The sequence below is a fragment of the Lissotriton helveticus genome, chromosome 2_2 (assembly GCF_964261635.1).
Source record: "Lissotriton helveticus chromosome 2_2, aLisHel1.1, whole genome shotgun sequence".
In the NCBI taxonomy this organism is placed as follows: domain Eukaryota; kingdom Metazoa; phylum Chordata; class Amphibia; order Caudata; family Salamandridae; genus Lissotriton; species Lissotriton helveticus.
In genome coordinates this window covers 439195652-439267740 of record NC_136060.1, presented here as the reverse complement: position 1 = coordinate 439267740, position 72089 = coordinate 439195652, and the positions used below count along the sequence as shown (strand labels likewise).

Sequence of the window (72089 nt, the reverse complement as noted above, 5' to 3'; positions counted from 1 at the left end):
GAGCAAGAACAGGTTATGGTAATAGAGGCCGGGGTGGCTGGCCCGTAACCAGACATTAGAAAGTGCTACTATTCCTGTAGCTGGGGTCATCTTGTAGAGGCATGCTGGACAAAGGCATTCAATGAGCAGCAAAAGAAGCAGAGATTAGAGAATAGGGTCCAACCACCACAAAACCCCATGTTACAGGATATGGTTAACGTCCCTCCTCAATACCAAGCCCAGGGTAATCGGAACATATCAGTATCATACACTTAGTCACAGGGAAGTCCGCTGTTCGCCACACAAGTGCAGCAGGGATAAAGTGATTTGGTGAACACGTAGCAGCAGCAACTACAGATAGAGAACCCAGCACAACATGGACCAGGGCCAAAACCCCGGCACGGAGGGGTGATAGTGTGGAGAGGTAGTGCCTTCCTTCAGCTACAGAGCTAAAATTCACTGTAAAGTAGACCCCCGTAGATGAAAGCAGGTAATAAGTATCCGAGTGACTTATTCCCCATTGTAGTTAACCTACTATGGCAAAGCATTCCGTCCATCAATTTTTTATTTTGCATATGTCACCCTAAGTGGGAAGGGTATGCCGAGACGTCTCGAAATCACTACACCACTGGATTCAAGCTAGCCTGGCTGATGAAGGGTGATGCCCTGAAATGGGTCCCAGGATGCTTGTTTCTGGTTCAGGGAGGACCTGGCTTGGCAGTTCGGGCTAGACTGTTCGCATAAGGAACAGGGTCAAGACTGATTTGCATATGGCTGGGTCCAAACTGGGGTAGTGTGGTGAGCAAAAGAATGATGGATTAAACCCAGATCCCTGCGATTGAGGGTGAATGTTTGCATTGTCCAGCATTCCTTTCATCAATTGTTTCTTTTGCATACTTGCTAAGTGTGGCACTTTGTGCTGCTCACTTTGGTTAACTACTTTCAAAGTATCATGCCCAGGAGTCTCACATGTCCTCTTCCCATGGGGAAGTTGTTACTCAGGTTCAGTGGTCTAGCACTTATGCAAAAGTATGTGTGTACAATGTACAATCTATGTAATGTGTGATTGCACTCAACACAAATCAGACCGCCCAGGGACACAGGGACACATTTACCAGACTTTACCAGTGTGGCATTGTTAACTATTTATCAGTTGACAGAGGGCCTGACAAGAAGTCCTTGCATTTCTTGCTTACTGACAATCAGGCATAAGTGCCTGGCTAGTATTTAGTACAACTATGAAAATGTATGTACTGTAGAATCTTTTCACTGGGAGCATTGAGGTTATCATATAAGGGTGATTACGTCATGTTCACTGAGCTAGATATATGTGGATGAGTGGAACCTTGTTATGGCTTTACATGCCTTACACATCCCATTTATAGCAGTTAAGTATTTTTGTATTTATACACAGTTTCTCACTGTGTGTCATTCAAGTAACTGCAGCTTGGTGTCACACTTCGGCGTTCCATTGAGAGACAACACATTCCTCAAGGTCTGAGAAATTCACCAAGGCCATACGTTCAGAACTGTATTCCTTGACGACAAGCCCCATTGGTTAAGCCCTCTGACCTGCAAACTTCACATGCCAACAGCATGTTCAACTAGTTAATTTGTGAAATCTGAACAATCTGCTTAAAAACTCGACAACTGTTGAGTTGTCCCTCTGGCGAGCATCCATCTATATTTGTATCTTTTCTCAACCTAGACTGTTCAGGAAGCACAATCAGTCACGCACTAAGGGCCCGATTATTATTGCAGTGAATCCGCTTCCTCTGGGCCGGCGGAAGCCACCGCCGGCCCGGAGGATGCGGATCCACCGCTGCAGTGTGTGTGAAGACCCCCCGCTAGAGTAGGATGGCTGGGGGGTCATCGGCAGACGGGGAGACCATCCGCCGCTTTTCTGCCGCGAGACCGCGGCGGAAAAGCTCCAATATAGTGGCGGTGTCTATCAGACACAGCCAGCCATATTAGGATATGCCCAGGGACATGCCTTTCCGCGGCGGCAATGCCGCCACAAAAAGGCATACGGTCTTTTCTTTGGGGGGCCATTGCAGGCCCCCAGGGTGAAGGGGGGGTGGGGGTGCACATGGGGGGTACCTATGGTACCCCTCTGCATTTGCATGCACGAAGCGGCAGGCACCAGGCGGTGCCTGCCGCTTTGTGCATGCAAATGCACTGCTTGCCGTTTTAACATTGCGGTGGGTGCTGCTTCAAGCAGCACCCGCCGCAATGTTAAAAATACAGGATGTGACCGCCAGGGTGGCGGTCACATCCTAATTTGCACGGCGGGCCCGCCGCTGCCCCTGCGGACGGTCCCTCCACCGTCCGCCATCCTAATAGGCCCCTTAACCTTTTAACTTACTTTTAACAGAGCAATCATACTGTTCTATAACATTTATACCTGTACGCACTCCTGCACTACTGTACTGTCCAGCACGAGCACTCTCCCTGTCTAGACCGTTTAGGACATCCAAAATATTACATATTTAACTTTTATTGTTATTTCTAAACAGAGTTGTTATTCTGTTAATAAACTAATACATATACATTACATATTAAGATGCATTGCTTTATGCCATATTCCCGTTTTAATGCATTTTGATTTTAGTCACTAATTTTAGAACAACCAGTAAGTGCACTTGTGTTTTGCAATTTAAGTTTCATATGCTTTTTTATCATGTAATAATTTTAAATATTCAATCATAAATAAATGAAGACTAAATGATCATGACTATTAAAATGTTTTTTTTCTATTAAAACTGTATTACTTGTGATAATATCTGAGGTATAATACTTTCCCACCCATAATCCCTATATCCCTAGAATATCCTTCCTAAAACTTATTGTTCATATTTCTAGATAATATGCAATTCTAAAACATATATTTCTACATTTTAAAATACATACTTACAATTATTGCCATTTTTATTTTAAATAATACCTATTTATCAATACACTTCCCCACCCACTACCCTTTAACAACCATATCTCAGTCCTAAAAAAGTTCTATTTTTTAATTGTATTTAAATTTAAATTTATAAAACTGTATAACTCTTTCAAATCTTCTTTATCAACCACTTAATATACTGACCACTACTTACCTACAATTACATTATGCATGCTAAAGGCATGCATTGTAAAGGCATGCGTTGTAAAGGTATATAGCTGGAAAAGTCATGCGTGTTAAAGGTACATGCACTGTAAAGACTTCATGGTAATCACATTGTGTGGTGGAGACTGCTTTGTAAAGGCTGTTTCCTTTCCTGGGAAGATAGAGTGGGGATACATATGTGTTTAAACTGTGATCAAATAGTAAATCTAATATTAAATATGTGTCCTAACTATTGATTCCATTTAACATGAAGTAGGATTTATTGTTTGTAGTTGCAACGAATGTATTTAGAACAAAAGTCAGTATCATTAATTACCTTTAGAACTGGAATATAATATTCTAAATTGTTGCTATTCATAGCCTTTGAAATATATTGAAATGCCCTAAAAGAAACATGCATTTGAAAACGCATTGAATTATTATTGTTAATGGAAATTTGTATACAGAGAGCGCAACTAAACCCGGAGGCATCAAGGCGCTGGAGAGGGTAAACAGAGAGCTCAAATATCAGCCAGGGGGGAATTAGAGATAGGCTTCTTGGAATAACCAAGTCTTGAGTGCCTTGCGGAACTGTATGTGGGAGGAAATAACCTTGAGGTCATTAGGGAGCGTATTCCAAAGTCTGGGCGCAAGGAAACGAAAAGACCTTCCACCCCATCTGACCTTGGCAATACGGGGGACAGTGAGCAGGTATTTGCTGGATGAGCGGAGTGTTCTCCCGGGGACATAATGGGCCACCAGGGCACGAATAGCCTCCGGTCCAGATTGATTTAGGGCACGATGAGTAAGGCATAAAGCCTTAAAATTGATCCTTGCCTGCATGGGAAGCCAGTGCAGGTCTTTTCTGATGGAAGTGCCCGAGGAACATTTAGGAGCACCTACAACAAACCGGGCAGCCACATTCTGAACGGTCTGGAGGCACTGGATAAGACCACTGCTAATGCCGAGATAAAGGGCATTGCAGTAGTCAAGTCTGGAGGCAATGACTGCTATTGCCACCTGTTTGCGTGCCTCGGGGGAGAGATAATGAGTGATCTTTCTCAGAATCCTCAGGGCATTGCAACAGGTGGACACAGTCCTACTGACCTGCTTATCCAGAGAAAGGGAGGTGTCCAATATGATCCCAAGGTTGCGGGCAGAAAACGTCGGCACAGGACAGGCCCCAAGAACAGACTGCCACCGATCCATAGACCAGATCTCACTTTTGCCCCCAAAAATAAGGACCTCCGTTTTCTCGCCATTCAATTTAAGGAAGTTCTTGACCAAATTCATCCGGCGACCGCCTCCATGCAGTTTTTAAAATTATATGCAGTAGAGCTCACAGATTGGGAGATGGAAGCCATAATCTGCGTGTTGTCGGCATAGGAGAGAACTTCCAGCCCAAAGGATCTTATAAGCCTGGCGAGAGGAGCGACGTAAATGTTAAAAAGCGTCGGGCTCAGTGAGGAGCCCTGAGGGACCCCACACTTCACGGCCTTTACAGATGACATGTACTCGCCTAGCTTGACCCTTTGCTTCCGTTGATCAAGAAAGGAAGCAAGAAGATTGAGTGCAGAACCCTTGACTCCCAGCTCACTGAGTCGGCTAACAAGAATGGAGGGGGACAGGGTGTCGAAAGCCGCCGTAAGGTCAAGTAACACCAGTAAGGTGGTATGACCGGTGTCGACCTTAGAGCGGATACTATCGACCACCACTGTAAGTGCCGACTCAGTGCTGTGGGTCCTCCGGAAGCCATGCTGTGAGGGATCAAGAGAGTTGGTACTGTCAAGGAACACACTCAAATGGAGGTTGAGATGAGACTCCAAAAGTTTAGCAGGGGCAGGGAGAAGGGAGATGGGACGAAAGTTCTTTAAAGTACCGGGGTCCAGTGTAGGTTTTTTAAGTAGGGGCTTGACGGTGGCCAGTTTCCAGGAGAGGGGATAAATCCCCTCTGAAATGGCCATGTTCATCACCTCCATCAAAGGGGGAAGGATAGTGTGTCTACAGTCTTTGAGGACCTTTAGGGGGCATGGGTCCAGAGGTGATCCAGACTTAAGCTTGTCCAGCAGAGAGTTCAGATGGGTAAAGGTGATAGCGGGGAACTGGGAGAAGAAATAAGAGGGGGTAGGGACAGAGGAATCCGGGGGGATCGAAAAGGAGGCAGAGAGGGGACTGGAGTTATGTAATTCCAAGTCTATGTAGATATTCATGATCTTCTCATGGAAGAAAGTAGAGATCTGGTCACATAGAGCCTGTGAAGCTGTTATAGGGTCAGGCATCTGAATGAGGGAAAGGTTATCCACAATCTTAAATAGATCACTGGATGATTTGAGGGAGGACGTGAGTTTGGAATAGTGAGCCTGTTTATCTCTAAGTACGGCCGCTTTATAGTCTTTGAGGAGGGCTCTATGCTTTTCCCTCTCTATAGGATCAAAATGAGTCCTCCAAAGCCTTTCCTGCCTTCTACAGCCTTGTCTAAGAATCCTAAGAGATTCGGAGTACCAGGGAGCCGAGGGCCATTTCCTGGCTGAATAATGGGGCTTAGCCGGGGCGAGTGAGTTGACAGCCTCCGTCAGGGAATTGGAAAGGTCAAGAGCCATCGTATGGACGTCACCAGTGGAAGAGAGCTTGTGTGTGGCCAAGAAAGGGGCAAGGGAGTTATTTGTAATCTCCCCAAAATTCCTTCTCAAGACCCACTTGGTGTGATGGGGCTGGAGGCCACTGGAAGGAGGAGGGGAAAAACGAAAAGGAACTGCAAAATGGTCTGACCACGACAAGGGGAAAGGGGTACCAATAGAGAGTCGAGAATCGTTGCTGAAAATTCCATCTAGAGTATGGCCAGCTAAATGGGTAGGCCCAGTCCCCAGCAGAGGTAGATCATAGGAGGATAAAGCATCCAACAAATGGGAAGTGTCAGGGGAAGTATGCTTTTCCAAATGGAAATTAAAATCTCCCAAAATGGTTAGGCAGGGCCCCTCGATGTAGGGCTCTAGAATATGGAGGAATTCAGAGCAGAACGCCGACCTAGGACCAGGAGGTCTATAGACCAATATCCCGGTAAAGGAGATAGTGGGGGAGGGGGTAAGGGTGAAATGCATTGCCTGTAGGTGCTCGGATGGAGAGGACAGATGGACAGTCCGGCATTTTACAGAACTGAGGTAAAGTATCCCCAGGTCTCCTCCCACACGGCCTACTCTGTCCATCCTAGCCAGCGAGTACCCTTCAGGAATAGCATTTATCAGGTCAGGCTGAGAAGATTCTGAGGCCCAAGTTTCTGTAATGAAGGCCCAGGTGGGCTTTTCCTGTGTAATAAAGTCTCTGAAAGAGATATTATTTTTGACCAACGAGCGGGTGTTCAGAAGAAGACCCGTGTAAACCGTGAGAGAAGGGGATGGCTTCGCAGGGAAGGGGCGATGGATAGCCTTATCCAGCAGGGTAGACATAATGGGTTTGTTAATACAGCCACATGCAGGGGTCTTGGCAAGAATTTCAGGAGTAAGAGAGTAATGACAGGGCAGCCTGGAGGGTTTTAAGGCTCGCAGGACAGTAGGTAGATGAAAAGAATCACCTGAAACATTGTGGCTGGCCCCTGGCGCCTCCTTGTCGCTGATGGGCGCAGACGGGCTGGACTCTGGCTCGACACCGGCGCGAATGCGGCGCGCCCGCTGATCGCGTCCGCTGCGCGGAGTCATAACCAGTTGTTTAAGTACTGGCGACTAGAGCGCCTCAAGCACGAGTGCCCTATCAAAGATGGCCGCTGCCGAAATGCGGCGCCCGGGAGCCTCGGCCCGTAAATCGGCCGATAGCCACCCTGGGTGCTAGGCAGGAATCGAATCGAATTCGATTGAATCGAATCGGTTGGACAGGTTTGTGACAGCGGTATTTGAATTCGCTGGTGGTAAGAGTTGGAGGGGTACTTTTATTTGTCAAAAGGAAATTGCATGGATCTTGGTATTGAAAAAATCTTGCACAATACAAGGAGCTTTTCTTGTTCCCAGAGCTTTTACATCACTTTAGACAACAAATTATAACACCACCAACAGCTTTTACCACCACCAATTTCATATAACAAATTCAATATTTTACTGACAATGAATTTTTTAATGGAATATAGGTAAAAACCAGTGGTGGCTCCTCGAGGGAGTGCTGCACGGTGGTGGGGCAGGGCGGGAGAGGGGCAGAGTGGGGGGTAGAAAACTCCGTCAAAATGGAGGTAAGTAGTTAAATAAATAAAGAAAACTAATTACATTGCGCGTGCTGCATCGCCATTTGGCTTTGCAGCGCGGGCAATATAATTTGTTTTCTTTCTTTATTTATTTACTTACCTCCGTTTGGCCGTATGCCAGAGTTTACCACAGAAAAAAATATTTACCACTGGCACAAGACTGGTAGCATGAAATAACGCAAGGACTCCTTTTTTTACCACTGAAATAATACAGTAATCACTTTCTTAAGAAAAGGTCTGTGTGAATAGACATTGTAGGCATTAAGGGCCAGATGTAGGTAATCCCAGATTACCGATTCTTAAATACCGAATCATACCAATTCGGTATTTAAGAACTGGCAATCGGGATTTAGGTAATTTTACCGATTTCATTACCGAATCGGTATGATTCGGTAATTACCGAATCGGTATTTACCGATTTGGTAATTGCCATTCAATGAATGTCAATTACAGAATCTGTAAATACCGATTCGGTAATTGGGGGAAACATTGAAGGGTGGCAGGGTGTCACTTTGACACCCTGTTGCACCCCTCAATTGTGCATGGGTGCACATGTTGCAGACATACATGCCCTTAGGACATGTATGTCTGCAACATGGCACTGTTTAAAAAGCAAAAACAATGCTTTTTAAAGGGTTTTCATTATTTACCACCAACTTCTAGTTGGTGGTAAACAACAAATTCTTAGACCCCTGTAGCACTGATTGCAGTGCTACCTATATGTCAAAATACAGTATTTTACAGAATCTGTAAAATTACCGATTCTGTATTTTAACATGCCCCTACATCTCCATCTTCAAATAACGGTCGGTAACGGCCGAAATCGGCTGTTACCGACCGGTATTTGCCTTCCTATATCTGGGCCTTAATCACCTTTTAGAGGTGGGAGGACCACAATTTAACAGGACGAGCAGAGCCAAGTCAAGGGTATGGCTCGGATCTTAGTACCTCTGCATGAGCCGAGCCCTAAAAATGTTTGATATACATGTTATACAACAAATATATCATAATATATTATAAAGTCTTTTCAAAATTCAGAACAGTGTATTTTAACTTGCGGAAGTTTTGACATTAATACATCACTTTATATCACTGCATTAAGAAGTACTTATTAAACGTGAACGACTAGCGAACTAAGGGGCGAAACAATTGACATGTAAACCCTGTACGCGGCCTGAATATTTAGAAAGCAACATTATAGACTATTAAATCAACACATTAGGTTTTGTACCACAGATATTCTGAACTCACATATTTGAAAGTGCTTTCATACACGATAATGATGAAAAGGTAGTTTTGGTTACGTAAAATATTATACGGTTTTGGGAGGGAAGTGGCGATTTAGCTAGGTTTTCTGGTTTCACTTTGTAAAATTCAGCTACCAAAGGGGGAATCTATTTGTCTTTTCTTATGCTAAGGTTTTATTTTTACCTCTTTAGAAATATATTTACAGTTTTTTAATAGCGCAGACTGGACCCAAGATATTGGGGCGGTGACCTTAAGTACCAGTTATATTACACAAGAGACATTCATTTATTTGCCCAGAAAGAAAGTTGAAACGACACCATGAATCAAACCTGGTTCCCCAACCCTAAAGTGGCGGCTCTGGCAGTAACACCACATCCGTGATACAGAGCTATGATGGCAGACAGAAGCCACGTGAAAGCTCGGCTGGGTATGGGCTCGAGGTTTCAACAGACCCTCCAGCTGTGTCAGAGCTAGGCTTTAGACTCAAGACTGGCTCGAGCTTTCTGTGTTCACCAACCTTTATCACCTTGGCACAACATTTTCAGGTATTTCATCCAAATGTAACTCCACATGGTTGCTGATCACATAAAAAATGTTACCTCTCTATTTGCTATTCACATTCACATTTGTCTTGGATGTACCACCTTTACATTTGAGGTTTTTGTAGGGTTTAGAATAAAGGGAATTATTAATAATATTGTGTTCAGGCTAATTACATGTATGTATGTATGTAGCCGATTTATAAAGTGCATGAATCATCCCGAAAGGGGTATCTCCGCATTGCCGGAGAGCGAGAGTCAAACAGGCCCAAACTACCACAGCTTAAACTTTGAATAATTCTGCCTTCAGGAGTTTTCTGAAGCGGCTGTGGCTGGAGCATTTACGTAGTTCCTCTGGTAGAGTATTCCAGTATTTCGGAGCCAGATAGGCCACAGCTTTGCCTCCTGATCGAATTTTCCTAAAGTCAGGGACCACTAACAGCCCCTTGCCTTCCGACCTGAGCCGCCGATTTGGACAGTAACATTTCAACTTGTCTGCCAGATAGCTTGGGCTCGCACCATATAAAGCTTTATGGGCGAGACAACATGGCTTAAATTACATTCTCTGGCATATGGGGAGCCAGTGGAGACGTTTCTACAAGGGACGAGGGAAGGTACAAGGTGTTTTTTTTTTAAATTTCTGTAATTTTTTATTGTGTAAAAAAATATATATATTTACATGGAGCATGGGATATACATAGGTGTTTTTTTAACCCGTTAACCGCAGCGGTAACTCCGCCGCGGTAATTCCGCCGCGGTGCGGGCGTTTCCATTTGCGTGTGGGGCTGCGTTGGCCGTTCAACGTGCGTAGCACTACGAAGGTAGTGCTCGCGACGGTTGGTGGCCGACGGCAGCACGCAAGGGGTTAAGGGCCAGGTGTGCGGCCACATTCTGGAAAATTTGCAATCTCCTAAGAAGAGATCTGTTTGCGGCTGCCAATAAGGCATTGCAGTAGTCCAGACGTACGTTGTGATCAGAACATTGATTTGGAACAAATTGATTAAGTGATACATTTTAGTTTCAGGAGGTATAACAGACATACAGAGAATTGGAAGGTTGGATATGAATTAGGATATAAATATTCCAGTTCAAATCTCTAAGGATAAATCTCCTTTTGGTAACTATTTCTTTTGCTACTATGGATGTACATTTCACAGCTATAATATAACTACTTGCTCCAGAGAGAGGCTGACACACTGTCCTCAGCTTAACATTGTCTGCAGCTCAGCCATTGGCAGTGTCATGGCAACAGGTGATGTGAGCATCGCCCTGCGCCGAGGAAGGCGAAATAATCAGGGAAAGAGAAAACGCAGCAGCCTGAAAACAAGCTTTAAAAGTGAGCTTTGGGTTAAAAACACATCTCTGCTGAGACAGGAAGTGACAGGTGATCTTTGCTGAGCTGGGAGGCCTGCGGTGGGGCGGCCCAGTTACAACGCAATGATAATAACAGGAGGACGCTAAAGAGTGTGCTGTCTGCTTCAAAACCACTTACGTGATTGATTGTCTGAACAGGGATTCAATCAGCCACTGCAAGTGAAAATAACAAACACATTCACACATTTAATTTAACACAAGAGAAACCCAAGAGATTTCTTTAGCTTCCCATAACACATATTTCCTTGAACGACAGCGTGAGTCCTCTAAGACGGCCACGGACGGTTCGAGAAGCGCCTGCAGAACTCTGGCTTTAACAAATCACTGAGTGTTGGACTAGGCTGCAAGTGACAAATGCAGCGAGTTTCAGCGAATGTTCCATACATTCTTCCCATCTATTTTACTTGTATAGATGCGTCCACATTTTAATATGGCAGTGCTTAAAATGGGCAGATACTGTCCTGTACTGAGTACTTGCACTTCTTTAACTTGAAATGGAGAATACCTGCACTTTTCAGTTCTGCTGCAATGCATTTAATGGAAGAGTATCTGCACTTCTCAGTACAGCTGCAATACATTTAGGGCCTCATGTATGGTATTTTTGAGTAGGGCAGCCATGCAAGGCCCCTTGCTGTGCTGCCCTTTGTCAAAGTGAAAGGGCAGGAATACACTGTATTTAAGCAATATGTTGCATTTCTGTCCTATCTGCCTGCACTGCCGCTGTTCTGGCAGCCTTGCGCCAATATAGGCACCCACCACCGTTGCAGGCAGGTTTGTTTTTGTTCAGGAAGGGGCGCCTTCCTGCACAAAAACAATCCTACAAGGCCTTTTTTTTTGTGTTCTGCAGATTGCAGCACACATGGAAAGAGGAAAAAACTAGGAGAAATAAATGTATTTCTCCTTGTTACCCCCTCACCTCGGGTGGATGTTTGCCCAGGTTTACAGTACTTTGTAAATCTGGGCAGTGTCAAATTCAAAGGGGGTTGCATGGCAATACCCACCGCATTGCACATGGAACGCCTCTCGGGATCAGAGTAATGCTTTTAACATAACATAACATAACTTCTCAGTGCTGCTGCAATACATTTAATGGGAGAGTTTCTTCACTTCTCATTGCTGCTGCAATACATTCAATGGGGAGTTTCTTCACTTCTCAGTGCTGCTGCGGTGCATTCAATGGGAGAGTTTCTACACTTCTCAGTGCTGCTGCAGTACATTCAATGGGAGAGTTTCTACACTTCTCAGTGCTGCTGCAATACATTTAGTGGGAGAGTTTTTACACTTCTCTGGGCTGCTGCAATACATTTAATGGGATAGTTTCAACACTTCTCCGTGCTGCTGCAATACATTTAATGGGAGAGTTTATACACTTCTCAGTACTGTTGCAATAAATTTAATGGGAGAGTTTCTTCACTTCTCAGTGCTGCTGCAATACATTTAATGGGAGAGTGTCTACATTTCTCAGTGCTGCTGCAATACATTTATTGGGAGAGTTTCTTCACTTCTCAGTGCTGCTGCAATACATTTAATGGGAGAGTTTCTACACTTCTCAGTGCTGCTGCGGTGCATTCAATGGGAGAGTTTCTACACTTCTCAGTGCTGCTGCAGTACATTCAATTGGAGAGTTTCTACACGTCTCAGTGCTGCTGCAATACATTTAGTGGGAGAGTTTTTACACTTCTCTGGGCTGCTGCAATACATTTAATGGGAGAGTTTCAACACTTCTCCGTGCTGCTGCAATACATTTAATGGGAGAGTTCATATACTTCTCAGTACTGTTGCAATAAATTTAATGGGAGAGTTTCTTCACTTCTCAGTGCTGCTGCACTGCATTTAATGGGAGAGTGTCTACATTTCTCAGTGCTGCTGCAATACATTTATTGGGAGAGTTTCTTCACTTCTCAGTGCTGCTGCAATACATTTAATGGGAGAGTTTCTACACTTCTCAGTGCTGCTGCGGTGCATTCAATGGGAGAGTTTCTACACTTCTCAGTGCTGCTGCAGTACATTCAATGGGAGAGTTTCTACACTTCTCAGTGCTGCTGCAATACATTTAGTGGGAGAGTTTTTACACTTCTCTGGGCTGCTGCAATACATTTAATGGGAGAGTTTCAACACTTCTCCGTGCTGCTGCAATACATTTAATGGGAGAGTTTATACACTTCTCAGTACTGTTGCAATAAATTTAATGGGAGAGTTTCCACACTTCCACCCAATGGGAGGGTACTGACATTTCTCAGGAGCAAACAGGTACTCTTAATAGAGCATTACTTGCACTTCTATGTTTTTCTCACACAAGGCTAATCTTCCCTAGATTCAGATTATTAGGCTACCCGTAGTTCATTCAATTCATTGTTCTCCTTATGCTCATAATGATGCCATAGCTTTCTCTTATGGGACTCTTGGTTGCCCAGATACAACAGAAATTGTGCATTCAATGACTCACTCACCCGATCATTTATAAACTTGATTGTCTAATTCAGCCATCTGAATGGTGTTCAATGACAATTAAAATGTATTATTTCTTCATTTACGTTTAGCTACGTAGTTTAGCAAGAGTTTTCATGGGGTTTATTACTGTTACCCCTGAGAGTTAGGTAAGGTTCAAAGAAAAAAAGAAGAAAAAATAGAGACACATGAAAAAGGTGAGATAGACACTGAGTTGCAGTCAATGAACATAGAGCACTGGTCAGATATTCATCCATCACTGCTCCGGAGGTATGGGATCTAGTTTAAAGCAAGATAACACAGTACAACTTTGAGTCCTTTCTTGAAGAGGTTATATTTACCCTGGGGCTGGAGATGAAGGATCTTTGAGTTATGAGCTGTACAACTACTGAGCTCACATTTCTGTAGACCAAATAATGGATTCCATATTTTCCAGGTATTTTGGACCTCTGGATGAAGAAGCGTGGTGTGCTTTACAAAGAACTCTGTTCTTGCATCTCCTGGAATCCGGTTCAGTGTTTTAAGGCCAGATGTATGTGATTGAGCTGCCAGGTGTTCAGACACATTCTAGCCTCTTGACGCTGGTGCTTTTAGAGCCTGCGATGATCTTCTTTGGAAGATGGTGTACAAAATGTTGCAGTTGTCTCACAGATTAATCACAAAGCACCTTTTCAACCAGCCCCATGATCTGTTTTAGGGAGCAGAAGGATTCTCTGAGGAAGGGCGATCTTTAGATTTATGCACTTTAGGCCTTAGGAGAGTCGAATTTGACTTCAAGGCTCTACTGTAATAGACTTTTGTGTAGGGTCTCAAGAGAAATAGTTTATTTTAAGTTCAAGAAAAGGTTTATTGAAAAGATTAATATGATCATAAAAACAAACTACGTATACACATTTATTTGCTATTACATAAATACATGGTGGTGTAATAAAGAATAATAATGATATATAATATCCATTAAAATAGTAAAGGGATAATGTAGAAGATGATATGAATACAAAGGTACACAAAAATCGTAAATAACAGTGCAAACACACAATTTTAAAATGTGTTATAGAAAATGATACATTAAGCATAATTATAAAGAAACCATAGGAGGTCAAGGAGGCTTGGTAACTTCTTGTTTTTTTGAAATTTGTTTTATTGTTGCATCAGAGTATACGGGTACAGTGTAAATAATCTGCCGATGTGGCCTCAACATTCAGCCACGAACAGCCAAGCGTGCAACGTTTTTTTGTTTTATACAACTGGTGCAAATATACATTTCCTCAATTAATCAGTACAGATCGCGTAAACATGTCTGCAGGCTGGGAGACAGTGAACCTGCATCACCAAGAGGATAATGAATGATGACAGGCATGTAAGTTCCCGACTCAAGGGCGTTGGGTCGGGGTCTGTACTGTCCATATAACGGTGCTACCAGAGAACGGGGGGGGACAAAACTGGGGGAGGGAAGCATGTGGGCGCTAGCAGGGTCTAAGCAGGGGGATACTGGTGACGGGCGTCGGGGGGGGTCAAGGAGCCATTCAGTTTGCGCTCCAAAAGGGGGGGGAAGGGGAATGGATAGGGGGCGGATACACCCCGTGCACGTGAGTAACGAGGTGGGCGGTATGACACATGAGAATTTGATCAGGACGCAGGGGGTACCGGGAGCCTGCCCTGGGGAGGGTGACACCAGGTAGAGGCTATTGGTCCTCTCGGGCGGGGGGGGGGAGGAGTAGGTGGGTCTCCTGCACGTGTGGACTGTCGGAAGCTGTGGAGGAGCATGGCCCATTCCATGGATATGGGAATTTTACGCGCGCCCCTGGCTTCTTCCTCTCTAAGAGCATCCTCTTCCGCCGCCGCCCATTTACCGACCGCCCCCGTCCATGCTGCTATAGGGGGACCCTCCGGGGATCGCCAGGGCATGGCTATGCATCTGTTTGCCAACAGGAGCGCTAAGGACACGAAGCGTCTATGCACCGGGACTTGCTTAGGGACATGAAAGATGCCTAGTGCGCTGGATTCCCAGGTGGCTAGTGTAGTGAGACCTGTGAGTTCCGACAGTGTGTCGTGTACCACCCGCCAAAAGGGATGAAGGTCGGGACAGCTCCAAAACATGTGGCGAAAATCTGCAGCAGGGGAGCAGCATCTGGGGCATAGGAATGATGTGGAGGGATAGAACTTCTGCAATCGCGCTGGGGTGAGGTACGCCCTGTGTAGGATATAGTATTGGATGTTCTTGAAGCGGGCGTTCCTAGAGACGCGTTTTGGGGCCTCGAGCGCTTTAGTCCATTCTGAGTCATGTAGTGCGCGACCTATGTCCTCCTCCCATGTAGCTCGCAAGGTCATCAGGGGAGCGTGTGAGAGTTCCCGGATGGATTTATACAGCCAAGTGACTAAGTGGCGTCCCACCCCCATACGCAGGATTGCATGTATTACTGGATGCGTGTCTGGCTCGCCAGTTCAGAGATTAAAATGGGGCCGGTATCCATCGATCAGCTGTCTATATCTGAGGAATTGGCCCGGGGGGACCCCGTATTCAGCGATCAGGCAGTCAAGTGATTTTAGCTGGCCTTCCTCGAAGAGCGATTCCAGATCCGTGATGCCACAGTGCGACCATTCGGTGAAGAGTGGAGCCGTGAAGTAGGAGTCCTGCCTGGGGCTGCCTATCAATGGTAGTAGCGGGGAGTACGGAGGTCTATTGGGGGACATTCGGTGGATCCGCATCATGCACCGGCGCGCTATCGCCACTTGAAGGGGGTATGTGCGCCGTGGCTTGGTGCCCGTGAGGAGAAGACGGGTGAGTTCCGGGGTTGCGATTCTGCCGGTCGAGGTAACAGTCTCCTGAGGGTAACGGTCCGCCGTCCAGTATGACAGCCATTGGAGCTGTGCCGCGAGGAAATATGACTCGAAGGACGGAGCTCCGAGCCCTCCCTGCGTCGTGGGAAGTTGGAGGGTTTTCAGGGCGACCCTGTGTCGGCCCTCGCCCCAGATAAGGGTCCCTAGGAGGGAGTCAACGTCGCGGAAGAAGGACCTGGGTGGTACCACCGGTAAATTTGTGAAGTGGTAAAGGAGTCGGGGAAGCATTACCATTTTAGCCAGGGCTATCCGTCCTATTGGGGCCAGCGGGAGTTTATTCCAGAAGGCAACAGCCGGGCGCAGACTGGCAAGTGCTTTGCGGTGATTACCCTCAAAAAGGCCTGCTGGAGAATGGTACAAGCGGACACCGAGGTACCGGGGAGCCTCCGCGGACCATGAGAGTTTATGCGGTCCGAGCTCGACTTCCCGGGGGGGCAGGCTCGGGTGTAAGGGGTAGACTGTGGACTTGTCCCAGTTCACCTGTAGTCCCGAGGCGTCTGCAAATTCCGCCAGCGTTGCCCCTATGGGGGCCAGGTCCGTTTCGATGTCTCGGACGTATATGAGGAGATCGTCCGCGTACATGGATACGCAATGTGTGCCGTCCGCAAGTGGGATGCCCCATTCCACACCTTCCAGGCGCAGCCGAACTGCCAGCGGTTCGACTGCCAGCGCGAATAAGAGAGGCGACAGGGGGCACCCTTGTCTTGTGCCTCGCCGAACTCCGAACGCTGGTGATATGCGTTTCCCGATACGAACTCGTGTGGTTAAATCGGTATACAGGTCGGGCCGATATTGAGGCGCCGCAAGACTGAGAATAGATAGGGCCAGGTGAGGGTGTCAAACGCCTTCTCCAGGTCCATAATGAGGCAGGCGGCGCGGGGAAATCTGTCACGTATCTGATCTTGAACATGGAAGACTCGGCGGAGGTTCTGGGAGGTGTTCCTCCCCGGAACAAAGCCGCATTGGTCGGGGTGGACAAGTGGGCGTATGACCTGCGCATATTGATCAGCCAGAATTTTCCCCAGGATCTTACAGTTGGCCGACAGGAGGGTGATGGGGCGGTACGACCCCATGTGGAGTGGATCTCTGTGGGGTTTGGGAAAGGTGACAATCACGGATTCCCGCAGTGACTGGGGTAACCTCCCTAGGTGAAGAGACGCCCCGAACATCCGTGACAGACGGGGGACCACTAGGGGAGAGAATGTCGAGTAGTATTCTAGTAGGAAGCCGTCCAGTCCCGGCGCTTTATTCCGAGACATGGCACGTATCGCCTGGGTGATGTCAGAGGGTACTATCCTGGCGTCGAGAGTGCGCTTGTCAACATCCGACATTGCGGGTAACGTCAGCGGGTCTAAAAAGCGATCTACAGAAAACGGGGAGTACTGGGCCGGGGTCCCGTACACTTGTGCATAGTGACGCTGAAACGCCAGGAGGATCTCGGCCTGTGAGCGCACCAGCACACCGTCCGGGTTGATAATATCCATGATTGGTTTGATTTCGGTGTCCTGCCTCGCCATCCAGGCCAGTAGCGCCCCAGTTTTGTCTCTGTCCTTATGCACCCTAGAGGCGTAAGCCCTAAAATTTTATTTTCGGATGTCAGAGCAGGCAGTCTGATACTCCGTCTTAGCCTCGGCCGTAAGCACGGCGTGCTCCTCCGAGTCGTCAGGCCGTTTAGTGAGTGCGGCCAGAGCCTGCTCTGAGGTTAGGAGCGTCCGTTCCAAGGTGCGGCGGACCCCCACTACCTGTTTGATGCATTCTCCCCTTGCCACCACTTTAAACGCGTCCCACTCCACCAGTACCGACGATGCCGTGTTCGTGTTGTGTGTGAAGTAGTCTTGAATGCTGGTTTTGTGTGCGTCTCTGAATACTGGATCTGAGAGGCAATCCCTAGGAAGGCGCCAGGTGGGGACTGGTGGGTGCGGGGGGCGCCAGGTCAGACGAATGATGTGGGCGTCATGATCCGAGAGGATCCGACCTAGGTAGTCTGTAGATATGATCTTAGGGAGGATTGGTGCAGAGCAGAGGAAACGGTCCAGGCGGACCCGGAGGTTGTGTGGAATCGAGTGGAAGGAGTAAATGCGAGCCAGTGGGTGTAGGTGTCGCCATGCGTCAGTGAGCGCCCAATGCGTGGTCCATGCCCTAAAGAGCTCTGCCTGTCGGGGGGCCGGGGAGTGTGTGGGGGGAGGATGCGAGCGGTCCAGGGTGGGGTCCAGCGTGCAGTTAAAGTCACCTCCCAGCACCCACGGAACTGTAGTGAACTGGGCCAAAACGCCCGTGAGGTGATCCCAGAATTTATCCTGATCCGTGTTAGGGGCGTAAATGCTGCCAAGGAGTATTCCCTGTCCGTCAAGTATTCCCTCTAGAAGCGCATACCTGCCCTCTCTATCTACTACCCGTCGGAGCACCCGGAAGGGAGTACCTGGCCTGGCCTGACCCAGATTAACACGCCGCGTGCAAACGCTGAATAGTGTGTGGCACAGAAGATCCCTCGCCATTCGACCTGCAAGCGAGTGAGTTCGGTAGCGTCAATGTGTGTCTCCTGCAGAAATGCAATACTGGCTGACATACGCTTAATGTAGGAGTAAACAGAGTAGCGTTTGCTGGGCGTGTGTAGGCCTCGTACGTTCAGTGTAAGGACATTAATGTCTGAGCGTGAGACTGCCATTCTTAGGGTGTCGTGGTTGGGAGAGGGACCCCCCTACAGCTCCCGAGAGCCGCCAGTGTGTATGTGTCACGTGTGCTCCTGTGCGCCAAGCTTCCACAATCGTGGGGGAGGGACTAAGGGGATTAACAACAAGTAGAACCTTGGGTGGGCAACAGTCCCAATACTGAGGATATCTCACCGGAGGTGGCATATCCAAACTAGTGTCCCACTAGGGGAGAAATACAACGGATATCTGCGGGGGTGGCAGCGTGTGTCATTGCTGGGCCTGTACGCAGGTCGGGCTCTTGCAGGAGAAGCGTCTATCGCTTGCCAGCGCTTACAATTATTTGGCAAAGCAGTCTAGGCTCCTAGACGTCGCGCAATACAGTAGGCAACCATGAGAAGGATATAGCAGTGGACAGTTCATCCATCACGAAGAGGTGCCAGGTTGGCTGGCCAGGGTAGCGTCCAAGGCGTGCGCCGCAACGAGGGGGGAGGAGATTGGTCCAATCCCTGACATTGTTCCATCACTGTCCCGGTCTTTCTCAGGGGTGAACAGGTGCGGTTGACCTTCCAGATCCGATGCTAAGGGTGATGTGTGCAGTTCGGTCACCGCTCGTAAGGCATCTCGTCGCTCCTGCATGATTTGCGTGAGGTCGGGTGAGCCCGTGGGGGAGGATGCTTGGCTTTTGGGTCGGCCTGATCGGGCACGGCTCGCGCCCCGTCGTCTGGATCGTCTGAAGTCGTTGTTGCGTGCCCTCTGGGGTCCGGGTTTAGGGATTATTGGGCAGTGAAACTCAGTCCAATCCTGTGCTTCCTCCGCCGTGTTGAAGAAGAGGGCTTTCTCCTTGTGTAGCACTTTCAGGCGGGCCGGGAACAGCAGGGAGTATTGAAGATCATTGGCGCGGAGGCGCCTCTTGACGTCCAGGAAGGTGGAACGCTGTTGCTGGACTTCTCGGGCGTAGTCCGGGAACACCATGACGTGCTGGTCTTCAACTTGTAGGGGGCCCGCCGTCCGGGCCGCACGAAGCACTGCATCGCGGTCTCGGTAATGCAAGAATTTAGCCAACATGGGTCGCGGAGGAAGGCCTGGCTTGGGTGCCGACCGTTCCGCTTCCAGGGTGAATGATTTGGTCCAGGACTCCATGTATGTCAGAGGGTCCGAGTTCTCAATCCCCTCCGGCAGGCCTAGGACGCGGATGTTACATCGTCTCGAGCGCCCCTCCAAATCCACTGTGCGTTCCTCGAGGACCGCCACGCGGTGTAGGACCTCCTTCATTTCCGCCTCCTGTGTTTTCACCGCAGGCTGCAGCTCGGTCACGATCCGTTCTCCTTCCTTCACCCTGTCCGCCAACTTGCGATGGTCGTCGCGGATTAGACTGATGTCCGTCGTCAGGACGCCCAATCTCTCCTCCATCGAAAGGCGGGACAATTCGATTGCCGCCAACACCTGATTCAACTTTGCTGACAGTGTGGGGTCGGTTTGCGACGTGTTGGCTTGCGTCCACGTTCTGGTGTGTGGCATCCTCTCGATGGCCGTCTCGGGGACAGCCGTCACCTGCGAGGCCTTCGATTTCCCCATGAGTGCTGTCAGAGATAGGGGGGGGATCGGGCCTCCGTGCACCTCGCGTTCAGCAGATCAACTTCCCTCAGTGTGTCTGGGTAGGCGGCAGCTCAGTGCAGGTTGGGCTCCCAGTTCTTCTCGACCCTGGGGTAGTCGCTGGCTTCCCTCTGGGGGACCCCTACTGGCTCGGGGCGTTAATGGTAACTTGCGGCTGCGGGGGTGGCAGCCCTGGCGTCAGGAGATACGTGTCAGGGGGTACAGCCTCCATAGTCCAGGTTCCCCAGGAGACAGGGTGTTTTAAGTGCGGCCGGATCTTGCTCCCTCCCCCCTCGGCGTGTGATGCAGTCCTTCAGCCAATCTGGGGGGCCGAGGAGCAGGCGACAGAGGCCCGGGGGGGCTCGGGCAGTGAGCGTCTTTGACGTGGTGTGCTACCACCTCAGGGTCGGAGGAGCACCCTGCCTCCAGGGTGGAGCCCGCGCCAATCACGGTGCTCCGGTCCCTGCGGGCGCCATCTTAGGGTCAGGCACTCGGGTCCGCCGGGCTGCACGAGGTGGCAGGAGCATTCCGCCCCCCCCCCCGACCAAGGGCCGACGTGGTCCGTGATCCCCCGGTGGGCCTCAGAGGGTGCAGGAGGCCGCCGGGCCGTCGGCGCCGCGGTCCACGGAGGGGGGGAGAGGGGTCGACACTCACCGCCTCCAGATGAGGACCCTGGATGTCCGGAGGGCACAGCGCTGTGTAGGCGGCACTTCCACCGGCGCCCCTCGGTCCGCGGCGGCGGGCTGGTCGGTGCTGGGGTTAGGCTCCCGTCCTTGTAGGAGCGCCGGTGCAATGGAGCTCCGGTATATCGGCCGCCATATTGTGTACCGGACTGCCGCCGTGGGAGCTAGCCCGGTCCGGAGCACAACCCCGGGGCCGCCAGCTGTCCGCTTCATCCAGGGTCGCCGCCTCAGGGACAGGCTCTCAGTGGCGCCCACATCAGGGAGACGGAGCCGCGTCCGCCATTTTAGGGGCTCGGCGCTCGGCTCCGGCTCCGGCGAGAGATGGTCCGGTGCTTGTCGCTCGTCAGCAGCCCCCGCGGCTCAACCAGAGGACGCCCCACTGCAGGTGAACATTATTGGAGTAGATGCTGTAGGCTGAGGCTCCCGGCGATCTCAGGAAGTGGGCAAGATGCTAGCCCGATCGCGGAGCCTCAGCAGGACACAGCCGCCATCGTGGCTTGCCAAGCCACGCCCCCTTGGTAACTTCTTGTTATGAGGGAACAGGTACAGAAGTTTTCTTCACGGTATCATCTAGAAATTGTGTGAGTGGGCCCCAAAGGTGGGATCGTTTAGTAGCAAGAGAGATAGGATGGACAAGTGCTATATCTAGGCGATGATTGTGACACACAGCATTGCGCAAAGCTAAATAGGATAATTTAGAGTAATCTTTCCAGTTTTTTTTATATTTGCTGATAAGCTACAGCTATTAACAAGTCAATAAGAGGTAATTTGGATTGATTCATTTTCCAGTCCAATATTAAACTATCTAGGAAAATGTTTGTGGGGGAGAGGGGAATTATGGTGTGAAATATAGTGTTGATTTGGTGCCAGACCTGTTTACAGAATATAAAAACATGTGGACAGGTGAAAAGTATATGATGAAGATCAGCATCAACCTCGAAACATGTCCAGCAGGTGTTAAGATTTGTGTTGTGTATTTTATGTAGGTATGTGGGGGTAAGAAACAATTCATTGTAAATAAAAAAGAGCGTTTGTGTTGTGCTGGTCGCTCTGTAGGATTTCCTGAGTTTCGTCCAAATTATGTTCCAAAAAGAAATAGGCAAATTCGTTCCCAGATCAGATTCCCATGAGAGTTTCACTTTGGTTTTGTCCCGAATCGCAGGAGGTGCCATTAAACAGGAATAAATAATGGACGCTTTGGGGTTTATGTGCAAAAGGTTATGCCATGGGAAAAGAGGTTGGGAGGGTGAGGAAGGTGAAGATTTGAGTTTAGCATAAGTATCACGTATTTTGTTTTGCAAGGTCGAAAATGTAGGTTTAAAGGAAGAAGGCAAATGATAAAGAGTTTGTAATTGCGTAAATTGAGTGGGTGAGCCCAGATATAAAAGTAGAGGAACCTAGAGTAGATCTTTGTTTCTCCAAATCTTCCAGTATATAGGTTTCCTGTTAAGAAGGATTTGTTTGTTATACCAAATTGTGGAATTCAGAAAAGTGTCTAAATTATGTACCACTAAGTGGGGTGCAGTGGATAGGAGTTTACAGGATTGCTTCATTATGGGAGTAGAGAGCTTCTGTGGTTTGCGAGTAAAGGAGAGATATTTCTGAAATGAGAAGGGAGTTAAAAATGAGGTCTCAAGATCCATCCAGAGAGGTTCAACCTCAGATTGGTTAGTAATCCAATTAGATAATTGTCGTAACTGAAAGGCTTTGTGATTTTGGGGAAATTGACACCGCCTTCAGATTTTGGTCTTGTTAATTAAGATATATATTTTCTATTTATTTACCACTCTAAAGGGTCATTTGCACAGTACTAAGTTGTTTTACACCACATAAGCCCACATGCAAACTTTAGTAACAGTCTGCCTAATTTTTTGACTTTTGCTGTTCTGGGAGGTGTTTCCCTTATGCTGTCAGGGCACTAGCATGTCAGAAAAGTGTCATTGTCCTTCCATTTATTTATTCATTCATCCAGTCATTCAATTATTTTTTTAAATCATTACACTTGAAGATCCACATACTAGTTTCGACCTTGCAACATGTCCAAAATAATGTAAGCTGAAAACTGAAATCAAATTCAGATTTTTATTTGCATAGTTTATTAAAAACACTGCAAAAACATTTTGTTCAGCGGTATTGGTCCAATGATTTATATTTCTAAAAGAGAAAGAATAAGTTCATCTTGTATTTTCTTAAAACGACTAGGGTTGTCTAAAGAATTGTCATAACATTTTAAAAGCATGTTGTAAGTAAATGAAATAAAGACCACTAATGGCTAGATAAAATCATAGAGAGCTTAAAAGTCATTTTAAATGTTCTTACAGCTGTTGACTTACTGCTTCCCAGCATCCATGGCTTTTAATCTTTTTCTCCACTCTGCACAGGAATCTTACTAGGGCGCAGTTTGGTGTCAAGTTCATTGGGTTGAAGCTCTCAATCAGTACTTCTCAACACATTCTTATCTTTCTCCTATTCGCAGCGTAGATCGTCATTCTACAAGGAAGCTTTGCAGAGACATATCATGTGGATGGTGTCTTCAGGAGCTTCTCCACCAAGGTTACATTGATCTCTATAGTTGCTTCTTTGCCATGACGGATAATACTCTACTCTTAACCTGATTTTTCAAAAATGTTCTTTTGTCTAGATGGTGAAGTTGTTGTTAAATAACTTTGAGGGGATAATTACTTGTAGTTGCAAAGTGTTATCCAGTCATGTCTCCTCCTTGCCAGAGCCCTCTTGTCCTCTAGTGATGATATGGCATTGGCGTTTGTTTTTATAATTTTTTTCAGGACGTTTTTATTCAGACTCAGGTCCCAGATGCCCATAATATACAAAGTCTCAAGTGATCTTTCCAAATATGCCCTCATGGGTGTTCTTTTCGTCCTCTGTATTTCCAGCCATATATAATGGCCTAGGGAGCCTTATTTTGCATATCTAAAACTTTGACAGCAGTTCATGAATGCCACCTGTCTACCCAAAGTTTGCTCTACCAGGCCAAACTTTAGGCTGATTTGCGCTTGGGACACATATCTCGGTAGATGAAAAATTGCTTTATATTGTCTTGGGACTATGAGGTCTAATGTCTTGCAGTCCTGGGCTCTCTGAACATGACTTCCATTGGTCAAAGTAGGCAAAATTCTGGCTTGAGCTACCTGCAGTACCGGGCTGGAGGACAAGCTTTTATTTTCCTATAAACTAATCCTAGGCCGACTCCAAGTGCCTACTGTTTCCCCCTAATTTCTTCCATTTGAGCTGCAAAACTCCCATTTGTAGAGAACAGAACTCCCAGATATTTATATACATCTGTATTGTCCACATTGTCAGTGGCTATATCAAGATGTATGTTCCTAATTTCTGCCTCTGATTAGGGAGTGTTGTGGTGAGATTAATGATTGGCCCTTTATTTTTTTATTTTTTTATTTCAAAGGTTTTATATAGCGCTACTGGACCCGAGAGTATCAGAGCGCTTTACAAGGCATGAGAAAACAAAACAATGAGATAGATTGAAAATGTAAGCGAGAACGAGTTACAAAATGATACTGATTGCCGGCATGTTTAAAAGGGGCAGGGAGAATAGAGATAGAGATTGGGATGGGAATGGATAATGAAAGTTAGGAGGGAGAGGGGAGTGAGGAGAGGGGGATTAAGAGTACGAGGGTATAGAGAGGGGGAGTTAGGAGGGGTGCCCAGTAGAGGAGAGGGGAGTGAGCAGGTAGGGAGTCAATTTACATAAGATATCCTAATACTTGGATCATGTAAAGTGTCAGAAACATTAGATACCCCAATATTTGTTAAGAAGTATTTTTAGTTCTTTCTTGAAGAGAGGGTAGGAGGGGTTACAACGGATATCTTTTGGGATAGAGTTCCAGATAGTGGGAGCGTTGCGGGAGAACGCACGGGATTGTGTTTTTTTACATTTTAGTCTAGGAGGGATGAGGACAAGGGAGTTTGTGCTCCTCAGGGATCTAGAGCAGCCTGCTTTGTGTAGTTTTGTTGCAAGGTAAGAAGGGGTGTTTTGGTGGAGAGTTTTGTGAGTGATGCAGGCAATCTTGTAGGTTGATCTACCTTCTATTGGGAGCCACTTGAGATTTTTGAGGACGGGGGAAATGTGATCAAATTTTCTAGAATCAGAGATGAGTCTAGCAGCAAGGTTAAGGACAGATTTCATTGGAGCAAGATGGATTTTAGGGGTGCCCACCAAAGTGCTGTTGCCATAGTCAATCCTGGAGAGGACCAGCGATTGGACAACAAGTTTGAAATCTTCTGCAGGAATAAACGGTTTAAGTTTCTTAAGATGGAGAAGGGTGAAAAGAGCCCTTTTGGATGCATTTTTAATGTGGGGGATGAGATTCAGATTCTGGTCAATACTGATGCCTAGGGATTTGACCGAATTGGAGGTGGAGAGAGGGCAGTTTAGAGCTTTGATGTCATTTAACCAAAGTTGAATGGGAAGAGAACTATTTTTGGGGGAGAAAATTATGATATCTGTTTTTTTGGGGTTCAGTTTGAGATGGTTCAGATGGAACCAGGTTTGAATTTTTTTCAGGGTCTCATTGAGGTGAAGGATGTCTTTGTGAGATTTGATCTTGTAGTATAATTGGGTGTCGTCAGCTTAGAGGTGGTAGTTGATATTAGAATGTTTGAGGATGAGGGTGAGTGGTTCCATGAACAGATTGAATAGGGTTGGGGAGAGGATAGATCCTTGAGGGACGCCGAGTGAGACAGGTTTAGGTTTTGAGAGGAATTGGCTAAGTTTTATTTGTTGAGATCTATTTTGTAGGAATGAGGAGAACCATTTGTAAACGGTGCTTTCCATGCCGAACCGGTCTTTGAGAGTGCTGAGAAGGGTGGGGTGGTGGACGGTATCGAATGCAGCTGAGAGGTCTAGAAGGATTAGTACTGAGGATTCTCCTTTGTCAAGGGAACGATGAATGTCATCAATGATATTAAGCATAGCAGTTTCTGTACTGCATCCCTTTCTAAAGCCAGACTGGAAGACATCAAGGAGGTTGAAGGAGGCGATATGTTTCTCAAGTACTAATAGGACACATTTTTCCAGGGCTTTGGATAGGAATGGAAGATTAGAGATTGGACGAAGGTTGTTAGGGTCATTGGGGTCAGTTGCGGTGTTTTTGGGAATAGGCGAGATTTGGCCGAGTTGAAGTGAGGCAGGGACACATCCAGTGGAAAGAGAGGAGTTGATGATTTTGGTCCATATGGGGGCAATGATGGATTTGAGTTCTTGGACCAGAGTGGGGGGGGAGAGGATCTTTGGAGTTTGTAGAAGGTTTTACTTTGACAATGATATTAGTGATCATAGATTCTGTTACTGGACTGAAATCACTCCAGGAGGCATTGTTTTTAGCAGTGGGGTTTGTTATTGGAGGGATATCTTGTTGGGGTATAGCAGGGAGGGGAACGGAGGTATCGAGCAGTGCAGAGGAGGTGGTCGAAGGAGAGTTATGAGTGTTGGGGAGGGTGTGTAGGATGGTGGAAGGTTGAGGTGAGGGTGGGAGGGAAGAGAACGAAAGTTCGATCATGTTGATTTTGTTAGTAAAGAAGCTGGCAATTTCTTCGCATTTGTCAATGGAGGTTAGTATTTTAGGAGGGCCGGTGGAGGTTTGTTTTTTTACAATTTTAAAAAGGTCTCGAGGGCGATTTCTGGCCTGCTCTAGTTGAGAACGTAGGAAGGAGGCTTTTTCGTTAAAAATATGTTTTTTGTACTGGGATCTTGTGGTTCTAAGGATAGTCAGATTGTCTACACTTGGATGAGCTCTCCAAATCCGTTCAGAATGTCTAAGGGACCATCTTTCATTGTTAAGTTCGGAATTGAACCAAGACTTAGGAGGAATGTTTTTTTGTAGTTTAAGTTTGATTGGGGCAATTTGGTCGAGGGTTTCAAGAATAGAATTGTTATAGTGTTGGTAAGGTCATTGGTGCTGTCAGAGAGAGGGGGGAGAGCTAAGTGATTCTTAATTGCGGTTTCCAATTTGTCCGGAGGAATGAGGTGAAGGTTGCGGGTGGATTTCTTGGATAGTGTGCTGCTGAGGGTGGGGAGAGTAATGGATTTAGTCATGGTGAAGAGGATAAGGTAGTGGTCAGACCAATCTAAGGGATGAATATTGGAGAGGGAGGCTAGATCTTTGGTCGTTATAATAGCATCAAGGGTGGCACCTTTGTTATGTGTCGGAGTATGGCAGAGTTGGGACATATTGGTGATGTCAGTTGTATCGTTAAGTAGGATGACAGAGGGATCAAGACTGTTGTTCCAATGGATGTTGTAATCACCGAGGAAGAGATTTTTAGAATGTGAGAGTGACGATTGTATGATAAGATCAGTCAGCTCTTCCGTAAAGGGGATGTTGTTTCCAGGGGGGTGGTAGATAGCGTGTAACCGGGTAGTGGTGGAGTCCGATGTGATGAGATTGGCGCAAAGGTATTCAAAGGATGAAGGGACTTGTAGATTGACTAGAGAGATGTTAAGTTCAGCATTAAAAATTATGGCGAGACCACTGCCTGTTTGGTCAATTCTGTCTTTTCTAATAATAGAATAACCAGGGGGGATAAGCAAGTCGAGGATGGGAGTGGAGTGGGGGGTGAGCCATGTTTTGGTTAGGAAGGCAATGTCAATGTTTTCACTAAGAATGGTTTCAGTGATTTCAGTGGCGTGACAGGAGGCAGATCTGCAGTTAATCAACATGCAGCAAAGGGAGGTGGGGACTGGTGCAAGGGAGGGGGGACAAGTAGGGATAGGTGTGAGTAGTTGGGGTGGTCTGGGGGAGGAAGGAGAAAGGGAGAGTTTGCTTGTTCCTAGAAGAACTGGAATAGTAGACAGGTGTGTGGGACATGAGGTGGATCTGCAGTTAGTCGACGTGCAGAAAAAGGGAGTGGGGTCGGGCGATTGGGTGGGGGGATAAGGGGGGATAGATCTAAGAAGTTGTAGGGGTCTAGGTGAGGAGGGCGGAAGGGGGAGTTTTCTAGTTCCTAAGATAACTGGGATGGAATGTTTATGACTAGGGGGTAAATTGGATAACGGTGGAGGTGGAGAGATAGTTAAGTTAGAGGAGTTGTTAGCTTTGGAGTGTAGAGATGGAGAGATAGTTAGGTTAGGGGAACTGTTAACTTCAGAGGGTGTTGGTTGAGTGCCACGTTGTGGTTCATTGGACATGTTGGTATTGTATGGGGTCATGACTTGTGAGGGTTTAATGGGTAATGTGTCAGTTGTGTGGTTGTTAGAAGGAGGAGTAATTTTGCAGCCGATAGGGTTAAGGTGGAAGTCTGTGGATGTGCTGAGGAGGGTGTCCGTGTGTGAGGAGATAGTTTTCGAAAGGAGTGAGATATCATTTCTAGGAGAGGAGAGTTCTAGGATGAGGGACAGAAGGATAAGTTCAATGATAGGGGAAGCCAGGGAATGAGTTGATGGGTGCGGCGGGTCTGTGTTTATTGGACTGTTCGCCCAATTATGATGATGTAGTGGGGGAATAAAGAGTGGAGGAAGAGGTGGAAAGCCAGGAGGGGGTGAGAGGGAGTTTTGAGTGTTTTTGGAAAGGGGGGAGATCAGGGGGTAAGTGGGGAATGTAGGCGGTAATGTTGTTAGGATGTGGAAGTGATTGGAAGTGGGAGAGGAAGGGGAGGAATCAGAATGAAACGGGAGGGGGGAGAAAGGAATGAGGGGAGAAGCAGACATTAGAAGTTGGGATTGGGACGGGGATGTGATGGGGGTGATGTAACTAGGGGTAGAAGACTGCTAATTTGTTGTTTATTGGGTACCGGAGAAGGAAGTGGTGAATCAGGAGGGAGCGATAGGGGGGAGGGTGAAACGAGGGGGGATGAATGCAATAGAAGTTGGGGACGGTCAGAGGAACAGGGTAAGAGGGAGGGGGATGGAATGGGGGTTTGGGGTGTAGTGCCAAGGTGATTTTCATTGGGCGTAGGAGAGGGAGGGGTAGAATTGTGAGGGAGCGATGGGGGGGAGAGAGGAATGAAGGCAGACAAGGGCGTTGGTTGTGGTGGGTCCGATAGGTGAGGTAAGATGGAAGAGGATGAGATGGGGGGTGGTGAGTCAAAGGCTAGCTGGGGTGAGGGGGTAGTGTTAGGGGATTGAATGGTGGTAAGGGATGAGGTGCTAATATGTAGATCATTGGAAGTGGGAGAGGAAGGGGGGAATCAGAATGAGATGAGAGGGGGAGAGAGGAATGAGGGGAGAAGCAGGCATTTGAAGTTGGGATTGGTCGAAGAGACAGGATATTGGTGATGGGGAAGAGGGGGGGAGGTGCGTCAAGGGGAAGAGGGTTATAGTGGGCCGGATTCGGGGGTACTATGAGGGTTTGTGATAAGGTGCTAAAGTGTTGTTCAAAGATATCGAGGTGTTTTTCAGATGCTTGGATAAGGATGGTACCCGATTTGAAGATGGAGATATCTATTTCGCCAGGAAAGGAAGAAGATGGTGTGGAGGAGAGTTTAAAACCATAGGGGATGTTGCGTGAATTAGAGATCAAGAAGTGACCTAGGAATATGCTTTTCCATTTAGAAGGGCGTTTAGTGAAAAAGATGAAGTTGGTGACAAGTGAAGAGTTAAGGCTGTTATGGTGATCAGCGAATAAGGGTTCAGGGTGGAGACAGATAAGTTTGTGTTTGAGTTTTTTTTTACCATGTTTAGAGAGACGGGGTGGGTAGATAATAGACCAAGAGTTAGGGCCAAATTTGGAGATGTGAGGTGTTGAGATCGAAGGTGTAGGAGTGAGTGGAGGCATGGTTTAGAGATAAGAAAGGGGGGGAAGAGAAGGGACACCAGAGTAAGTACAACTGGTCTTCTAAGGGGGAGTGGAGGACGGTGTAAAGGGAAGAAGGGGGTAAAATAAGTGAGATCAAAGCTGGTTCATCCAGAAAGTTGAATGTGTGGAATTTGATTTAATCACAAAAGGTGAGGGAGTAATGTAGTCGTAGGAGATAACATTTCAGCAAGTGAGGATGTAAGAATAAGGTCAATGCGTGAGGTATTGACGTAAGAATATAAATAACAGTTTAAAGGTGACGGAGTGGCAGCCCAGATAAATTAGTGTATATGGTTGTATAGAAGGAGGAGGAGTTGGACAGTATCCTGAACCAAATATACGGTTAGGGTATAAGTGTGATCTAACCCTAGTAACTTAAGTAAACAACATAGAGAAAAGAAGGTAAAGTGATAAAAGGATTAAGGATTAAACATTGAGAGCAGTCAGTAGAGTATCATGAGACATATTACAATGATCGGCAGTGGGGGTGGACTAAGCAGAGGAGAATAAAATACAATATAACAGAGTATATAACAAGAAGAGGATATAGCATAATGAACATTCATGTTTAAATTGAAATAAGATAGAAGGCGTCACAGTAAAAAGCATAATCAAACGACATAAAAGAAGTGCAAATATAAAACATTGTAAACTGTATGTGATCGAAAAGCTGTTAGCCCGGAGGGAGCTGGAGAATAGAGGGAAATAGAAAATAATGAAGATAAATAGTATAGAAGGGGTATAGGTAGTAGGGTAGTTCAAAAAGGAGAGTCAGTGGAATTAGTGATAAAAATAGAGGGAGGTGGTAAAGGTAGAGTAATGAAAATACGTAGTGTAATTGAGTGGGAAGGAGAATAGTTAAAAGGCGGAATAAAAGAGGGAAAGAAGAGAAAGGGAAGTAAGTGGAAAGAGGGAGTTATAATTATAGATAGCAGGGGGTAATGCATGGTAAGATTACATGGGAGAGAGGGACATATCATCAAGAAACAGTCGTTTAAATATAGAGAATTTAGATAGAAAGGAATGACATATAAATTAAGAGAACATGATCAAAATACAATATTTAAATGGAGGAAGGCTAATGATAATAAGCAGTAATAAAAATTATAGAATTAAAGGCGAAGAAAGATATGCAGTGTAGAATTGAGAAAGAACGACAGTGAAAATAATAAATTTAAACATAGTAACATCAAACATAAATTAATAAAGTGCCTAAAGTGGACAACAGTGAAATAACAATCCAAACATAAATTTGTAAAGTGCACAAAGTAATAAGGTAGAGAGTATTGTGCATATCATAGGGATATGTAGTAGGGGGTGGAGATAAAATCACAGATAAATAGGTGTAACATATAGTGTGAACCACTAGTGGAGAGGGGGGTATAATAAGATGAGAAATGGGGTGAGGAGTGGTAACGGGAGGAAAAAAATGGGTATAGGGGAGAGGGGCTGCATTCAAAGATGTGCAGGGTTGTGGGATGGAAGATTAAGTGATAAAAAAGTGATGTTGGGGCTACTTTCAAGATGTCTGCCGAATTAGTGTAGGTGATGTTAGTCCTTTAACAGTGTCTATAACTCAGATGGGCAGGGGGGAGCAACAAAATGGAGTCTCAGTTAAAAGATGTTGATTGACCGAGAGTAAACAAAAGACAAAATGGGTTCCAATTAGATTAGATTGTCTCGAGGGAAAAAAAGTAAAAGTAAAGATAGTGCGAAATCATGTCATGTCCAAAGATTTCTGGGAAATAGGATGTATGATCACAGGCTTCCCTTCATATGCATCAAGTCTGGGGATTCATCTCCAATGGTAAAGATGGGGGCGAACTGTAAGCTTCCTAGTGCTCCTGTTCGCTTGTAACCGTGCGAAATCCCGCAGTCTTACCGATGCTCACGCATCTCGCGGTACGGGGTTGGAGAGAGGAGTACGCGGTGCACGGCGCAGGCGGCACTAAGTGCAAAGCCTCAAAACAGCGTATTGGAAAAACAACAGGCGCACAGGCTCGATTGGGACGGAATCGCATCAGCAGGGTACGGCGCTCAGTTATTAATGAGCCTGGTTCCAAAAGCGTTCAGTAGAGGCGTGTAACGCACCGAGCGCTACAAGCAGTCACCTCTTCAGGGATTCTCTCACCCTTCCTAGCCGCCGTGCGCAGGCTCCCCATAAGCGGCAGAGGGAGGCCAAAGTGAGTTCCGGGCATCATCGAAGGAGCCAAAGCTTTATGTTCAGATCAAAGATCAAAGCTCCTCAACACGGGAACAGAGAGCTAGTAAATCCCGAGTGGGAAATGCAAGGAGCTCCGATGTCCGGGAGGCACCGCTAGAGACGTTCTCAGGCTCCGTGCAACCTACCGGACCTGTGCAGAGCGAAAGGGAGCCCGAGGCAGAAATTACACCAAGGGAAAAGGCAGCCTCCCAACCGATCAGGACTGGACCGCGGGATCCTCCAGCCTCAGGCAATGAGAGCAGCAGTCCGGAGTGGGGGTAGTCAGCCCCGCAGCGTCATGGACGAGAATCGTAGCGAGAGGCAGCCCCGGAGCCGATCAGGACTGGACTGTGGGCTCCTCCGGCCTCGAGCAATGGGAGCAGCAGTTCGGTGTGAGGGGCCAGCCCTGCAGCGTCATGTACGATATCGCTCCCGGTGGCAGCGGCTGCAGCAGGGGTCATATCCTCAGGCACCACGCAGATCGTTGTCTTCGGGGATCGGACCCCCACACGCAGATCGTCCCAGGCGTTTGGTGGAGGAGAAACACGGTGAGTTTACCACGAAAATCCAAACTGGTTGGGAAGTTCAGATTGGTGATGATATCCAGTCCTGGGGGGTGGCAAAGGAGGGACAGTGAGGCAGTCTATCTGGGGATTTCCACCAAAAGGTGATCCCTAGACCTGGAGCTCTGCAAAGCTGCTCCTCCTCAAGCGGCCATCTTTAGGTGCAGTGAAAGTAGGCACAATTCTGGCTTGAGCTACCTGCAGTACTGGGCTGGAGGACAAGCTTTTTATTTTCCTATAAACTAATCCTAGGCCGACTCCAAGTGCCTGGTGTTTCCCTCTAATTTCTTCCATTTGAGCTGCAAAACTCCCATTTGTAGAGAACAGAACCCCCAGATATTTATATACATCTGTATTGTCCACATTTTAAGTGGCTATATCTAGATGTATGTTCCTAATTTCTGCCTCTGATTAGGGAGTGTTGTGGTGAGATTAATGTTTGGCCCTTTATTTTTTTAGTATTCCACAGTTACGTCCAGGAGTCTATGCATTCCCACTATTGTTCTGCTTATCAGAACCAAATCATCTGCATACAAATATTTGATGTTATGAAGCTGGCCAATCTATTTACAGTGATTAATAGGGGTGGGAGTTCTGCGAGAAACAAATTAAAGAGTGTTGGTGCAAGAACACATCCCTTTTTTAAGCTGTCTTCCGTTGTTATTCACCTAGACATGCGAGAGCCACTTCCAAGTTTTATTCTTATTCACGTGTAGATATGAAGAATTTGCAGTACTTTTAGAAGACCATCTGGTATTTTCCAGCCTGCCAATTTTTGACATAAGATGCTATGGTTCACCTTATCGAAGGCTGATTTATAATCTATGAAGCACAGGTTGACCGGTTGTTTATGTTTTGTTGCAAAATAACTTAATAGGGTAAGGGCCATGATCTTTGTTATGGACCCTGTTTCTTTAGTGAACCCTGTCTGGTTCAGAGGAATGATGTGGTGTCCCTCATCCCAGTGCTGCAACTCTTCCAAAACAAGACCAGCAACATATTTTGTGTCATTTTCGATTAGTGATACCAGACGGTAATTCTCAAGTTTGTTTTTGTCTCTCCCTTAAATATACACAAGATCACTGAGCCATGCCGCGATGCAGGGACTCTACAACAGTTTAGTATAGATTTATAAAGAAACGCCAGCCTCTCTGCCCAATACATGTTTTCTTCTTTCGATATTGCAGGTGCAATCCCATTTGGACCTGGTGCTCCCTCTTGTCGGCCTTTTGAAATGTGCCTCTGGATATTCTATATGTTGATTGCAGATGGGAGATCAGCTCTCCTTCTGGAGTTGCGATCTGTGGCAGCAATTGTGTCATGAGATTTTAGCTGGAAAGGTTGATTTGAAATTTGGTCCGGTTTTTCTAGTGGTGTATACTCCTTTCTGTTTGTGCGAGTGTTAGCCCTCGTATGGAAATGGGTTTTTAAGAAGCTAACCCAAGTGCCATCTGAGATGCTCTTTTTTGTGCTTGTGGCATGGGTTTATTGATGTTCTTTATTGTTCACCAAACGTTTGCTTGGGACTATGTGCTTACTCCTGGACATTTTTGCCGATTTACTACTGCAGTTGCAAAAAGAGCTGCATATTCTGCTAGAAAAGTCTTCCATCTTGTTAATGGGTCTAGCTTCTCGTCAATATAGAGAAATAGTTCTTTGCGCTATGAGCAAGAGTTGGCAGGGAGTCTGTTGTCCATCTTATTCTCTTAATTAGAATTGTGTATATAGCTATCTCCAAGTCTTTTGACGGCTCATGTTCTAGTCATGTAATTATTAAGGCAATTTCCTGCGGACGGTGGCCACTGTCAATCCTTTCTCCCAGTGTATGCAAAGATACTTGTTTCAATAGAGATATGTCAATCAATGTATAATTAATCAAAGATGCTCCCGTGTTTGTTTGATATGATAGTCCTGTCGATTGGTCTTCAGCAAAACGGTTGTGTACTGCACTGAGTCTAAAATGTCCAAGTTTACTTTTTAGAAGTTGGCCTTTCTTGTCTATTATGTGCTTTCTTGTGATTACTTGATGCTGTACCCCCAAGCTTGATTTTGTGCACTAAGGACTTAATTTTATGAAGGGGCATCCATCATATTCATAGGGGGAGGGGAGATGATTTTGCTCCTTTCGCTATTCCTTATATGATGTTTCTAGAGCAATATCTCATTTGGAAGATTTGTCAAAGCTCTGTATTGGGACTCCAATGGGAGCTGACTTTTGATCTGTAGTTTTAGTTGTAATTTCTGAAGGATCTTTTTGGATCAACTCAAGGTTTTGCCTTCCATCCGTAAATTGTTTTTTCCTATTTTGTGAGCTACTCTGCTCCTGGGAGTCAAGGAAAGCCCATCATCTGGGTTTAGATTTTTTTGTAAATACTACACATGTTGTCTAAATATGGGATGTTCAATCAGCCCACTTGCTTGTAGGATTTTCTTGTTTCGTCCTTCCTTCTGTTTTACTCTGTTAATTTTCTCCCTGTTTCCCACAGAGCTTGAGGTACTTTCAGTGGAGGTGTCAACTGGTAAATCCTTTTCTTCCTTACCTATTTTTATTTTATTTATAAAGTTTTATATAGCAAGACCATGACCACCAAGGGTATCAGAGAGCTTTACAGATAATGCAGCAAGGAAGGGTATGGGCAAACATACATAGTCAACAGAGCGAAATGTACAAAAGATTATTACAAATGTACCAGAGTCACGCGAGCAAAACCTCTGCGCTACAAACCGCAGCTCAGGAACCAGGTCAAGTAGGGAAGGCGGACTGAGCCAAATATTTCTTCAAGAGTCTTTTAACTTCCATTTCAAAGCGGACAGTGGAAAGGATCACCCTGACTTCAGGGGGGAGAGAGTTCCAGATCCTCGGCGCTATGCCTGAGAAGGCACGATTATAAGACTTTTTTTCTTGAATTTTTGTGGTTTGAGTAGGAGGGTGCTGGCACTTCGAGATGCTCTTGTATCACAAGAGAGCTCAAGTTTCTGAACGAGGTAACGCGTGGATTGAAGTGGATGGCTTTTTGTGCCATACATGCAATTTTCATTGTATCGAAACTTCATATGGGAGCCACTTGAGGACCAGCAGGTCCAGAGAGATGTGGTTGTATTTTTTAGAACCCGTTAAGAGCCTAGCAACAGAGTTGAGGGCCTCCCTAAGAGGAGCTGTTAATGCTCTGGGCAAGCCACAAAGTGTTTTCTGCCATAGTCCAGCTTTGCGATCACTAATGCTTGCACTGCAATCTTTAGGTCCTGAGCAGGGAGAAGGGGTTTGAGCTTCCTTAGGATGCTGAGTTGGACATTTGCTCCTTTAATGAGGGAGCTGATGTGCTTTTGCATGTTTAGATTTGTGTCTAATATAATACCAAGCGAGGATGCCAAGTCCACGAGGTGAGGTCTATAGTTGAGAGCAGTAAGCTGAGTTAGCCATTGCTCCATGACCGGGGATTGCTTGTGGGGTGGGATTAGGAGGAATTCTGTTTTTAGGACATTTAGCCTCAGCTGGTTCTGTGTCAGTTAACTTTGTGTTTCCAGCAAAATTGAATTGAGGGACAGAATTTCCTCAGGGGAGGCGATCTTCAAATAAAGTTGGGTGTCATCAGCATAGATGCGAAAGTGAATGCTGGACGATTTCAGAATTTCTATTAAAGGCTCCATGAACAAGTTAAAGAGCGTGGGAGAGAGTGCAAACCCTTGTGGTACCCCCAACGTAACCGGTGCAGGCTCGGACAAGAATTGGTTTGTCTTGAAGCTTTGAGATCTATTCTGGAGGAAGAAAGAGAACCAGTCAAGCACCTGCCCAGACAACCCCATCCTGTGTTCCAGGAGGTGAATTAGGTTGTCGTGTTTGACAGTATCAAATGCTGACGAGAGGTCAAGAAGGATCAGGAGACACAACTCATTGTGGTCCACCATTCTTAGCGCATCATCGACAATGTGCGTTAGTGCCGACTCTGTGCTATTGCCCGGGTAGAAACCAGATTGGCATTGATCCAGGAGTTTGAAATGGTCGATGTGGTTGCAGAGTTGGGCAAGCACACATTTCTACAGGAGCTTTGCCAGGGTGGGGATGTTGGAGATTGGGCGAAATGTATACTGGTCAGTAGGATCCACTGTTGGTTTCTTGAGAATTGACGTGACCTGCCCCAATTTTAGGCAGTCTGGAATATCCCCTTGCTGAAGTGATGCATTGATGATCTTAGTCCACAATGTTAGTAAGGAGGATCCAACTTCTGTGAAGAGTTTCAATGGGTGAGGGTCATAGTGATGATTGGAGGGTTTTAGAGTTGATAGTGTTTCATTTGGTCTCTACCATACGCTGTATTCACATGAACTTCAATTTCAGGGCCTTCCCCAGTTTTGATTTTATTTTTAATGTTTCTTTCTGCTGTTCATATGGAGTGTAGTTTGCATAAGTTCAGTGCTTCTAGTTTGTTTAGATCATTCTGTGCCAGGCTTGCTTTCCAGTCATTGTGTCCGGGAGGCCCGCCAGTTTATCTAAAACAGGTGAGCAATTGCAGGTTGGCTCTGTCCTTAGTGTATCAGCTTATGGCCTTCTGATTAGATTTAGTAAATTTGCAATTTTTTCCTAAATTCCCACAGTGTACATTACCAGGGTATTTAGGAAGCTAATCTGGATATCCATTTTGTTATTTTCACTACACCTTCACAAGGAGAAAGGGTCCTAGAGAAAGGTTAACTACAGATTTAATCCCCAGTACAGCTAATAACAACTACAAAATTATCTGGTGGTCTCAGAAAAGGGAGTAAAAACCAAGTTATCACAACACACAGGATTACAAACACCCAGCAAGTATCCAAAGTGTAATGAAAATAGATAAATACATGAGGAAAAACGACCTTCGTGAGATGATAGGATTTCCATCAACTACCAAGAGATGTCAGTGTCCTTACTTGGCTATCCAACCTTTCTACCACGACTCCTCTAGATCACAGAGAGAAGTCATGTGGATCGGGTTGCGACCAGGCCACAGAAATGACAACAGGAGGAGGTGGAAGCAAAAGAAAAGAGAGACCACTTTGGTCATCTACTTGCAGATTTAAAAAAATGGATATCAATAGCTTGGGTGATGAAATTATCAGTGCAGTCTATGAGAGTAATATATCTTGAGTGATTCTTATGTCTTCGCTATTTGTAATGGCCCCCTTGACGGTTTGTGATTCTTCCTGTGTTCACTTTTTTAACTCCCCATGGTCCATTCATGCTGTATTGAGTCTGTCGCCTGCTTTCTTTCTCTTCTAGATGATTTATTAGGTGAGATAATTCTTCCACTCCAAGCGATGAGCTCAGTGAGTTATTAAGTGTAACTTTATCAGGTTTCCACTTTTCCTGGTGTTCCCTGCTGTCATGTCCTGCATTTATGATCTTTGGTTCCGTTCCTTCGGTCCATGAGGTAACATTTTTGTTTTCAGTTTTCACTTTTCCTCTAATAGAGCTGCTAAGGATTGTTGATTGCATTATTATTACCGAGTCGTTGAGAAGGCTTTGATTCTCCTTCTGTGCCTCAGTTTTTAGCTCTTCAAATTGGTAATGCTCTTCACATTGTCCTTCATCTTGCCCTGTTTATCTCCAGGGTTGTTTTGTACCTATATCAGTATCCCTTGTTCTTTTATTGTTACGATAGGACTGAGTGGCTGAGGGAGTCCAGTAATGCTACCGTTGCTGGAATTAATTACTGCTCACACACCTTTCAGATAGCTAAATGTTGCGATAGGCTTGACTCCATATTGGATAGCAGTGGTTCTGATGATTTGAGTAGTGGGCTTCTGTGCTGGTTAGTTATGGCTCTTTGTGTCCCAGATAGTTTGTTGAGTTCAGATTCCATTGGTCTCCCCTTTTTCTGCCGATTTTGCAATATTGTTGGGCCTTGAGGTTTTCTTGAGCGCATTTTCCTCCCTTTATATACCTTTGTCCAAATCCAATGTGATCGTGTTTTGTGTATTTGATAAGTTTATGGTTCCTAAGAGCTGATGTGATTTCCTCAAGAACTGATTTTGTCGGAAGTGCACTGCGTTTAGCTTTTTTTCACCTCTTATTTATATTCTCGTCGATTTTAAGACCTTGTTTTTAAGAGAAGACTATTTGTTGTGCGTTTTTTTCATGGAGGTGTAGCTTGGTCACTGAGGGCTGAGGAATGAGGGGCGGGAGCACACCTCTAATTGCAAGCCATACCCGAACCTAGCTGGTCCACTTCCGCGAGTACTGAGCTCGACCTAATGAGTGCAACTAAATGCCCTGTTCCCTCAAACCCTATGGCCTTTTTGGTGCTGATCAGACATGGTCTCTGTATGGACCTGTAAGGCACTATTTCCTTCGGCACTGATGACACCTCGAAACCCATTGTTTGACAGTATTTAACTGTATTTGAGTAACGCAGGCTGGCATAAGCTGGTGAGGTCGCAAGGCTCTTTTGCTCAGGTGGCCCTTTACAAGTGGCTTGTGGCAAAAGGAGGTGTTTCCCAAGCCCCCAGACCTAGACACTTTGATGCTCCCCACTACCTTCCACAGCTGTACAGAACTCTCACTCCTGCGCTTGACTGTCCTTGAGTAAAGCTTGTTCTGGGTCTTTAGTCCTATGGTTTTGCCACTAGTGTTGGCACTGGCCAACTGGAAGGAGGCGGGTGGACACTCGATGAAAGGCTGCTGCCGAGTGCATTGAGCCCCTATTCATCTGGGCACTGGGCTTCCCAGGCTCCTGCTCCCTGTCCTTCAGCTGCTTCAGCCACCGCCGCAGCCTAATATTGTCAGCTCTGTCCAGCAGCCGATGGCTTGATTCGGCTCTGCAGCTTTGGCAGGTTCAGTAGGGCTGATTTGGTGGGCCCGCAGAAACTTCTGTGACGCCCCTGTGAGAGCACCCCGGTAGGCTGTTCCAGTAGCCTGGCCAGCTACCAAGTCCAGCTGCTCGCCCTCCCAAGTTGCCTGGTCGTTGGCCCCGGCTTCAGCCCTGGTTTACAGCTTCAATTAAGGCGTTTAGCTTTTCAGCCTCAGTGGGACGGCGGGGCTTAAGGGTGGCAAAACAGCAAGTGAGCGATAAAGGCTGGGCAGAGCCGGAAGTGCGTCAACAACAACTGAAGAACTATAGAAAGCACCTGCAAACACTGACGCACATTAGGAAAGTAATGTTTGACTTTGAAGAAGGTATGCCAGAGTTTGTTGAAATCTGAGGACGGGAACAGCATAGACAGAACCCTTTATTCTGTACAAAAGACACTGTTTTGGGACAATGTCGATGAATGTACAGATTGTTGCTCACATTGTTATGCAAGACAATTACTGAAACCATTTAACTGAAAATGTGTATTGTTAATCATTAGGTCATTAACCTTAACAATGTCAATGAGCTCCTACTATCACACTCAGCTAAATTGCATCCTGAGGTAATTGTTAAGAGAACATTCAAGGGTGCATTACTAATGTTTAGTTTACTTATAAATGCAGTGTCAAGGTTTTTGGCAGAATTGTCAGCGATGTTTATATAAAAACTCAGAAGAGAGAATAAACGATCATTTGTGGTGCGACACTTTGATTAAAATGTTATTGGCAGCATTTATTTCAGGCAAATTGACATTTGTGTTAAACAACAAGTGTAACCATTCAGCGCTGCATTGTGTAATGTGTTTTATCACTCAAGAGGTCCAAAGTAAGGAAAGAAACATTTCACTAAATAAGATTGCAAATGTATTAACCTTCCTGCACCTCAAACAGTTTGTGCCCATAGGTAATCTTAATTTGATGAGGTGTGCGACCTTTATTTAAGGATAGACTAATGCTTGGTTCCAAGTCACTCCAACTCAACCTGATAAATTAAAAACCTGTTTAAAATATCTGAGCCTCTAAAATAAAGAATACCCCGTGTTCAACTACCTTTGGATAAAAATAATACTACAAACTTGCTTTTTCTCAGGAGAAAATATACACTTCTATATTTTTTCACTTAAATTAGTATCTGTTGACTTCTGTCTTTTCTCTCCATCAGGAGCACATCATCCCATTTGTAAGAAATCTGAATATTATCCGGGGGGGGTGGCTGCGCACCTCAATAAATAGTCACAACGCTTGTCAGGGGGAACCCTCAAAGTCACTAAATTGACCTGGCCTAATCTTCCTGGTTGATATGACACAGAGCAGATGGTTTAGGGCAATTTGTAAGGTATTTATGCAGCATCAAAGCATTAATAAAGTCAAACTACCAAGCAATACACATTAGAATTAGAAAAATTGAGCAAAATCATTAAATGAATAAAATGACACCAAAAACTAGAAATCTAGCAAGAGGAAGGAAAAGTATGAAATTTGATGTTTTAAGTTGCAATAGCACCAAAAAAGTGCAAGGGGCCTATGGTAATCATTGGTCGTGGTAGACTGGGTCCTAAGCATGATTAGAGGCTGACCATGATGCAGCCCTCTTCAGATGCCCCAACTAAGGGGTCGATTATGATGGCGGACGGACTTGCGTCCGTCCGCCACCACTGAGTATGAGGGACCGTCCGCATGGGCAGCGGCGGTCCCTCCATGGCAATTAGGATTTGACCGCCACCCTGGCGGTCACATCCTGTATTTTTTATATTGCGGCGGGTGCTGCTTGAAGCAGCACCCGCCGCAATGTAAAAAATGACAACAGTGCATTTGCATGCACAAAACGGCAGGCACCGCGCGGTGCCTGCCGCTTCGTGCACGCAAATGCAGTGGGGTACCATAGGTACCCCCCATGTGCACCCTCCACCCCCCCACTCAACCTGGGGGCCCGCACCGGGCCCCCAGAGAAATCACCGTATGCTTTTCCACGGCGGAGAATCCGCCGCGGAACAGCATTTGTTGACCACCATCCTAATATGGCTGGCGGTGTCTGATAGACACCGTCAGCCATGTTAGAGCTTTTCCGCCGCGGTTGGAAGGCGACCGCGGCGGAAAAGCTGCGGACCGATTTTGAGACCCACCGCCATCCTAATTTGGCGGTGGATCTTTTGTGCCTCCCCAGCCGTTTTCCCGCATCCTCCGGGCTGGCGGTGGCTTCCGCCGGCCCGGAGGATGCGGGAAAACCACGATCCTAATCGGCCCCATAGTTTGGTCCACTTGGAGGATTCATCTTGGGCCAGGCAGTAAACTGTACCTGAGGAAGTCTTTATAAAGTTGGATAGGCGTTGGGCAAGATACCACTGAAGCTATTTGTTTTGGCAGGAAAAGCTCAGTACAGGAGAAACTCCAATTTCACTCACAGGGAAGTCCACCCACAGCCCAGATACTTTTGGCTCCCTTGCCCAATCAAGAATTTTTTGTTTGGGCTTAATCACTTTTCTGAACATTGGAATCTTTCAGCAGGGCAATACTGAAGCTCTATAGAACGCTGAGATCCAGGAGGCCAGACACTTTCTTGCCAAGTTCAGTCAAACTAAATTTCCTGCTGCAGAAAATCTCCAAGCAGGAGAAACCTGATTTTTTAAACCAGCGAGGTTGGGCTTTGGTCTGATAGGCTGGGGTAGTTTGTTCAGGTCCTCTGAAGTTCTGGAACTCCAAAATAATTTTCTAAGTCAGATGTGTTCAGGGGTGGTAGGAGAAGTCTAGTTACATAGAGCAACTGGTCCCAAAAACTCAGAAACAGCAAGTGGGGGTCAAGACTCACTCCAGCAGAGGTGGACAGCAGGGTCTAGGCCAAGTCCAATTGGAACTTATCAGCTGGAAACTTCTTGAAAGGCTTTTTTCAGCTTTTGTAGCACTGTAGTACACAGCAAGTAGGCCAACTGACCCTTTGAGTTAATTTTTTTATCCTGAGCACAGAATGTAGAAAGTCCAGTCCCTGGGGACTCCTTGCAGATCACATACAGTAACCCAGTCTTCACTCTTCTTCCTCAAGTTGAGCAAGTTTTCTGAAGATGGTGTCTGAGGGGATATTTATGCAAGGCAGTAGCTGTTGGGAAAAGCTCTGAGTGGGAAAATTCCAAATTTGTGCCAAGGAAGTCCTCTCACTGGTCAGATACATTTGGAGCCTTCACGAAATCAAGTTGTCTACATTCTGACTTAGGGCCCATTTTACCTCTAGCAGATGCATTCAGACCATCGAAAATTGGTGTCCGTCCATCCACAAGTGACACTGTTCTGCAGCCTTATTTATATGTTTGTGGTTTGGCGGACAAAAGTCTGTCAATCCTTCGCTGTTATCTCCGGGCGCAGACTTCTCTGCCGACAAAGTAAGAATAGAAAAGCTGCTGACGGTGGAATCCCTGCCACACCTCTGCTCTCCAAAACTCAATGTTGCTTTCCATCGGCGATCCCATGGTGGCTAAACCTCCACACTTGAGCTGGTAGGTTCAAGTGAATAAAGGGGGGAAGCTACCTTTACAACCACTTGTAATTTAGTAGTCACAATGAACCTGATGTTGCAACGTGCTGCATACCTGCCCTTGGATATGGACAGCAACTCATCACATCAGCACCATAATATGATGTAAGTGCGCCTAAATTCATGGTATTTGGACTGTACACATATGTAACATTTTCTCTTAATAGCACCTCAAATCTTAACCCTAAAATTTAAAATGTATGTTTAAATTGTAATATCTATAAACTAATAAAAGTTTATTGTTGAACTGAATTGTAAATTAAATAAAGTGCACATATGTTGGGATATACTGTGGACCAAGTTGTTTACACAGTGTCATCGTCTGTCATCATAAAAATTATCAATTTTATAATACAAGATTTCAAGATTATGACATTATTTATGTTGAGCAAAGTGTCTCTAACATCTGTGAAACACTTTCACTGTTAAGTGTTTGTCATAGACCCCTAATTTGAAAGTTTCATATTCTACTATTTGATCATAAAAATATACCAATTTACACAAAAATGTAATGGGTTACCACTGAATTATTTATATTTTTTCTTTTTTTATTACTTTGCCCTGCCTTAAGGATGACCCCAAACAATGACTCCCCTCACATCTCCTGTTATATCAATATCCCGGGCATATTTCATTGATATGGTTCCTTTACCTATTTGTGTGATGAATTGGGTTGTTGGATGTCTGGGGTGTGAGCCCTGGTCAAGTAATAGCCACCATCCCCTGAAAAGTGAGCCACAAAGGATCACTAGGTTAACCCATGCTTAACCCTGGGTAGCTTTACACAAAAAGTAGTAAGGCTATGTAGTGTAGTTCCTATATTCCCAATAGGCTTTGCGTGTTGGAATAATATACACTATAGATTTGACATAGGACTGAGGTCAGTATGTCTCTTTCGAGTATACTAAATTTAAGTGTGAGTGCCAGCTAGCTCAGAGGTCACTAGAAACTTTCTCGAATAAACAAGAAGGGATTATTTTCTGACAACCGCATAAACATGACAATTTTGTTTCCCCAAGAATCGAAAAGTATCTTCAGAGTCGTGGAATCAATAGATACCTAGTTCACTCAGTCAATCGGGCATGCTTCGTTTCTACAGAGTTGCATAAAAAAAGAGAGACGGGCGTTTCAATAAAAGGGGTTTATTGAACAGTCTTCTTTCTCATGCAAGAGAGGTGTACTGCTACAATCGTTAGACAGGATGCAAAGTATAATGCATACAGCGTAAACAGTAATATAAAATAATACTGTAATAGCATTGGCTGTTGCTATGACATATAAAAATACATACATAAATAACACAGGATAAAATACTCAACTGGTGCTTTTAAAATAAGCCTACCCCAATGTACCTAACCTAGGTCTAGTACCAGGGAAGAAATAGGTGCTGTCTTTTAGCATAGGTTTAGTTATGCCAAGAATTGCCAAAGGTTTCTCTAGTTTCTAATCAGCTCCATACTTTAGAATGAGAGAGGTTGGTATCTCTTTCACAGACACGATTTCCCAACACCTCGCAAGGGGAGTCAGAAACACTGGAGCTGGATTCTCGGCAGAGGATGACAGCTTCTGGTCAGTGTGTCAGCTGGGGAGTTGGCATCCTTCGGCACTTGCTGTAGTGAGCTGCGTCGTTAAAGTAGGTAGTCTAACTGCACCAAACCACACCATGCTTTACTATAGCAAGTGAAGGTATATTTATACCTTGAAGGTGTTTAGGAATGCCAGCTTTGACGTAAAGTCGGGCATATGAACGTCATGGACAAACCCCTAAGGAATAGTTGTTCATGCATAATAATGAGTTTCTTGGAGAAATCAATATTCAGGCTAGGGGAAGTCCCTTCTGCTTAAGAGTCTGGTTTTCCAAGAAATTGTTGTGACGTAGATGAACGGATATTAGAAGCCATGCCTATATTTGGGTAGCATGGGCTATGCCTAAATAAGGACTGGTCTTTTATGCCTATATAAGGGCAATGTGAAATGTACCTTTATAAGGGCATGAATCGGGTAATTAATGCGGAATCTAAAATCAAACACAACAGCTCATATTAGATACAATGTGTAAAGTATTTATGCAGCATACAAACATAAATAAGGTGAAAACACAACACAAGAAAAATCCTAAACCACTTTTAGAAAGTGGCTGTTTTCTTGTCTGACCTTTCTGTATGCCTCTGCCTGTTTGTGAATTGACTGTCTGGTTTGTGAGTGACAGGGGATGGGGTGGCTCCAGGAGACTGGGTAAGTCAGCCTAGGCTGAAAAGCTCCATCTGCATCTTGAGTGGAGGGGGGAGATAGCACTTGGGCCTGAATAGGGCTGTGCCTGCCTTCCACAATGCTGGCTCCACCTCCTGCTGGGTGGCTGACGACCCTGTCCCTCTCTCTCAAAGGAAGAACGTGTCCACTGGCAGAAAGCACCCAGGACTTGTTTTGGATTGTGCTCAGAGCCCTCCTGCACAAAGGGATCAAATAATTTTTGGGGTATAACCACAGGACCCCAAACCCCTGTACTTTAGATCATCCTGGAATCAAGAAGGAACATCTGCCAAGGAGAAAAGCTGGAAGACTGAAGAGGAAGGACTGACCTACTGTTTGTTTGTGGGCTGACCTGGAGTTGCTATTCTGCCAAGGAGAAGGGAAGGACATTGCTGTTGCTGTGTCCCCTGCTTGAAGAGATATACAAGGAATTGAGGAGAGCTGGCCTCCTGTTAAGAAGTCCCAGGAACAAAAGGACTTCACCAGCAGCTTCCCCCCTGAACTCTGCTGTGTGAGTTCTGCCTAGAGTGCTTGATCTAGTTGTGGGCCCTCTGGAGGTTGTTTCCTGCTGTTTGGGGAGCTGGAAAAGAAGAAGAGACGAAGATCTGCAATTTTGCGCGCATTGTTCGCTTCCGGAGCGCATTGTCGACAGTGCGAGAAGATTCCCGTCGCCGCGAAGATCATCTCAGTGCCTGTTACATCTGCAAGACCCGACACGATGCTCGCTTGTGGAGCGCATCGCCCCGGTACGGGAAGATTCCTGCCGCTGCGAACATCGTCGCAGAACCTGTCATCACTGCAAGAACCGTGTCGCACCGCTTGCCTACTGAACGCATCCCGTCACTGCAAATATCGTCGCAGAGTCCAGCACTAACGCATTGAGGCTCCGCGACAGAAGAGGATCCACGCTGTGCCGCGCATCGCCGCTGCACCGAAGATCGACGACGCCACGGAGATCGTCTCATCGTGCCTGTGCGAGATGCTCCCTACCGGAGAACCTGCAAACCGGAATCCATACAAGGTATCGCATCGCCCCCATACAGACCGGATTCAACGCAACCCTTGGAACTTTTGTCGCATCTGCAGGTATTTTGGGCTAAAAGTGGTGCAACTGTGGATTATTTTGGTGCAAACCCTTGAACTCTTTTAAAAGTCTTATTTAGGAACAGTGTATGTTGGATTTTTGTCGTTTTGGTCTTGTGTAGTCTAGATAAAAATACTTTATTTTTCTAAACTGGTGTTGAGTCCATTGGTGGTGTTTTCACTGTGTTACTGTGAGTGTTGGTGCAAATACTTTACACATTGCCTTTGATAAGCCTGTCTGCTCGTGCCAAGCAACCAAGGGGGTGAGAAGGGTTTATCGAAAGAGTGTTTCCCTCTTACCCTGACTAGAGGCAAGGGTCCCTATTTGGACATTGGTACCTACCTCTGCCAACTAAAGACCCCCAGATCTAACAGGAGGCTTAGGGTGATGTAGAAGAATTGCCAAAATAAGATAACAGTGGTGAGGTAGAAGGGAGTAATTTATGACAAAATATTATAAAATTCGTCTCAAGAGGGTAAATATCTGTTCATAGGCATGAATGCAAAAGTATCAATTGTGGTCTGCAGTTGACAGACTCCTGCCGTCTTTACTTGATTAGTAAGCTGAAGTTGTTGTCCACATAAGGTGGTTTATTGGTTATGTGTACTACTGTGGATACTAGATGGCAGATTGGAAATTCTTGACTTTTATACTGTCATTGTGTAATTATCAGCATGGCATATTTGGTTTTTGAAGCTCTTACATTATGCTACAATTTTTTTGATTCTACCTAAGTATTAGCACAAAAGTGTCATTGGTGACTTATTGAATGCGTAAGTTACCTTGCTTGTGGTATACAGATGTACAATCTTTTGAATGTTTTTCCTTTTGTGGTACTTTGTATTGTACTAACATATACTTATATTGTCACAGCTGGCATCATTGTAGTGGGTGTGATGAATAACTAGTACTCTGGTGTGAGTATATACATATATGAGGCTCTTGGTGGTGGTTTTGATGGGATCTTCTCCCTCATGTCGGATGATCAGCTCCTCCTCAGGGTGACTGTTGGCTCAACAGTTGCAGGGTTAGAGGTGATGGCAGGTGGTACCTAAGGTTGCAGGGTCTCCTTCTTCCTAGAAGAGGCTGGTGTATGTTCCTCCGATGTTGTGGGTCCATGAAAAGGGGTAGATGACTCACAAATAGCCCTGTATATGTCCCAAGACCCATCTTGCTCCTCACCATAGAAGGAGCCGAAGACAGACATGTCCCCCACTCAATGAGGTCATTGTGTTCCCGCTGAAGCTGCTTAATATGACCAATTAGCTCTCTTTGTTGGTCCACAGGGAAAAGTGGTGACTACTGGCTGTTGTGGAGGGGGAGACACAGAAAAGGGTGGTATAAGTGGCGGTAGAAAGAGTGAGGCTCACCCTCACAGCCTGCCAAGACAAACCTGATGGACAAAGGGGCTTCTCATCTGGATCAGTACAAGCAGGAAGGATTCTGCAGGAGTTTAAACAGGGGCCAAAGTTGGAGGTGTGGCTTCTGCTCTGGGACCTAGTCCTACAATTTGATATGAGATGATGATTGTTAGTGCATCTGGGTGTAATAGTACACGTTTAATGGTATGTATCAACTTTTTAAAACTCATGATGTCTATTTATTAAATCAGAAAGTTGAAAAAAAGCTTTAGATGCATTTTTGGGATGTTAAGTGGCAGGAGATTTAACCTTAATTAACATATTTTATCTATTTGAAAGCATTATGGCAGCTGTAACATTGACCTCTAACGGGCTAGCTGCTGTTATGAACTGCACTGAAGAATTACCTATTGTAACCTATGGTTATTGTGAGATGGAAATGGCAGTTTAAAACTGCACCTACATTCTGCAATCACAGGCCTGAGACATGTTTAAAGGGCTACTTAAGTGGTTGACTGCAGGAAAGTGGGGTGTTGGCTGAGTGGGGTGAAACCCTGTACAAGCAAAAGCTACAATTGATATCACCGTAAAGCACCAGCAAACCCCAAGTTAACCTGTGCTTAACACTCAGGTAGCTCCGCACAAAGCAGTACGGCTTAACTTAGAGGCAAGGAGTGAACACAAAAATGATACACCAATTTAGAAATATAGAGTAACCTTCTTTTAAATGAGCACAGGCTGGACACAGAACCAAGTTTGGCCCACTGAACATTGTACTTTATGTCCTTGGTGCATAGTCTGTGTGGTTGTTTTACGGGGCCTTACATCTCTCTACATTGGCTCCGATAAGCTGTGCAATAAGATGCTGAAGGGTTTGGGGTTGCTCTGTGTCAGTTCCAATGAAGCTGGCAACTGTGCAGCAAGGCTTTGCAGGACTATGCATTGCTCAACATTGTTTCAGGTTGGTTCTGATGAGGTTGGCAGATGTACAGCAAGGCTTTGTGTTGCTTTCTGTCACTTGGCTTCAAATCTAATGGTGACCACAGCTGGGCTAGCAGAGCAGCTTTATCTCTACTTCCAGGAGTACCGGGCTGGGGAGGTACTACTTGGGGGTTTGGACTCACAGCAGGCAGAGTCCAGGGGCAGGGTTCAAGATAAGTGGAGGCGTTTCTGTCTCTGAGGCTCTGATTATGAGGGCAGCCAACTATCCCTTAGTGTTACTTTGGAGTTCCTGGTTTCATGTTGCAGGTCCAATCCTCCTTCCTCAGGCAGCAGAGCAGCAAAGCAATAGGACAGCAGAGCATCAGGGCAGTCCTTCCAACAGCAAAGCATCAGGGCAGTCCTTCTTGCAGCAGAACATCAAGGCAGTCCTTCATGCAGCAGAACAACCCTTCTGAATGCTCCATATGTCCAAAATTGATCTGAACGGTGGGGCCTGAGGATCCACTGTGTATGAAGTGGGCGAAGGCTGTAGATTCCTCCCTCTACAGAGGTGCCTGGAATCGCCTGCCTCCCTGCCCTGCAACCTCTCTAGGGACACAAAAGACTACTATACATTTCTTATTGAGAGTCCTAAGGCAGAGCTTTGAGGATGTGCAAGTGTGGTATCTGACAGTTCCGTCCCCTATCAAGTCAGAGATGTCCCATCCTGCCAACACCTATTCTCCCTTTGTCTTATTGTCTGGGAGTAATATATAAAGCCAGCTACACCTAGAAATGTGACCCAAGATAAAGGCTGCAGGCACCAAATGGTTTGCAACATTCTAAAAGTGCCATTTTCAGAATTGTGCCTTAAAATCTGACTTTACCTTTAAAGAGGGTTTCAAATTGGAATTCTTTGGACACCAACCTCAACATTTCTACCTTTTCCCGTTTTATCACTTATAAAATGTAATAAGGTAATCCAATGTTATCCTATGGGAGAGGCAGGTCTTGCAGTAATGAAAAATTAATGCAAACATTTTTCACTAACTGGACATTGAATATGGGCTGTTTAGGACCTATCCTAGAGAAGGTTTAGGTCTGGCAAAATGTGTATTTTTCCAGGCCAACATGGCAGTTTAAAACTGCAAACACAGGCTGTAATATCAGGACTCATATATTTTTAGAGGGCTACTCAGGTAGGTAGCACAAAGAGTGCTACAGGCTCACTAGTAAGGGAATAATTTTAAAAAATATCTGTCCAAGTAATCCAATCAAATGATCTGTCCCAAACCATGATGGTAGGACATAAATCATAACTATTTTGAATAATATTATGAAGACATTAATTATGGTGAAAAGGCACATGAAAAAAATAGACTCAATCCTCATATTGAGTATGTATGATTCAGGGTTACAAATCAAATCATTTTACAACAGCATTAACCTTGCCAGGTCAATTGCAATGTTGGAATGAAAAAGTAAAAGATTAATGTCCGTAAAGTCTATTGTTCTATTTTCACCATCAAGATAAAGCAAAAAATGGTCAAGAGCCAGAAGTGATACAGAAGTGAGCTACAGAACTGTTTAGGGACATCACTAATCATCAGCTAGGCTATACAGAAGATGAACGGAATGCAGAGCAAATCAAACATCCACTCCCAGTCAGAGATATGGGTTAAATCCATTGTTCTTTTGTTCACCATACCGCCCCAGTTTAGACCCAGTTATATGCAAATCAGTCTTGACCCTGTGCTTCATGGGAACATGCCCAAACTGCCATGCCTGAACCTCCCTGGACCGGAAGCTAGCATCCTGGGACCGGTTTTGGGGCATCACTCCTCATCACACAGGGTAGCTTGAATCCAGTGGCACAGTGAGCCTCGGACCCATGTCTGGGCATACCTGACGCACTTAGGGCAAGAAAGGAAAAGGCACATAGATGATGGGCGCAATGCAGAGTAAATCAAGCATTCATCCCCAGTCAAGAGAACTGGGTTAAATCTATTGTTCTTTTGCTCACCATGGTACCCCAGTTTAGACCGAGCCATTTGCAAACAAGCCTCCTGGGACCGGTTGAAGGGGTCACTAATTTGCATATGGTTGGGTCTGAACTGAGGTGGCCAAGTGAGCTCAAGAACTATGAAAGATCATCCCAGATCTATTACTGGAGGTGAGTGGCTAAAAAAGGTTCAGTGCTCCGTCCATCATGTCCTTTTGTTTGCTTTGTTCACCCTAAGTTGGCAGGGTATGCCAAGATGTGGGTCCCTTGCTCATTTTGCCACTGGATTCAAGCTAGCCTAGCTGATGAGGAGTGTTACCCTGAAACAGGTCCCAGGATGCTTATTTCTGGTCCAGGGAAGACCTGGCTTGTCAGTTCTGGCTGGACTGTTCCCATAAGGAACAGAGTCAAGACTGATTTGCACATGGTAGGGTCCGAACTGGGATGGCTAAGTGAGCGAAAGAACGATGATGGATTCAACCTAGATTTATGAATGGAGGCAAGTGTCTGAAAAGTTTCCGTGCTCTGTCGTCATCTCCTTGTGTTTGCTAAGATCCAGAAGAGTCACATGAGAAAAGATGGACTTGTTTTGTTTTTCTATCAAAATCAGTGTTGAACTTCTCACCGGTGTGGATTCTGGCCAGAAGCCACACGAATGAGAAGTTCCATGCTCTGATTTACTTCTTTTTCACTTTGCCTCCTAAATCAATACCTGGTGACTCTTCTAAGCATGATTGGACTCATTTTTTGGTATTGATAGAATCGATTATTTTAGTGGATTTGATTGGCTAGCGTCAATTATTGTTCAAATGTAGTAGGGGACATCTTTCTAATTCCAATTTACTATGGTGGTCCTGTGGATGGTCTCAATTACTAGTGACATTAGAGACTAAAACACAGATGACAAGTCCATCTCTTTTCATGTCACAGTTGGGGATGTATAATTTATTTACAATTTTTGGAAAACATTTGTGACAAATGATTCCCTTGCTAGCCACTTACCTTTACTCATAGATTATAGCCATGCTTGTAAGGGATTATTTGGTTGCCCTTTTTCTTGACCAGCAGGCCCACTAGCAGCATTTAATTTACAGACCCTGTGCACATAGGGTACCACTTTACTAGGGACTTCCAAGTGAAATAAATGTACCAATTGGGTGTAGGCCAATTTCCCATGGTTAAAGGAGATTGCACAAGCATTTTAGCTCTGGTTAAAAGTGCCAATAAAACTGGGTTCAGAAAACAGGAGGGTGAGGGCAAAAAGTTTGGGCATGACCCTGCAGAGAGGGTCAAGTCCTCAAGTTATATAATGACTTAGCAGCTTTCTTACACCTAAAAAGTAATTATTACTGTTTTGACCACTAATAATTTGTACAACGGCCACATCAAGAACATAACATGCATTTACTTACTTAAATCCTATGGCTCCGGGTGATTTCATTTAATTCCAAGGACATCTCTAGCCTTCAAGGGAAGATTGGATCATTCATATGGGCCACAAAATCACCCAGGATTGCCTGGAAGAAATTGAGGAGAGGGCTGAAGATGGGAGGTCTGGTCCTACCCGATTTATTTTTATACTGCCATGCCTTTCATTTTAAGAATTTCAGAATGTTGGCCAATAAGTTGGATTCCTCTTGACAGGGCCGTCTTTTTCAGGAAAGGTTATGTGATCAGCCACAGGGTCTGGTATGTTTTCTTTTTAAATTCGGGGACCACATTTTTTAAAAAAAAGTCTGCCTTAAGATCTTACAGGCGGCACTTAAGAACTGGGGATATATCCGGAGAGCTTTGGGGATACCTTATTATAACTTACAGGCTCCAATATGGGATTCCCCTGGCACCCCGGAATGCCTTTTAGATCAACTGTCACAGTCACTTAAAGTAGCTGGTTTTAAAACGTGGGGCGACCTCTGTGTTAATACTAGGCTTAAGGACTGGGAGTCCTTTGCGAATCTAACTAACAGGTCCCTCACCAGTTGTGTGCATGGTGGGCAAGACAAGTATGGGGGACCGGAGAGGACACTCCGATCCTAGATTTCATCAGTAGAGGGAGAGTCTGGAAAGGGGAGGTATCGTTCTGGTGCAGGACACTCACGGGAGTAAAAGACAGTCTTGACTCTGAACTGGTGAATCTTTGGGGCAATGTTTTAACTGGGACTGCTGAGGAGGTACAGAGAATTTGGACTGATGCATTCTCTATGTCTCAGAGATTATTCAAACCAGCAAACCTCAGAAGAAATCACCTGTTTACAGCCTATAGGGTATATTGGATACCAGCTAAATTGTCTAGAATAACAGCTGATAACTACTACTGTCCTAGATGTAAACACCCATCAGCGGACGATCAACATATGTTTATAGACTGCCCAGAGATTGCTAGTTATTGGGCGGCAGTATGTAGTTTTTTAGAGGAGGTCTTATTAACGCCGATCATATGTTGTCCCACATTAGTCTTTTTTGGCTTGCCACAGGGATATCTGATGAATGATATGGCTTCACAATTTCTGTTCTATGTGATTGTTATCGCCAGAAGAGAAATATGTAGGGAATGGAAATCGGAGGCCCCACCTAGATTCGCTGATTGTCTAAAAAGTATCATGATGATCAGCCAGTCAGATATGGCTTGTGGCGGAGTGAGCGCTAATAAAATTTGGTCTGCACTAGAGGCCTGGTCAAGGGAATAACTTAGGTCCAATGATTATGGCAGAGGTTTGTGGTCCGGTCCTCCCTGGTAACCATGACGGTCCATTGAGATAAACAGGAGTTGGACAAGGAGACAGCCTACCTCTGGGTGAACCCTGTATGCCGCACACATATACCAGGGGCGGAAATCAAGTTTGTTTGTGTGAAAGGCATAGAGAGATCCCATCTAGAGCATACATCTTCTGGTGGCATGTATGAGGACACAAAAAAAAGAGTCAACTGCCTGAAGAATTTTTGAGCCAAGGATGTGCTTCTGCTGTGCGAGCATGCCTTTTATGGATAACTGTCAGGCTGCCATATCGGCATAAGCACACAGATTCACAAAGCTTTATTGTCCTGAGAGTCCGGTCCATCAGGGTGGGCTTTTTGGCTGTTGGGTCTTGCAAGATTTTTTGGTATACACCAACACCCAGTGGAGGTACTGCTCTGGTATTTCTTAATAAGGTGAGGAATCAGCGGTTCGAGGTATCCATCAGAAGAACAAGCTGGTGGATACTATATTTAACTGCATGTTCCTCACCAATCCTCTCACCTCACAGTTCTGTGGAATGGACTTTTTTCCCATCTAGAAAGGTCTCAACATAGAGATCTTCACATAAGTCACTCCAAATTCCTGATGGGCCCTGCATCTGAGTGTGGACAAGCTTTGGAAAGCAACTGATGTCTGTTCACCTGAGTGGCATGTATATGTGGCTCTGCTTGTCGCTTCCGGAGTGGACCAACATCAGCACGGAGCCACACAATACCTCCTATTAAGACCAGGAAAGAACAGAGGAGAGACTAGCTCACATTGCTGATCACCTGGGCTTCAGTTGGACAGAACTCATCAGATCAGGGTGGAAACCCCCAACTCGCTGCAAGACCAGAGCCACGCGCTGTTGAAGTACTGGCTGGATAGAGAGGGGAAAAACGCCACAGATACTGGCATTATTCATTTTCTCACCAAAATTAACCGCACGGATATTGTTCACCTAATGGAGACCCGACCTACGTCACCTGCCTTAGATCACGTTAATCACACCTATGGTGAAATAGAGCAAACAATTGTGCTGGATCATAGCAAAGGATTTTCTGCACTCCAGGAAGACTTGTACAGCCCAAGACAGAGGAGCAAAGAAGATCACACATCCCCTAAAGACAATGAGACATCTGATTACCCTCGCCTAGTCTCGGAGGAGGACATGTCTGTCAGTTACTCGTCATTTCTGGATAGCACTCAAAGGACAGAGGCAGACATGTCAGTCTCTGAGCTCCTCCGACAAGTGCAGAAGGAGGAAGTGGAAGCTGAGTACTCAGAAAAGCAGCACGTCTTGTCTGAAAGTTGTTCACCCAACGACCAGAGGGAATATTTCGTCACGTCTCCTGAAGGAGATTTACCAGCTGCAGCCAAGGCAAGGCAAAGAGTAAGTTCCCATGGGGAAGATTATGAAGAAATTACAGTAATGCCTGAAGGATACGAGAGGCCGGTGTTTGATGATAAGGAAAATTCTCCCATCGTGCAAGAACCTGAGGAGCAGCCTTTCCAGCAGGAAGACTTGTCGCCAGGAGGCAGAGATCTTGCCATCGAAGAAGCCACTGATGATGAGTCACCTGCAAAACATGAGAGGTGCAGTGAAGCTGGGTCATTTGAAAAGGTAGGTAGCATGTCTGACATTCCACCAAAAACAGTAACGGAAGAGCAGTATACCGATGAAAATGGTTGCACTGTTGTAAAGAATATTACACGGAAGATCATCAGGGGATATGTTTTCCCAGACGGCACAGAAAAAGAGGAAGTCATTGTCCATGGAGAGCCACAGGAGCCAGTTGATGTCTAAGAGGGAGATGCATACTCTAAAGTGCTCAAGCGCACTGTGCTGAAGAGTGACAGTGAGCATTCTGAGATGATTTTCTCTGAGCCCGGAGTTTTATCAGAGGGTGTTAAATTTCAGTCTGAGCAAGTGGAATGCCGCAATGTCAGCAAAGTTATAAACACCACTGTGGTGCACGGCGAGCGAATGGAAAAACAACTCGGGGACCCAGGTTTAGCCGCTGATCTTCTATCAGCCAAAGATGACTTTGAACAGGACGATGATGAGTAAAGCCAGGGATGTATGACATTACAACGCATGCTTTTACATCGCATGCCTTTACAACGCGGTATTTACAACGAATACCTTTACAACGCATAATGCTTTTGGGCACTGGATAGTGAATAGTTTAATTTACTATTCCAACTCCAGTCCCCGTGGATAGTAGGGAAGGTGTTAGATAGTACATTAAACCTATTCCCTATCCTAGAGCGCCCCCCAGCGCAATGCGTTGTAATGGTTTGCGTTGTAAAAGGTGCGTTGTAAAGGCACTGCGTGGTAAAAGTTGCGTTGTAAGTGATATTTACCGCCCGAAGCGCTGCAGCAGGACGATCTCCAGCGTGACCTCCAGCAACTTCTTCGCCGTTTCTGCAGAGAAGAGCAAGATGCCAAATGAGCAACTGATACAGTTCACATATCCACACAGTATGCAACAGCCTTTTTCTTCTCAAGAGGACATCTCATCACAATACATTGTCACCAGAAGACACCCATTTTCAAAGTTTTCCGTATGCAGTAAACACATTTGTTTTTGTTACCTGTAAGCTAATTTGTGACCAAAGATAGCATCCTTTTTTCGGGATGGTTTATCCACTAACCTTTGTCTTTGTGAAGTACTGGGAACTTGTTAACATAGCAACCTTTAAGTCGTCCGTATGCTTTTTGCACCAGCTACACAAAACTGCGATGTACCAAGTCAACTTCACCCACAGCCCTCTTCGAGTGACTATGACTGCATCTCTGTCAAGGGATCTTCACGTGTAAATTCAACATAGCTTAAATGCTTGGACATAATGTAAATATTTGCCGATGCCCTACCTATTATGACTACCCTTTGCACCTTGAGATAGGCAGGGCTGTAGAAACTGAAGAACAGTCCTTAACACAGAGACAAGCATCAATGAATGCTACTGTGACACAGTTCACTTTCAGCCAAGGTTGTACAGAGCAGTGCCAGCCAGACCTGCGACATCAGTTGGACTTCCAATGTAAAGTTGCAAACTTCTATGATTCATGGCTCTGAGAGTCACTTGGATGAATTTGGAGTAAGACTGGTAGAAGTTGAAATTGATTTTAGCCACATGTGCTTTTCAGACTTGCAAGAATCACCCACAGCTTTCGTGCTGAAACGTAAACACCATATACAGAATTTGAATTCCACCTTTCGTGCACCTGCCTCTGTTGAACATGTGTACTATAAACTTTCGCAAGGTAAGAGGGACAGGTGGCAGGGTCTCAAAAGAGCTATCACTTACGTCATGTCCTGTTTCCATCACCGCCTCTGTGCCTCGCCTTGTCTTGATATCGGCGTCACGTGCTACCGACCACTGCACCATAGATGACCCGGTGGGGTTAAAAAGACTGCCTGCTGGACTAAATGATTCAAGAGACTCACCATGTCTGTCAGGTCTGCCTCTTTTTGGTACATGCATGTGGCATTAGAGGAAACACAGCATTTAATAATCATGTTGAAAGCTTCTTGTCCTTCTGAGCACTGAGCGAATAGTTTTCACGTTGTCTCGTCTTTATTGTTTGTTTTATTTTTGTGGAGGAGGGGCCTTTTTTCTTTTCAGTTAGTTTTTTTTTATTGTTTTTGGTTCACTTTCTAAACTTAATTCTCTGAGATCTGGAATAGCATCCCCCATCGAATGGAGTGTAAGCAACTCTATATTTTGTCTTCTTTACCTTATTCTACACGTGGTTGTAACAATGTAGCCTTTAACGTATATATTTATATACATGCACATATACATAAAAAATCATAGAAACTATATACAATTTGAATACGCCTATTTGACAAATGAATAGTTTATAATGGGAGACGAAAAAGGAATACGTGGAGAGAGCCAGTCCTCCAAGGGTAGATATTTTTCCAAACTCATCTGGCCTGTTACTCCTAGAAGAAAACAAATATGACTCACTCAGTGCTTTTAAAACAAACAATAGGACTTCCAGGTCCAACTGTCCTGCCAAGAGAGCTACAGCAGAGAAAGCTTGGATTTTGCCCATCCTCGTCGCCAGTCTGAAGGTCTCTAGGCTGAGGTGCTGCTGGCAGAAGGCGTTGGGAAAAAAGCGTGTTCGTCATCCAGCGGCCTAGTCACGAGGGACCATTTTCAAAAGCAGGACATGGACCGCCTATTGCAGAGGTCAGTGCTGGCCAGCCTGCTGACAGTTACTTGAGGGAAAGCATATCTGTTGTGTTGTTTGCGGTGCAGATGGTGTCTGTGTAACAGCATAAGTGGTTACTCACATATTTCTTTTCAGTTTGAACTCTTTCCTTTGGCGTATTATCAAAAGAGCTTGAATACTCGGCGAAGAAGTGAATTTTAATTTGGCGAGTCAGCATTTTGTTGCCATGGTGATAACACTAATTGATTATATCTATGAGGGCATGTGTTAGTTGAAATAAATTAAACACATTGAAATGCGACACTAACGATACATAGCTGCAATGTGTACAATGGCTCATTACATTCAATAAAATGTACAAGTGTTAAATGTAAAAAAAAGAAAAAAAAGGCATTTGCTTACTTTGTATGTTTGTGGAGGATAATATAATTTACACTCAACAGTTATTTGTTAACTCAGTATAACAAACGCATGCATGAAGTACATATATATGGCTGGTTTGTTACCATTCAGAAAAGGAAATGACCTTAATGAATATTTAAACATTACAATTTTGGTGGGCTCCACAATTACTTTTCAAGAAATGTGTTGCAATTTGTTAAAGGTATACATTAACTAAACCGTTTTGGAAATTACAAGACACAATTCCATCTAATACATTGCCAATAAAAAAATTGTATTTGCTCTCTCAAGTGCTTATACTTATCAGTCTCAAACTCTTTCTTGCATTCTTAAAAACCTTCAGTTTATAGGATCCCATACAACTTTTCCTCCCAAAGCAAGAGGTTCATAGACCTGGGAGAACTACCACCATTCAAATGTGAGCTTTGGAAGCCAGGGAGCTTACCCTCGCCCACCGGTCATTCCAGCACTTTCTGATTTTCTCCTGTGAACACCTGCTGTTAGATATAGCATTTACTCTTACAACAATTCTAACCACATTTGCCTTTTCTGAGTAATAGCTGCACATTGGAATAGGGCTCTAAACAGGTGTGACTATCCCAATTATCCCATCTACCACGAGTGTCAATTCTTTATCTGCGAAACTGGGTTTTCTTCCCCCAGCAATTGTTTAAAATTTTAAATAATTGAAAGTTGGGAAGCTAACTAATTGTAGAGTAAATCTGAAAAATAAAACAGGGAAAGCAAAGTATAGTGACAAAAAAGAGGCTAGCTGCTGCTGCTCGCTTCAGAGAAATGCAAAAGAGCAATGTATGCAGGGTGTTTTATAGTATGCTCTGCAGGTGGGAATACTTAGAATATTACTATCTGGTATGTGAATTACACATCTGTCTTTAAGATGCAAGGCTATGTCATGGCAAAACAGACCTGCAACCTATTTATTCTGATGGAACGCCACCGGGAGCCCGCCTCCATGATAGACATATATAAATCAGGTGGGAGGAATATTGCCTCACTAGAGCAGGTCTGCGCTATGACACCACTAGCAAGAAAAATCTATCTCGCCATGAGTGACACCAGTTTTCCCCTACAGTATATGAAGTGGATAGGTGTTATACTCTCTCAGGCCAAGATATGATTTAAACCTCCATAACGGGTGGACAGACAGCCAAACCTCCATCGCGGTGGACAGACAGCCCAACCTCCAAGATGTAAATCCTGTCCTTTTGTCACTTTTTGAAGTCCTCTAGCAGGGAAAGGCTGCAAGCTCTCACCTAAGAGGGCTCCACCAGGCTGGATACCTTCTCTGCGAGGTCCTACTGAAATTAATTTGCTGCTGTGGAAAAACTCCCAGTGGGAGAAACCTGAAATTTCAAACCAGATTGACATAGCACGCTAGGAGGAGTAGACTTTGACACAGTCAAAGGTCCCAGGTTCTCAGGAACAACACTTTATGGACAGGACTCACTACATCGGAAGTCACCAGGAGGGTGCAGGGCAGATCCAGTTGGAAATGGTCAGCTTGGTTCATCATCAAAAGGCTCCATACAGCTTGTTGCAGTCCTGTAGATTAACAGGCGGTCAACTAACTAACCCTTGGGGTCCACTTCTTTGTCCTGATTATATGTGAGGGCAGATCCAGCTCTTCGGGTCTCCTCACAGATCTCAAACAGCAGGTGTGTCCTTCCTTTGTTCTTTCACAGGCCCAGGGCGTTCTTGAGATGGTGTTCAGGAATGCCACATAAGGCTGTAATTAGCCTGTGAGCGGGGTGTCTCATTCCAAACCAATAAGGATTTTATTTTCAGCAGTGACCCTACCCACTTCTGCAGCCAACACTGCCCCTCCCAGGCAACAGTGTCACTCCTTGCCTAAATCCAAGATACTGAGATGCTTCTCTCCTTGTGCTGGGCATTTTTCCTCACCCCAGAGATATGACCAGGTAAATGAGCAACCCCTCCTCTGTGGTATCTTTGAATCAGGTCTGAGGCCGCTCCCTCCCCATTGTGATTGGAGCCTGTCTGACTAGTGGGCGTAACTGGTGTAATTCTCTGCAGCCCAATTACTCCTTCTTACCACGAAATTGCTTGCAATCATGCGTCATTTGTGAGAAGCATAATCCAAACATTCGTGCTATTCTCTAAGGGCAAAATGCGCCCAAGATGGGCCCGAGTATGAATTTTGTGCTAGGAAAATAGCATTGAATGGTACAGAACACAACCAGCAGTAGCTAGTAACCCTTCACTGTCTCCTAGTTCATTGTCCCTGTGCTCCTGTGGTAGGAGTTTTGGCCCAAACTACTCTTAACTGCTCAAGGTGGCATAGTTTTGGTCATTTCAAAACACAAGAGTAATGCATAACTAGTGAAATTATTCAGATTACTTCGGCATGATTAACATTTCTCCCAGGCCTAATGGCGACGGGTACAAAGGAAGGACCTGCCCAGGTATCAACTAGCATTGGCCTACGAAAAGGCAGACCTCTTTGAAAATAATACATTTCTTAGGAACTGACTAAATGGCTATCTCGCCAGAGCTACAGAAACACCTCCCCAAAGCCTTTGTCCACAGCTTTGGGACCAGTTTTTCCACCTCATCAAGCAGGCTATTCATCATCTGGGTGAGAGTTGGAGCTCATGCAAATGGACCTCCAGAGGCTTTAGGCAGGGAGCTTCTAAAAGTACCTTTTCCTTAACTGTTATTAAAAAAATAAGGTTTACTATTACAATAGATTTTGAATAAAAATGTAAAAGAGTTCTTGAATCATTTTTTTGTTTCCTAACAGAAATTAGCGTTATTAAATGTAATAATGGAACCCAATATTTTCCTATGGGACAGACAACCTAGCAAAGGTAAAAATAGTATTTGGGCCTCTTTCAATGTAAGGACATGTTTAACATTAAATCTTTACATGTCCTCCTTCTCAATACCATACACCCTGGATTATGGCCAATGAGGCCTACTTAGGGAGTGATTTGAAAGCATCTAACCTGTCAGAAGGGGTTACTTTAGCCAGTCACAATTAGAGATTTAAACTGCAACAGCCAAGCTACAAATGGAAGACATGCAATTATAGTTGCACTGTCACTGCAGTGGATGACAAAATGGGTTCTGCAGTAGCATAGTGACATTTAACTTACTGTCCAGGTACACCTAGTACCTTCTACTAAGGGTTTATAGGTAAGTTTAAGTAGTCAGTTACAGGTATGCCAGTTACATCATGTTGAAAGGGACAGCACACGCACTAACGGTGAACAGACATAATATCGACCTCAAAAATATCGACTGGACATAATATCGAGGTAAAAATATAGACTAGACAAAATATCGACCAGACATAATATAGACTACAAAAATATCGATTACTATCGATATTAATAGCCAAAATATCGAATCAAAAATATAGACTAGACATAATATCGACTAGATAGAATATAGACAACAAAAATATCGAAAATAAGGTAAGTGTTTTATAATTTGTAATAATTGTGTAATATAGATCTGTAACGGGTTGTGGGTTTATAGGGGAATAGGGTGGGAAGTAATTTAAATATAATTAATTAAATTTGTAATATAATAGTAATTGTTAATTAATTATTAATTGTTAATTAATTAAAATATAATTGGTAATTAATAATAATTGATTAATTGATCAATAATTACATTTTCGTAAAATATTTTCTGTAGCGGGTTGTGGGTTTATAGGGGAATAGGGTGGGAAGTAATTTAAATTTAATTAATTAAATATGTAAATAATAATAATTGTTAATTAATTATTATTTGGTAAATAATTAAATTATAATTGGTAATTATAAATATTTAAAGAATAAATAAATAATAATTAGTAAATTAATTTCTGTAGTGGGCTGTGAGTTTATAGGGGGATAGGGTGGGGAGTAATTTAATAATAACTAATTAAATATGTTAATTAATTAAATTTGTTAATTGATTAATAATTGACCATTAAATAAAATTTACTTTGTAAATAAAAGTAATTGGTTTTGGAAATTAAATTTAAGTTTTGGGTTTTTGGGTAAAGGGGTATTTTTAGGGTTCAGGGTCAGTTTTGGGTTTTTGGGTAAAGGGGTATTTTTAGGGTTCAGGGTCAGTTTTCAGTTTTTGGGGTAAAGGGGTATTTTTAGGGTTCAGGGTCAGTTTTCAGTTTTTGGGGTAAAGGGGTATTTTTAGGGTTCAGGGTCAGTTTTGGGTTTTTGGGTAAAGGGGTATTTTTAGGGTTCAGGGTCAGTTTTTAGTTTTTGGGGTAAAGGGGTATTTTTAGGGTTCAGGGTCAGTTTTCAGTTTTTGTGTAAAGGGGTATTTTTAGGGTTCAGGGTCAGTATTCAGTTTTTGGGGTAAAGGGGTATTTTTAGGGTTCAGGGTCAGTTTTCAGTTTTTGGGTAAAGGGGTATTTTTAGGGTTCAGGGTCAGTTTTCAGTTTTTGGGTAAAGGGGTATTTTTAGGGTTCAGGGTCAGATTTGGGTTTTTGGGGTACAGGGGTACTTTGTAAAAATAAAGTAAAATAAAGTAAAATTACATTTAAATTAAATTAATTAAATAAAATTGAATACAATTTAATTATATTATAATAATTTTCATTAATTTATATAAAAAAAAATATTATATACTTACCAATACTTACGTTGTAATGGTATGCGTTGTAAAGGTATACGCTAAAAATGTTATATATGTTTATTTAATAATATGTTTTTATATATATATATATATATATATATATATATATATATATATATATATATATATATATATATATATATATATATATATATATGTTTTCTTTTTGGTGATATAATTTTTTTAATTATATTAATTATTTATTAATACTACATTTATTTAATAATTATTTCTAAGTTTATATTAAATATATTTATTACTATATTAGTTTTAACTTAATTTTAAAACATTTAAAAAAATCGATATTTTGACTGTCTATATTTTTGTAAGTCGATATTTTGGAGTCGATATTTTGGTACTTACCTGTTTGAAGATAGGGAGTCGATATTTTGTCTCTCGATATTTTTGACTCGATATTTTTGTATCTCGATTTTTGTGAGGTCGATATTATGTCAGTGATCTGCACTAACACTGTGCACTTGAAGGTCATTTCCCACAACCTCACATATTATATCACTCGCAACATGTTAAATGTTGTAACTGATGGCATCATTGATGGCATTTCAAATTGCATCATTGATGACATCATTGATTACATCATCCAATGAATGTAACAAAGTGCTATACATGTTTTCCTACTGAAAGATATTCAGAAAGCTACATTAGACCCAATTTATTGTCACTAGTGCTCATGGGTGTACAATTTCATACCGTAAACAACATTAAGCATATCTGTGAACTCAGCCAAATTTAGAAGATATGCTCTTTTTATACTGATATTCAGGCGTGTAGGAAATTAAATGGCTCTATAAACATTGTTGCTCTCACTAACTTGTTATACCTTGAATACCATTAATAATTTGCCTTAATGGAATGTGCCTGTTAAATACCTCATCTAGAGTAGAATTTTAGGTCAATAGCTTCCCACCTATTATTTAGTCATAGATAATTTATGCACAACTAAGCCATATGTCCATCTCTGATTAAATTAAAAATACACTTACACCTGAAACATGAGCAATGGTGAATACAAACAAAAGATGCTTACAATCATACTCAAATTAACCCATCCATAAGTGAGCCACAGACACAGTATACAGTCTTCAAAGCTGTATAATGTTTCAACATTTTCACTAAATATATAGAAATACAAATGTGCACCTTTAAAATCTTTAAACTTGTATATGTCATTACATAAGAACTCTTTACTGTCAGTGTGAACACAGAAATCGTAAAGTGAATAATGTACTATTAGTAAGCTTTAGCTTTTATCACATATTTTTGGCAAGGTTCATCCTACTTGAAATGAATGTCTAAACTCACGCTGCAACTCACACTAGCTGGTCTCAGGCTATGGTGTGTTTAAATAAAGTACTGTTTGAACTTAAAACTTCACCGGTATCGAACATATCACTTTTGACATACTAAATCAAATTTATCTCCAGGAATACTCTAATTCCATTGGTGTCATGCACATACAGTCTGTCTATAATGTATTATACCATGGTCCCTTTGCTACTTACTTTTAAACTAATTTGAGCAGCAATGATGTCATCAATGATGTCAGTTGAGATGTTATCACTAATGCAATAAATGATGTCATTTAACAGGTCACGAGTGTTGCAATACTTGGAGTCATCAGCAGTGTCTAGTGCTGTTGTTATTTGCATATGTGTTGTGTTACTATACACTGTAGGTACTTCAGAAACATCAACAAATGCTGCCATTCATGCTAAACGAATATACACATAAAAATTATGGATATAATGCTTCAATTAATCTCAGCCACTGGTCATCACTCGGGCCGCATTATTCTGGAACCATGTCACCTTAGTTTGACCCCATCCATATGCAAATCACTCTTCGCCTTGCTCCAAAGCTAAAGGCAGCATGTCCCTTTAAAGATCCAATGCAAAACAGTAATGTCCCACTGTCTGAGGAGGTAAAATAGTGCTTTGCAAGCTACTCTACTGGAGACCAAGGGCCATTTCACAAAACATTTTTGGCTGTTGCTGTTTCATGTCCTTGAAGGTAAGTTAAGGCAGTGTTTGCTCCAGACACCTTTTACCAGCATATAAAGAAAACTGAAATCTGGAGGTGGTAGTGTGTTACAAGAACATTTGTTGTGTGCTATTTTGCCGTGCAGGTGATGTCTTGTGTTGAATTGCAGTTGTCTTTTGTTTTGACACTTTTGTTGTGGCTTATTATATTTTTTGTTGTATTGTTATGTTGATTTTCGTGCCTTATTGTATTATCTTCTATTATAAGCTTAACAAGTATTCACATAGGCTGCTTCATATCCAGTCCAAAACAGCACAGGCCTTATCTAAGGTGGTAAAATATCCCTGCTCCAGCTCTTCATCCAGTCACCTCAAACTGTGTCAGAAACTGAGGGCCACATTCATGAAATCGCTGCGAGAAAACAGCGATGCGTCACTTTTCATTGTGCCCTCCTTGCGACACCAATGATGCGTCATATTTACAGTATGAGGCATCATGTCACAAGGAGTTACAGATATGTTAGTATATCTGACGTATCTGTAGGCGCAAAAATGACGCATAGCTGGAGTGTGTCACAAAAGTGACGCAACTCTATCAATGGGTCATTACACATGGCCTGCGTCAGTCTCACACCTGCCATGAGGCAGGCGTAAGATATTGACGCATTTGAGTCCTAGGAAGTGGCGCAGTGAAATATTATGGATATCACTGCATCACTTCTATGACTTTTTCCTGGTGCAGGTAAAATGTGGTGCAGGGGCTTACAAAGTGACGCATCTAGCTAGATGCGTCACTTTGTAAATATGGTGCAACAAGGCCAATTTTTTATGTGGCTGGTGCGTCACAAAAAGTGACGCACCGGTGGCACAAAAGTGACAAAAGGGCTCATAAATAGGCCCCTGAGTCTTTACTTTGTGCTTCATTTGATACAGACCAGTGTCTAAGTGCTCACAGTATGTGCTTTATGTGACATGGTCGCATACACCCACACATGTCCTTATATGACTGATAAATACAGATAAATGGCGTGGTTTAAAATATCCTTGTGGAAAATAGGCAAACAATGTTATAGCTCTTATAACAGCTCTGTAACGAAAAGTCAGATTTTTAGTAAAGCAGGGAAACATTTCTAGGCTAAACGAGAGAAAATCAAAGGGTATCCTGTGACAAAGACAGAAATATATCCTTTAGAACGACTTTTCCAAGGACTCATTAGGTTCTGACAAGATTGATTAGCCTTGTACAGGATAATGAGTTGCTGTTATCATGTCCACTCAGAGGTCCCCAAGAGCCTGAAGCTCCAGCATTTGAGGTCCCGTAGCCATAATTCTAGCTTTACGAAATGCCAAAAACGTAACAAATTTGTAAACTGAGGCTCCATTTAAGCTGGACGCCCAGGGTGAACTCCCCTCTTGGCTTACCTCTGAGCTCCTTGATTGATGTGAGTTTTAAATGCAACTTGATAGTGGCCAAAAACAGCAACTGAGGTTAGAAATAATTTAAAGGGTGATCATTTCAGGGGAAAAAAAGTGCACAGTGAATGCCTATTTTATTGAATGCAGGGTAGTACAGTTAAAAGTTTTCAAAGCTCACTAAAGAGTCTAAATTTTAAAATAAACTACTGAAGGCAAGCTGCCATAGAAAATGCAATAACGACATATTGATATAGGAAGATATATGTGGAGTGCGTTTACAGACTGTTTCCAAGTCTAAGGCTACTTTTCGATCATTAGTATATTCTGCTGTAATACTTTTATGATGGCGGGTTGCAAACTTTACTGAGGTACTGATAATACAAACGTATGACGACGATTAGGAATTCGAGAAAAGGTAACATGATGGCATGGGATAAAAAAAACAGTAAAGTCGATAGGTGTACATGGTTGTAAAATTTCCAATAATACTAATGGTTTATTCTTAAGGGATACCGAGATTAGATACAAAATTTGAATTTTTTGTATTTCACATTCTGCCTTTTTTATGCAAAGGCTACACTTTGCATGATTTAAATATTCATGGCCGGGGGCGGTTATTAGGTTGCCTGTGAGAAAAATATTTTGGAATATCACTACTTTTTCATTTGATAGTGCTATAAATATCAAGAGTCACAATCACAAGTGTGTAGAGAGACACATATTAATAGCAGCAAAGAGGCCCATGTCACGCATGTCATATTTGCTGCGCTACTGCTGATATTAGTATGGTACAATAGTTATAATTAGCACTGCCATAATAATACAGCACAAATGGGGATTTAATTAGTAAAACTCCACATTTTTCATCATCATTATAAGTAAAATGTTCTAAATATGTAAGCATAACAAGCCATAAGTATACATTTAGGTGTTTAACTCCTAAAACAAAATCAGCCATATTCCAATGTAGAATGCAATAAGGGCATGCTTGATTCATATTTGTGTTGTACTCCTACTAGTGATTACTTTCCTTTAAAAAAAAAAATCTTTTTATTAACAGTTTTTACATAATAAATGCATTCCCACCCACCCCTCCCCCGTCTCCCTGACCAAGATCATGTCCTGCTGTCAAAGTGGATTATCTTTAGAAACACCCACACTGCTTAACTCACTTAGGGCCAGGTCTATCACCCACACAAGGGGGCACAAGGATAATACAAGACTAAAGTTCAGATTTATCAAGCCACACATGGCCACCTTGCTTGGCACTGCATTGCTTTATAAATCTTGAGTAACGCAAGGCGGTGCAAATCGCCACATTATGTTACTCAGCCCCAGGGAGGTATTACATGGGTGTGTCCACGCATACACCCATGGATTTTGGTGCATTCGCACATTTTTTATTAGAGGTAGACCTGTGATTGTGTCAAATTGCTAGCCTCCCCAGGGGAGGTGTAACGAGGCAACATATCTTTATATCTCCTTGTTTTTTCCTCTTTCTATGTGTGCTGCATTTTGCAGCTCACATAGAAAGAGGAAAATGCCCCTAAGGATTATTCTTGTGCAGTGCAGCACCTTCCTGCTCAAAAACAAAGCAGGCACACTTGCACTATGATGCAAGGTATCAGTGATACACTATCGATCCAACAAATATAGAGAACCACAGATTATCGAAAATTAAATATTGAGAACATAAATACCAACTCCATATACCTAACTATCAAAATCACTAATTTCAAGCACACAAATATTGTTAACAAATAAATATTGATTTTTTCATATATTGATAATAAATTTATCGGAAACACAAATATTGTTACATATACACTGTCAAAAATATTGATAACCACAATATTGATTACAAAATTATTGTCAAAATAACAAATAAATACAATAAAAAATAAATATTTTTAATTAAACCAATTACTTCAAAAATACCCTAATCATCTATAATTAATGTAAAATGTATTACATTACCCAAAAATTAACCATTAACCCCATACAAGTAGTACACCTATAAAATATACAATAAATATGTCTAAAACATTATTATTAACTACAAATATTTTAAATACAAATACTAATATAAATATCATAGCAATACAAATAATTCATATTCAAATAAATACTATGAAGCATATCGTACCACTAATAGCAAACATAAATTAGCGTTTACCAAACAAACATTTAACAGATGAAAAATTGTACTAAACTAACCAATAAAATAACAACTTTAAGAAATCAAGCAACTAAACCAATTAAACAAACAATACAAAGAGGCACACTAATTAAAGCTAATAATGTCTCAAAAAATGACAAACAATGCAAGAGAAAGCTCTGCTTGATTCATGCTATAAGTAATCATAGAAGAAATTAAACATCTCTACAACTACATATACAAGTAAGTAATACACATATTTAAACTATAAATTTAACATTACTAAACTAAAATAATTGCTAATTAACATGAAACCTGAAAAACAATAAATGCAACATCCAAACCAACAAGCTGCTACAATATTGTAAAATAAAGTAAGTATACATAAAAGATGAATTAGAAACTCACCCAACCAGCACCAAAACAAACCTAACTCACTAAACCTTGACAAAGTAGAAAAAATACCAGTTTAACTTACTCTAACTGTTCTCCTCTTTCAACAGAAAACACACATCTGCTCTAAGTTTAACCCTATTAGTGCCCATTGAAATCCTTTAGTGCCAAGCCATTTAATGACTTGTTGGAGTGCTTTGATTTAACATGCTGTAGTTGTGTAATTATGAATATAATGTTGGTAAACTATATGTGTTTGGTTTCAGTATTTCATGTACTATGCAGTTAGTAAGATATGAAAATAGATATTTTGCTGCTTTCAACAGCACTCTACGTACTTCAACACGGCGTAAATGTTGTTTTGTCTGTTTTTCATGTAATGATCTCAAAATGTTTATTGGAGATATGTTTAACATTGCAAATTGTTTTTCTGAATTTTATACACAGTAGTGATGCATATTTTGTGAATCGTGGCATATGATTTCCTGCATAATCCCTTGAAGGTCAGAGTTCTCGACCTTTGACCCTAAATGGTAGCTGCTGGAAGTGTGCAAAGGATATATCTTTGTGAGGTATCATTGGAAAGGTCATTCCCTGATCTCACAGAGCTAAAAAAAACATGAACTTTGACCCCCAAATACACATTTTTAAAAAATGTTTTGGTTTTTATTCTCTTACACTTGGATCCATTCCTGCATGTGTGGTATTATTGGACTTGTTCATATTGTTGGACATGTCATAAAACTTGACCTTTGACCCCTGATTGCACTTTTTGTAAGCGTTTCAAGGTGATTATTCCTTATGGTTAGATACTTTTTACAAGTATTGCAGTGTTTGAACCATCATTATTAGTAATGACATTTTTCTTTGTTAATGTGATTTGAACTTTGACCAATATTATCACTTTTCTCAGAGTCACATGGTCATCAATCTGTTACTATTAGATCATTTGCTAGAAGTGAGGCATTGTTGGACTTGTTATGATGAGAACTTGCATCATATTTAGTTACTGTGTTGGATAAGGTTATGTTGTTTGACCTTTGACCTCCAATTATACTTCTTTAGGTGTTTCAGGGTCGTTAATGCACTACCTATTTATCATCTGTTACTAGTGTTGTGTTGCATTATTGTTACTGTCTTGATAAATGCATCTATTTTCATTGGTTAATTGGTGTTTGGGAGATCATATCTGTGGACCTTTGACTTCTATTAAACTTTTCTAAGTCTTTCAAGGTCAGTAATCCATTATGGTTTGATCCTTACTTCAAAAAATAATTCCCGGTTACAATGTAGGCAAACGTGCCTGCTTCGACACTAGTCTGCAAACAGTGAACAAGGAAGGGAAAGTAATGCACTGTTTATGTTAAATACAGTGCATTACTGCTCTTTCTCTTTCATGGAGCACTGGGGAGGGGCTTGAGGAGTTTTGAGGCGGTGCACATGTGAATGCTGCTGTGTGAAATAGCCATGAGGTTCAGACCCTCTGGTATGTAATGTGGGCGTCAAACTGTTCGATATAAGTACAGACCTGTATAGAAAAAGGTGTCTGAGTCTTCAGGCAGCTCGGGTAGGCGCTCCGCAGGGATGCAAGCTCGTCAGTTTTACCGAACTAATTTAAGTGTGCCCTCTGCAGAGCAATGAGATGCACTTTAGCTCTCTCACACTCTCTGGAAGCAGCCAGCCTCAATACACTCCTCCGGTCCCGTGGCTTACAAGGCGCCATGAAGGGAGTGATGAGAAGTGCTACCACGGCCCACACAATGGAGCAGCATGATAGCTGTGCAAATACCACATAAGCACAACACGTCAATTAGAAAAAGACATTTACACCAAGAGTAATGGAAAGTCCACTCAAATGCTGGAAGCAGGAAAAAAGAGGAAACTTCAGAGGTCTCTTGCGTTTATGGACAGTCAGTACAGTTGACTGCTTGATCTGTGTTAACCTTTCCCTGTGCATCTTGAGAAAGCTATTTTTTAACGTTTTTTATTGAAGAATGTGGGAATGGAAATAAAAGAAAGAAGAGCATAATCCTCGCCTCCGGTCCTGGCATAAAATTGTATAAACGGAATACTGATCCATGCAATGTCCAGAGTTGCCAGAATTTTATAGTGAGTGTTGTAGAGGCACTTAGTCTTGGCCAGAATGGGGTCTCTACAACACCACTACTTTCTCCATGCACTGAGGAGCATGGCTTTGTGCTGTTGTCTTTGTGAAAGGAGAGAGACTGTGCTGTGTTATCTGACAGGATTCAGCTTGGGGTAAGAAAAAGATCCTGTCAATGATGTCCTGCATGTAAACTTGAGGTTCATGAGAAGAAATTTTGCACCCAATTAAGTCACTGTCACCCCTCCACTAGTGATCAGGAGGAAGAAACCTGGCTTTGTGTTGCCTTACATTTTCACAAGTTGCATACTATTTTATATCATCGTTACTATATTAGTAAGTTCATTTTTCCACTCTTAAGAGTTTCTTATATTTAGTTGTAGGTTGGGGTTGTAACAGGTTGTAATATTTTGTATTAAAAATAAAAAATAAAAAAGTGTATTTGTTTTTTTGCTCACCCTTTATAATACAAACCTGTAGGATGGTATAAATAGTTTTTGAGTAGTCAGTCAGTCATTAAAACTTTATTTAGTTTGTTACAACCATAAAAGTATACACAATACATTTATAAAACTCTATAAAAACACATAATTTGAAACTTTTGTAAAATTGCAACTCAATCATTTCCCGGAAGATAACCCCGACACCTTTGTTATTAAACAGTATCCTCCTAGGTTGTTAAAATCACATGAGTTAACATGAATAAACACAATGCATACATTAAAATGCAATCTGATTTATTATATATTTTTTTTATATATAAAGGGTGGGTTACATACACCTATAACTCTGTACTCTGGAGAAACCCCTTAACTCTACTCATGTATTTTCCCAAAGCACTGGCTATATCCAGATTTGTCATTCCCCCCAGAAGGTCTGCAGCTTGTTTCCTGTTCATAGTCCTGTATTTTTTGAATATCGGGCCTAAAATCTCCTTACGTATATCAAGGACCATCCTACAGTCTAATAAAATATGAATAATATCACAGGGGGTACCTAACGTACAGTTGCCATTACTATTTATCATGAGATTTTTAACCCTGCTATTTACATAACAGGGATTTATTCCCATTCTCAATTTTAATACCTCTCTTCTTAAGTGCTGGTTCGGCAACCTGTCCAAGTAAGTGTAGGAATGGTCTTCTAAAATCCATACTTGGATCATATGGGACACCGATATATTTTTTTTGATTTATTGATCGCTTATACGGGACTCGTCCGCTCCCAATGAACGTAGTACTTTTTTCCCTATATTGACATGTCCTCACTGCATATTCCTAGCTTCCCATATGCTTCTTTTAATGAGGCTCTTGTTTCTTTTGGCCAAGATAACTCGCTAGAGGCAATTTCCTCTCTGCCCCACTGTGATATTTTTCTCGGGGTCTCCCCTGTCTCCAGACGCTGCCAAAACCGTATTCGAGCCATCCTAGTTGTAATTGCCCAGGAGGTAACTCACAGCTCCAGCCTTGCTGCTTGTACCATTGCTGATTTTGGCAACGAGAACAAGCTTTTCAGGATCATACCCTCCTGTTTATCCCAACATTTTTTCCCACTTAGGAGGAGAACCTCTGATCCATATAGAAATTGCGCAGGGACCATTGCTAGGTAGGCCTTTATAACCGGCCCATCTGACATGTCTCCGTAGAAGCTATTAAATCTTTTTAAGCCCTTTATAGAAGCTGTTACCCTAATTTTTAATGCTTTCAGATGGGTGGTCCAATACAAGTTACTCGTGAACCATATTCCCAAGTAGCTATATTCTGTTACCCTCTCAAGTAATTCCGTGCCTAGATGCAAAGGGAACCGGGTCTTGCTTTTACCGAAACATAGTATTTTGGTCTTTTCCATATTTACTACCAGTTTTTTATTTAAGCAGTATTCATGGAACATAGTTAGTTTCCTC

At 43.7% G+C, this 72089-nt stretch overlaps 1 pseudogene; it reads left to right on the top strand.

Moving 5' to 3' along the window:
• The first annotated feature begins 31947 nt into the window (after nucleotides 1-31947).
• On the top strand, nucleotides 31948-54966 carry LOC144821675 (ankyrin-2-like; annotated as a pseudogene).
• The last annotated feature ends 17123 nt before the right edge of the window (nucleotides 54967-72089 follow it).